Genomic DNA, 72,089 nt, shown 5'->3' with positions numbered 1-72,089 from the left:
TGAATAAAACTGCCTGTCCATTGTGCCAAGTCCATTCAGGTTCTGCAGCTTTCTGAACAATCTGTCTTTGAAAGCTGGAACCAATTGCAACAACTGATCCAAAGATAATTGAAGAGGTGAGCTAATAAGTATTTCAAACCAATTCTTATCCTGTTTATTTTCCATCTCCTTACTCCCTTTATTCTGCTCTTCCTTTTCTTTTGGGTCATCCTCAATATCCACCTGCTTTGCCTGGTGTTTGGCAATCCTTTTTGTAACCTGGTCTCTTACCCCTTTTTGCTCCTTCCAATCCAAAGGTGCTTTATCCTTAGACCTAGTCACTGCTAGAACTTCAACATGATCCTCCTGCACACATTGGTTACAGTCACAAGCCCATTGATGTTCCTCTTCATTCCCTTGCTGCTCCTGTTCTTGGTCAGTATCTTGCATCTGCTTATCCTGAGAAAACACATCAAACAAGATTACATTTGCCTGAGCTGCTGGCTGATTTTGCTGCTGCTGCTGTTGCTGCTGTTGCTGATTTTCAGGTTGATTGGGCTGATTATATCTCACAATGGGCATTCCCCTTTCTTCCCTATGCTTCACCCATAAAGCACAATTGGGACCTACCCAGTGATCTGGTGCACCACAGTACACACAGGGTCTCCTATTATTATTGTTCTCCTGCTCTCTCCAAGGAGGTCTAGGAGGTCTTGCCCTCTGAAATGGTGGTCTTCCCCTAAATGGTACTGCTTGATTTGCTCCAATTTCTGGTCTTCCTCTTCCTATGTTAGGTGCTGTCTGCCCTCTATTCTTTGGATTATACCAACAGCTAGCAGTACTATGTCCATCCCTTTCACAAATGTGACAATACACTTTTTCTTTAGGTGCTACAACAGAATAACCAAACTTTTTAAGTTTGCCTACCAAATCTTGCTCAATACTCTGCTTTTGCTTAACTTTCTTCTTCTTACTGCTCTTTTTCTTCTTTCTTTTTTCTGTTTCCTCATCACTGTCTGATGGTGAGTCTGAATCTGAGTTCCCACTGGAATCTGTGTCTTCAGATGCTTCTTCTGAATCTGAGTCACTGTCTTCTTTTCCTTTTGCTTTGGTCATGCCAAGTCTCTTCTCCACCCTTGCAGCAGCAGTAACAAGGTCATCCAGACCTCCAGCAATATCAATGCTAGCTACTGCTCCCTTTAAGCTGCTTCTCAATCCTTTCAAAAAATAACCTGCTAACATTTCATTAGTGGGTCTTTCATTCCCCTGCAATCTTTCTACTAAAATTCTGAACTTCTGTGCATAGTCTTCAACCAGCATCTTATTTTGCTTAATGTCTCTGAGTTTTCTCAGGACATCAGTCGGAGTCTTCTCCTTTCTAAATCTCTGCAGAAATGCCTGCTTCAAAGCATTATAAGTAGCAAAATGTGCAATGCCATATTGGCTGAACCAACTCATGGCCTTTCCTTCCAATGTGGCAGCAAACTGTTCCATCTTTACTCCATCAGCATACATCACCTGATAGCCACTTGCCTGCCACTTAGTTTCAAACTGTGCCACATGACAGTCAGCATCTTCCTTACTACCTGCTCTAAACTTGGCTGCCTTGACCTTTGGGTTGGGTGGTGGTTGAGCCATTGGAATGGGTTGTGGTGGTATCCTAGGTCTTTGCCTGGTAGCCCCCTGAAGTGGGTCAAACTGGATCCTTCTCCTGGTGGTTCTTCTTGCCAGGAATAAAGCTCCAATAAATTGCCTCACTCTCTCTTCTCCTGCTGCTCCTGATCCTACCCCTCCTTGGTCTACAGGTTGCTGCCCCTGAGCATCGGGTGATTGCTGATTGTCATGATCATAGTTAAATGGATCAATGTTTCCAGCCTGTGCTTGAGCCCTTGTGTAGTACACTCTTCCTACTCTCCTGTCTCCCTCTGACATGCATCATTACTTGAAAATAAACGTTAACCCAGCGGATCGCCAAATGTGTTGTGGGTTAGGTCAACACATGAACATCATACACAGCAATAATAACCATCTACTCCACCATACTTCATTAACAACAATTCAGACACAGTAAACATGAGTACTCTAAATATCAGAGTAAGCAGAAAATACACTGAATAGTTGCTGCACTGCACCATCATCATCACATTCATATCAGAGAACAGATACCCCATGCGCAGATACATTCCCCACTTATATAGATAAATCCGACTTAACTACCCAGTCACAAGACATTCAGCAGACTGCAACTGAAATACAGTTACATCCGACTTAGCAAAATACAGCTCAGTAAATATCCGATAAGTCAAAATCCGACTTAGCTATTCAGAGTCAGTTTCTAACATGTGCCTCTCAACACATGCCATGGCCCATTTCATTGCAATTCCAACATCGCAACTCTTGAGCTTGTCTTCGTTGATTGCGATTCCCTTCTCTTGGTTGTCGTTGTTGAGGTAGGCCTTGTACTAGATTCAGAGTGAGGTTCTCAAGCTGTTGAGTTAGCCTTTGTAAAACCTCTTGTTGAGAGTTATCTCCTATTTGTGAAGATTGTGCAAGAGGGGCCCTAATTGGTGCTTCCATGGTTTGTGAAGACTCCCTCTCACTCACTTCATTCAAACCCCTTGCTCTATGTGCTTGGAAGTGTAGTTTTCTAAACTTGATGATGGCTACCTCACGTGCTTCTTCGAAGGTGGATGGGAATTTTAGCTCTACTTTAGCCTTTAAAAGTGGATACAAGCCAACTGAATCTCTCTTTTTTTAGAAAGTTAGGTGCACCACCATGATTTTCTAATGTAGCCTCCCACCTACGCCATAGATTGACAAAGGTTGCTTCATAAGAGGGATAGTCTTCAAGTGATACCTGCTTATGCCCAATAAGACATTTCCATAGTCCTTCAGAAGTATCACCTTGCCTGAACTTGGAGAGGAAGCTTGCTCGCAGTCTCTCCCAATTGGACTTGATTTGGGGTTGTAAGGTCTCATACCATGCTTTAGCTTCTGCTTTTAGAACCAACGGGAAGGCTCGTAGCTTTATTTCCTCATTATCTCTCCCGGATATGAGATGTGCCATCTCCAAGTTGTCAAGAAACTCTTGCGCATCTTCCCCACTTCTTGCATAGAACGTGGGAAAAGAACTTGACATTTTGTTTAGAATTTTTTAAATCTTTTTTTTTAAAAGAAACTTTTCTCTTACAGGCCGCACAAGATTATTGACACTATAAATCTGATTACATTAAAATGAAGATGTACACATCCATTGTTAATTCGTACTTTATCATAGGTAGAGTAAATGGATTAATTGAAGCATTGATTTCATTGAGGCGAGTGGATCCAAATATCCTCCTTATGATAGACTGAAACCTAAACTTAGTTGCAATGATTATATGAATGGATTGCTGAGCAATAGGCCTAAAAGGTTCATTATTTTCATCGTGATTCATGTGCTACTCCTCGTTGTTGGTTTGAAGACCTCGTTCCTTCATATGGCCCTTGAGCACCCCTTCACCACTCCTTGTTCCTGGCTTTAAAACAAAATGAAAACGTGAACATCAAAAGAAGTTTCATAATTGATGATTGGAAGTATAATTGGATTGGGTGATGCCAGTATTTCTCTAAGTCTTTCTGCACCAAACATAAAAACAATGCGTTGCTGGAAAAAGACTTTACTATCCATGTGAACATTTACTCTAATGTGTTGTGCAAAATGAAATGGATATATGGGAACTCCATTGTTCATCACTAAAGAATTTGAAGGTAACTTGGAAATATGTTCCTCAGTGGGGGCACCACTTTATGAGGGCGAGCTTTTTGAAATGGGGCCTCTAAACCCAAATCAATGGGCCTACCCTCACAAAATGTTCGTAAAGAGGTACGCACACTACTTGGGGCACCACCTTCTTTTGGGAGTGGAGAAGGAAACCAATAAAAAAAAATAACACTTGCACTCACCCACCCAAGCAACACACTTTGAAAACCCCCTTACTCTATATACACTTTGGACACTTGAACACCATCAACGATTATGCAACCCAATGCCGTGCATCAAAATGAAATATGCAATTTGTGGAATAGCATTCACCTTCTCCCCATAAGAATATCCATAATACATCCAAACTCTTCCTCTCTCAAGCACTCATCAAAAAAATCATGCGCGCAAGACTTGCCTCTCAAACACACAAGAGAATCACTTACATCAAACTAACACACTTTGCATAGAGAGCTCATCTCCATCTATGCAATGCCGTGACACAAATAAAATCACCATGAGAGGTAGCCACATGCATATGTAATGAAGCAAAAGAGGGTTGGAGTGAGAAATTTCTTTAGACCAATGGAATAAGTGTGGAGAAACAAACCAATGGTAAATTGAGAATAGAACACTTACTTGATTTCTCGCACACCTTTTAAGGGGAGGACAGACGCTGGCTAACCATCACGAATTGCGACACTTGAAAGTTTTTGAAGATGATTTCATGATCATTAACATAACCATGAGAGAGATCATGATGTATTTACAAGTTATTGAGGAGCTACAAATGATTTATTGGGTTGATGGAAGAGTGGAGAATAGAGTTGCACTTCCTCCAAAGAGGAGGGTTAGGAGGGAGGATGTGAAAGAGGGAGAGTTGGGGTTTTCTCTACTATTGATCAAGAAACAACATGAAGTTGAAAATATAGGTGTGTGTGTCCTTGAGTCTCTCCAAGGGGGGCTATTTATAGTTGTGTAGGAGTGGGATTATGCTACACTTAATTAGAGTAAGTGATTAGACCTAATTAAGTGTCCTTTGACCACTCATTGAATATTGGACATAAAAGGGACTATTTATTCACCAAAAATATCATTTTAGACCGTGAAGGCTCCATAGGGGTGCATAATGTAGGTGGGCCCCACCATGAGGCCCTACAGGTGGCTCCTGCGGGGTATCTCAACTTGTCTGTCTTGGCATTTAGAAAGCATCTTTAGGTTGGTCCCATCACATGCAAGTGACCTTGAACACTCATTGCTCTTCTAGAAGATGAGTAGGGGAAAAATAAGATCTCACTCTCTTGATTTACTTGATTTACAGTTCCCTTTTGCTACGAATCTGACAGATTTACACTATTTTGACCATAAGTTTTTACCTGTAGCTCGGAATGACATGCTTCAAAAGGCAAAATTGACCTTCTCAACATGTTTGATATGAATTTGGACTATTCTTCATGCCCATGCACTAAGGAATTTGGTTTGGAAGGTCCACACTAGGCTAGGGAACCTTTTGCTTCAAAGTCTTCTTGTATGGGCCCTTTGCTTGTATGCATCCAAGGGGAATCATGCTTTTTCAAAAGGCTATGATGCTTAAACAAATAGAGGAGGGCCCAATATTATTTGCTTGTGAAAAGAATATACAATTGGAGTCTTTTTGAAAGGAGAGAAACTATATGTATATTCTTAAGAGATATTGGGCCACCTATGTAGGGGGCATAGAAGACTTGTAGAGAGGGACCATAATCTTTGGTAAAGAAAAGTGGAGAGTTGATTTCCATGGGAATTTATCTATAAGGGGTGGAAGATGGATATATTATTTTTCTACTACTAATTCATAAGAGGTAAGAAAGTTTGGGGGTATATTGTTGGTTATTGTATGCTTATTCTATTTACAAAGCAAAAAAGAAAAGGGTGGTAATATAAATATATGACTAAGGTGACATTTTTGGGAAGAGTATAATGTATGTGTCGCCACAAAGGTTAAACGAAGAGGGGGAATTTACTCTAGATAACTTAATAGCATAGAAAAATATATACACATATGAGGAAGAGGACGTTGAGTAGGCTGACAAATGTTGCAAAAAGATGGTTACCATTTTATGCCACTCAACAGGATGACTACTGAAATGACTTGCACATGAACATAGTTTTCGTAACACGGATGTTGTAGCTATGAAACAACTCTATGAAGAGTGCAACAGGACAAAAGTTTGCAATTCTAACCAGTTTGGTGGGAATAGAGCTACATAGAGACCTTTGTATATCCTTGTAGAGCTTACTTCGCATTGCCTCCACCATTGTTTCCTCGGGAACTGGCCAGTCCACAGTGTTCCAATCGGTTGGTAGAGGCACTTTCACTAACATGCCATTCTTATTCCCTGAGCTGAGTTGGTAGAAGTGGTCATAAAAAAATATTCTCTCATCAGCCAGTCTTTTGTTGCTCCTCCCTGAATACTGTAGAGAACCAATGTGGGCATGAACAACATGGAAGAGGCCTATTATGCACTCCACAGGCTCCCATTGCTCATAAGAAGAGGGATAAACATCTGTAATATATATAAGAAGAGTTAAACTAAGAGTATCAATAAGCAAAAATGACAAATCTAATGTAATTGAGCTGTGAAGAATGGAGACATTGCTCATAACAAGCGGGAGAAACATTGCAAAATATATAAGAAATGTTATAATGAGAGTATCAGTAAGTTCACATGTCAAGAGTACTTACAATTGCAACGTGGTTGATGTATATCTGATACATTTCCACCGTTTGCTATCACCTCTGGATGGGTAAACACATGCTGAACAAGAACTTCCTTTACAGATCTTTTGCCGATTTCAACTTTGAAATCCAACACTCTGGCCTTCCATCCTGAGCGGTAAACGTTGATACCACTAGACCTCTTGGGTCTTCTTGGTTGCATGAGGACCCATGAACCTTTGTTTATCCTTTGTCCAACCCATTGGTTCTCTGCACTTATTGAAGTTGATATTGTAATTGAGGATATGCTACTACTTGGCCTTCTAGGCAAAGTTCAGTTGTTGGTTGTTGGTGTGAGAGACAGTAAACACCTGGAGCTTCTTGGGCGAGAAGACGTGGAAGCCATAGCTCTCAGAGAAAAGCTTTAGTGGAGGGAGATTCACTTTGAAAGCATTCTAATGGAGGGAAAGTGTTTTAGAATTCCAATATCTTGTGCAGGCTTAATGGTCACCCTCCAGTACGTTAATGACCATAAGAGAATATCAGAAGTGGGACCACATGCAAGCACCTAAAAGCTCGGTAAAAGGAAGGAAATTACGATGCTATAATCCTAGATTCGTGAAAGTTTTATGCTATTTTCCTATTTTTTGAGTCTTTACACGTACTTTCCTACGTAACGTAGCCTTCGTGCTCATTGGACGCGCTCTATTATTCTCTCTCTTCATATGGCCCTCCAAATGACCTCTAAAATTTCCTAATGAGCCTGCTAAGGGAGAATTCTAATCGAAGCTCCATAGCCTAGCTAATCCTAAGCTTCCTTCACCCATTCTCCAAGCTTCCATAACCCGCTCAAATTCTAAAGCTAAAATCCTAAGCCTGCTAAGCGAGAACTCTAATCCAAGATCCATAGCCCACCTAATCCTAAGCTTCCTTCACCCATTCTCCAAGCTTCCATAACCTACTCGAATTCTAAAGCTAAAATCTTGCTAAGCAAGAACTCTAATCCAAGCTCCATAGCCCACCTAATCCTAAGATTCCTTCATCCATTCTCCAAGCTTCCATAACCCGCTCGAATTCTAAAGCTAAACTCCTAATCCATTCAAAGTTTAGGCTAAGCCTCCATAAGCTACTCTAATCCTAAGAAGCCATAACACAATCCATAATCTCTTCCTCAATCCCAAAGATCATCCAGTTGGTTCTCAGTAAGCCATAATGAATACTATCCCTCATCTCTCACTGTCTCTCTCTCTCTCTCTCTCTCTCTCTCTCTCTCTCTCTCTCTCTCTCTCTCTAGCAGAGGAGGAACGAAGGAGAGGAAGAGCATCAAGGCAAGCTTGGCAAGCCAATTAAGACAAAGGGAAAAACACCGTAATCCTCAGTACTATGATCATTGACTTTGACATTATTATCATCGAGATAACTGAAATTTAATTTTCACTATTATCACTTGAATAAGTCTGGTTAAACCAATGTGTAGCATCTATTTTAAGTAACGATGTTGTTAATAGTCCTCTTTGAGTAATCAAGCTTTTGAATCTTGTTCAAGCAATAAGTTTTAAGCTTTGTCTACATTAATTGTGTCTGCTGCAACACTTTTTCTCACACCTCTCACAGCCAGAGGCCCTACGCCTTCTCCGCTCACCTTTCGAACACAAATCCCCTGATAGAGCGAACGACAATTGGCTGACCAACAACACATCCATGTGCCATAAGACAAGTAGAAGTGTCATCTCTCTCTCTCTCTCTCTCTCATAACATCTCTTGAAGGTTGCAATGCCAAGCCCAGGAAAAGGTAACATCTACTCTTGTTTATTTCTTATAGGCTTGGCATTGCAACCTTCAAGAGATGTTATGAGAGAGAGAGAGAGTGTTAAGGCGGTTACGCCGCTAGTGGAAGCTAAATAGCGAGAACTCAACCAACAACAGAATTTGTCAGACGAGGACGGAGCTTGACCCGCAGGCGCATGGAAACAACTAGGTGGGTGTCAAATCACCTACTCAAACTTCTAATGACAATCACTACTAAGGAAATCAAATCTAAGTTCTAAAATACGCAAGTGACTGAAATCCGTGCTACGAACGAATGCTATACAAAACAGGATCTAGAATCATTGAATCGATCTCAAACTCAAGGGAAGACTCCTCTTCAGTAATGCTGCTGCTACTTTCTTCTTCTGAAGTGCTATCGGTCCAACCTTCTCCCGTCTCACTTTGAGATGATTCTTCATGGAGATCCTCTTGGCGTTGCTCCTTCATGTCAAAGACAACCTTCTTATGATTGTCATTCCTGCAAATTAATTTCCCACTCTCCCAATCCTGCAAAGCTCGCATTTTCATTAGCCATGGTCTTCCTAGGATAAATGGATAACCACTTCCCTTGGTCGACATAACATAAAAATCCACTGCCTTCTTAATGCCAAAGGCCTCCACAAAAACATTTTTACAAATGCCTACGCACCTAGCCTTGCTATTGTTTGCCATTTTCACTTTGATTTCAGGTGTCTCATGGATGTGCATGCCTAGTCTTTGCATGAGCCCTTCTGTCATGATGCAAATTTGTGCACCCCCATCCACTAGACCTTTCCTAACCAATCTTCCTTTTATGTAACAATCTAGCATAGGTGTAATATCCTCGTTCATTTCAGCATGTGCAATTTTTACAACAGGAAAACTCTCTTTTACCTTTCTCCTAGTGCTAACTGCCTTTGTTAAATCCCTCCTAACTTGTGGGCATAATGCAAGAAACTGAGGCCATGAGATATCAGGACCCTTACCTCGCATGTCTTCCAGCAGGTTGTATGGAGCCATACCATGTCCAAGAGGGAAGTCTTGGACATTGATACGACGTCAAGTCCTCTTAGCTTCCTTGGTCTCCTTTGCCTTCTTGCCTTGTCCATGGTCACTCTGTGATGGGACACCCTCTTTCTCTTTACCTTTTCCTCGGCCATGCTTAATGCCATTGGCTTCCATGTCAAACTCATTTGAATTTGTCACCTCTACCACATGCACATTTGGATCTGGCAAAGGTGGAACTCCTTCTACCCCTTGTGGAGGTGGTCTTGGTCCATTTGGCCTTTGTAGAAGCCTTGGTTGTTGACCAGCTCCTTCTCCTGCATTCATTACTGGGTAATTCAAGTTAGGTCTCCCTGGCTCTCCACGAGGCCAAGGACAATTATACATCCCATGTCCAGACTCTCCGCAATTCCAACATTGCAAGACTCTCCTAGTTAGTGGCTCTCTCTCTTCTGACTTCTTTGCTTGTCCCTTTGGACCTACAGCTTGTGCAAGGTGAATTGACAGGCTGCTTAAAGATTCATTTAACTTCTCAATCACTTCAGCCGTTACCTCAGGAAGCTCCCTAGATGTTGATGCTTGTGACTTACCTTTGGGTCTAAGACCTTCTATTGGAACCTCTCTCCTTAAGCACTTGAGTTTCCTATACTTCTCAGCAGCCCTAGTTTCAGCTGCATCAAAAGTAGTAGGTGCACCCGCCTCAACTTTTACCTTAAGGTCAGGAAAGAGTCCGGCTATGAACCTCTCCTTCTTTAAAAATTATGCACCATCACCAGGGTTAGCAACATTTCGTATCCATAGAGCCCAAAGACGTAGAAACTCTTGCTTGTACAAGTAGTAGTCATCTAAGTCTTTTTGCTTATGAGAAACAATGTCTTGCCATAGTTTTTGAGTGTTTTGGGGATCAAAGAAGTATCTCTTAAAACGATTCAAAACTTCTGTGTAATTCCCCTTAACTTCCTCAGGAAAAGAGTCAAACCAAGTACTAGCATCTTTCCTAAGGACCACCTCAAACATTTCTACACGTTCTTGATCGGTTACTATCCTCTTGATACGGCAAGACATCTTGAAATTTGCTAAAAATAATTCTGCATCCTCTCCAGGCTCTCCAAAGAAAAGAGGATATCCAGACATTTGGCGTTGGCTCTCCATTATTATGAAAGATTACAACAGGAGTTACAATAAGGGATACAATAGAGATTTAGAACCACTCGCCTGCAAATGAAGAAGTAAGAAAATACCACTCTAGGTTTTCTTCTTCAGCTATCCAAGCTTCAATGAGGTCTCGATTTGTTTGATCAAAATAAAAAGGTAGACTATTGATGAGCTCTAAGAAGGGTTGAAATTCTTCAAAGCTAAGGCGATAAACAGAAATCTCTAGAACTTCATTTTCTGGATCCAAAAGAGCAACCACGTCCCAAGTGATAAATTGCACTTGTTCTACAATTCCCAACGCACAAGCGGTTTGTATAAAAACTAGATCTTCATGTTCGTCGAAGGCCGTGAGAAAGTAGCAATTGACTAGGAGCTCCTTTCCTTCGAGTTCCACACAGTCGGAGTGAGGCAACCTTCTCACAATTTCATAAAGAACATCCTCATCAAGTCCAATCAAGTTTGCAAGATTTAAAGACTCCACTTATGCTACAAAATTCCTGGACAAAAACTCCTTAGGATTATGGTTAAATCATTCAAAAGCATAAAGAGATTTACAATGTCTCTATGAACAAAGTGTCATAGAAAGTAGAGAAGGATGAGAATTTGTACAAATTTGCAATCTCCTCTATGCTCTCTTTATTAAGACAAGCTCTGAATAGCTCCCTATCTCCTTTGTTGAAAGCGAAAGGAAGACTATTAATAAGACGCAAATGAGGGAAAAATTCACCAAATGTGAGTCTATGAAGCATGAACTCTGGCCGCAAGTTTCCTGAAGAGTCTTCCTCAATGGTGAAATGCACTCGCCAAACGCCAAATTTCACTCTATTTACCAATCTTAGGGCACACACTAGTTGGATGAATGCGCGGTCTTCCTTAGTGCCCAACAACAAGAGGAAAATGGAATCCACGCGTAGGACCTTCCGTCTTAACTTCACAACCCTCTTGTTATGAGGGAGATGCCTTACTACTTGCTCCTGCAACTCAATTGGTAATAGAGCTAGATCTCTAAGGATTGAACTTTCACTGCACACACATTCCCAGTTAGAACAAATGATCGTTTTTTGTTTCTTGTAACAACTTGGACAAAGAAAAAACAAACATACACACTATTTTGCCAGGCTGCACTTCATTTCAAAATAAAATGAACACATGTACATCAAAAGAAGTGTGGTAGTTGATGAGAGGTAGAATGACAGGGTTTGGTGATGCAAGAATTTCTCCTACTCTTTGGGCACCAAACATGAACACCATACGTTGTTGAAAATGAATTTTCCTACTAATTGCAATGTTTATTCTAATGTGTGGAGTGAAATGGAAGGGGAAAACCTCTATTCCTGGGCCATTATCCATGGTCTATGCATGACCTAATGCTTAAAACAAAACAAAAATATAGACGTCCAAACTAAGGTCGTACCTAATGAGAGGCAAAATAAAAGGATTTACTGAAGCGTTTATCTCGGACAACCTAAGAGGACCTAAAATTCTACGAATGACACGTTGAAATTGTAACTTAGTACTAACAATTATGTGTACCTTTTGCCTTGCAATGGGAATGAAGGGATCATACAAATTCTCGTGATTCATGCAAGCTACTTGATTATGCTAAAGGTTGAGCCTTCACAAAACATACACAAGCCTGTCCTCAGTGGGGGCACCAATTTGGAGCGGTCCGGGGCGGGCAACAAGAAGAGCAACCTCTAGACACCCTTCAAGGCTCCCGTGCTGCTCAATGGGGCTGGGGCACAACACAACACAAACCAAAACAACAAACCCACAGCCAAATCCCAACTACACAAGGGGCACCACCTAGTTTAAGAGAGAACTAGGACGCAAAAGAGGAGAATCGTTAGAGCAACCCACGAACAAGCAAGGAATTTACACTAACCCTAACACCAATGGAACACTCTCACACACTAAAACACGAGAGAGAAAGAGAGAGAGAGAGAGAGAGAGAGAGAGAGAGAGAGAGAGAGAGAGAGAGAGAGAGAGAGAGAGAGAGAGATAGTGCTCGGGCTGCTTTGAAACGTATCGACAATGATCAAGCAAACACAACTATATATTTAAGAAAGAGAGAGAAAGGGGGTGGGGGTGCTTGTTGCATTAATACCTTCTTACAAATCTGTCATGACAAATCAAAGTGAGATTAGTATTTGTTCAACATAGCTTGCGTAAATTTCACCACAACACATCACAAGAAAAGCCACCCCCAATCACCGTCTTAAAGCCAGGGGAGTCCTCTCCACCCTGTCGCCCTCTTACAGTATGTGGGATTTATGGCTAGATTGATGACAACACCAGAGACAAGCTATCAAGAACTTAACAAAAAACACCAAGACACTTACGCATCATTGTTGTCCATTACTTCACGTTGGAAGGGAGACAAAGTATCCAAACTTAGTCCAAATCCACCCTCCTTGATTCAGCAAATGTTGGGCTTACACTAGTAGGAGAAATATGAGCTTCCACTCAAGAGCTCCTTCTAGAGAGGTTGAGCTTGGCTTCTCAAGCTATAGCATAGTGCTCTTGCTTATGGCTCCTCTTTTGTGCTAGCTACACCCTCCTTTTATAGCAATTTTGAAGGCTAGGGTTACTTCTCTAACCATGGTTGAGTTAGATTTTCAGCAATTTATCTAATTTCTTTTGCTTGGAATTATCAAGAAGTTGGTGGGGAAAGAGAGAGGAGAGAAATGGAGGTGATAGGACTTTTCATAGTGGGTTAGTGTTAGTAGAGTTAGTATTAATTTACAAATGGAATTGGATATTTACAATGGGAGTATCCATGTAGGATACAAATAAGGAAGAAAAACTCTTAAGAGGTAGGAAAAGGTGGATTTCTTACAAGGTTGATGCTCCAAGTGTCTTGAGTAGGGCCGATTTTGACGCTTGTTGACGGTCCACTAGCTTTGACGGTACATTTTTTCTCCACTCTTGACCTTCCTTGAGAGACAAGGTAATTGAAGTTGAGTAATCAACCACCATGATGCTGTCTTTTAAGAGAAGAGGCTGAATTTTGTGGTTTTTTTTATAGATATGGGTAAATTGGAGGAGGAAAAATGAGACTAGGTGGTCAATTTTGGAATGGAATTGTGTGTGGGAGGTATGAGCTCACCATGGTTTCTCTTATTCTTCAAGGTTGAGGAGAAGGTGAGTAGGGTGCAGAGAGGAGTGGTGAGAGAGGTGGGGATGATGAGTGGAGAAGTGTGTGTGAAAGAGGAAAATGATAAAGTGGAAGAGAGTGTGGCTGCATAGCATGGGAAAATTGGGGTCCACTAATAAAATCATAGCTCACAGCTCGTAGCTCAAAACAATATGAAAGAATTTGAGGCAAAAGTTCAGCCCACGAGCTACAACTTTTGTTTGTATCACCTTTTCAAATTCGGAGAGCAAGTGAACTTTAAAAATTCAGCAAAACCGACCGTTTTTTTCCACTGCACAAGGTCCTTGTGGGGTCCTTCTTTGGATGATTCTTTTGAATACCTCCAAGAGTGAGCCCTCCATAGTGCATGTATGCATGCCACCTACCCTTGACCTTATTTGGTAGGTCTATAATTGAAGATATTGTTGAGATCATGATATAAGTGAATAGTACAACTAAGAAAATCAAATATTGAGGGGTCTAAAAAATATGTACATGTCAAATATAAATAATATAGGTGGAAAAAGATAAAGGGATCAAAAGAAATCTCTCTCATTATGAGGCTACCATAAAAAGATAAATATTTTTGGTGTTCTAAAAAAAAACAAAATAGATGTAGGAAGGGAAAAATCACAATAGTGAAAAAAATATACACATAAATAAAACTAGTTTTTTTGGATTTTTGTTGGGATGGAGTTACACCAAATATAAGAGAAGCTTACATGAAAATATTTCTATATGGAATAAAGAATATGAAAAATGGTAAGAAAAATTGTGGTAATGGTGAGGCAATGTACAGAGCATAAATATCACACACCTAGGTAGAAATATTAAAATAAATACCAAAATAAATACCAAAATAATTATGAAAAAATCTTTTATTTAGGCCCTATATACAAAGAAATATTTACAAATGCATGGGCCATAATATACTTATAATTTTTATTTTTAATTTTTTTTTTTTGGCTCAACTAGCCCAGTGACTAGCTAGCTGAGGGTTTTAAAGAAAATATGGGGAAAGTTCCCTAACTCACGCACGCCTATGTACAGTGAAATGGTAGGGATAGCCACAGTGTTTGGGTGATTTTGGTAGGGTGAGGTAACTCACTGTGGCAATTACAAAGAGCCGAAAAATGGCTATCAACGAGTATGAAGACAGGCCGAAAAATACAGGTGACCGAAACTTGACCCCGATGGTACTAATGTGTAGCTCTACTTGTTGTGGTTCTATAGATATGATGCACGCTCAATTCCGACACACGAGTTGGAAGAAAACTCACACCGAAGCTCGTAGGAACTTACCACACATAGAAGCCGATAACGCGCACTCTTGGTATCTGTGCGTAGCTCTCGCCGTTGCTAACACAATGGCGGTGTCGCTTCTCCAATGGCGGTTCCGTAGCTCGCGTAGCAAGTAGATAAGAATCTCTCTCTCTCACTCTCTCTCAGACACAGTCACGGCGCTCAAAAACTCACTTTGATTAATAATCTGAATCCCTTAGGTTACAAAAACTTTGGCTTATATACCTCAGCCTTGGAGGTGAGAACATCTCTAACTAATTACATCAGCAAGTGAAATTACTTCGGGATTACAAGCTGGAAACTCAATTGAGTCCCGTTACTTAATGAATGGCTCAAATCAAAATTAATGTCGAAAAGACATTTATTACAATCAATGGTTACAAAATGATGAGTGTGAGCAAAAATGTGGGTGTGATCCTCTGCTGGCTCAACACTCCCCCCCTCCGCGTTCATGTCGTCCCTGACATGACTTTTATGCTTGGTCAATAAAGTCCTGTCGTCTTGAGCATCTGCAAATGTGATTCGTATCGTAGGTTGCCGATGGTCAAGGTTGGGCCGAATATTTTGCTTTCGTGGGTGAAAAAGACGGTGTAGAAAGCTTCTTCGAATGTTTGCATGTGGAAGCTAGGCAAAAACATAATTCTTTGGTATAGGAGGTGTAACACTTTTGGAGAAGGCTGCAATGAAAGATCGTACATCATATCAGTCACTGTGTTGGCCGTTGATAGTAGACTCGAGGTCGTGGCTTTATCTGGCACGAACACTTCAATGCAAGCTAAGAGAGTCCTGTAGATTTTCTTGAGCATCTGACATGAAAGGTCAGGAGAGCCAGTAAAGAGCTTGATGGTGCCCGTTAGGGTTTTCACCATGTAGGCTTTACCTATTCTCTCTCCTGCCTTTGGTCCTGGCATCCTGGGATAATTAAGCCAATTTGGCTTCTTTTCTGCAATCCTACCATGCTCTTTCCAGTTTCTGACTCTTGGCACCGGGCAGAAGGTTGCATCCTCCCGAATCTCCTTTGGTGCCTACACCAAGTAGATGAGGTAGGCTGAGTATTTGTTCAGCCAACCTTTCCTCCATCTAGGTTATGAATCTACTATCTTCTTTGATTGTTCCTCCTTTGTGATGTCGCCTTCGTAAAGAGCGACATACTGCTCCTCCTCTATTCTCTTTTTCGTCTTTAGCACTTCAAATTTCATCAAAGGGAAAGGCAGGCTGGGTTGCATCCACTGTTCATGGAGCACTTTTGTATCTAGTCCCTGAAGTCTAATGGAGATTAGGAGTCTCCTCTCCCATTCCATTTCTGCCTTGGCACTCTCCTCTGTGACTTTTCTATTTGGTCATGGAGACTTTGTTCTTCTTCTTCAGAGATTCCTGAAGTTGAGGCCACCTCTTGAGCTGAGGTTGGATCTTCAATTGTGGTTGCCTCTCCAGTTTTTGGTAGCTCTATGGCTGCTCCACCTGATTCTTCTTGTGGTGTCTCTGTCTCTCTTCTTTGTTGCTCTTGTAGATCTTGGAGCTGTTTGCGGAGGGCCTCATTCTCTGTCCGTAGTGTTTGATTTTCTAATGTGAGCCTCTCCTCTGCGGCCAATGATCCCTCCGCAATGTGCAACCTTTGCACTTGCTCTAATCTTAGCTCTCTTTGTAAGCTTCGAACCTGGTCTTCCAAGGCTAGTATGATAGCTCCCTCTTGTTCGGTTCCTGCTCTGCTAGCTCTAGGGGTAGTCCTGAGTCTGGTGATTGTTCTTTCTTGGAGCTCGACTGTCTCCCTTAGCTTAATGAGCTCATCCTTGGCCGCCTCCAACTCATCCTCTATCCGCTCCCTTGCTTCCTGTGCACTTGTTACTTCTCTTGAAGCCTCGGCTAGCTGGAGTATCAAGCCGTCTCTCTCGTTTTCTGCATCATAGAGTGATGCTTTATGACTTTCAGATTCAGTCATAGCATTCTCTAACTTTCTCTGCAACTCCGCTTCCCTTTGTTTGGCTGTCTTAATCTCTACTTCCTTTGCCTTGGACCTTTCTTTTATCTTGTTGAGTAGTTCATGCACCATGTGCATGTATTTTTCATCATCATCTGTCAACTCTAAAGCTCTTTCCGCCACCACCTCCACTGGCTTTGGATCTTCTAGTACTTTTGGTTCGTCCAGTTTCTCTTCACTTTCTTTTCTACTCTTTGTTTTTTCCTCCGTTCATCTTGTTTTTGTAGGGTGATCCCATAAACTGCCTCAAGGGCCTCTTCTTCGGTGTATCCTATCTCTACCAGATCCTCATAATCATTTCTCTTTTGTTGAACTGGATCTATCTTCTTTTCTTTGGTCTCGGCCTCTGGCTTTTCCAAATCATTTGTGTCCACCTCTACTGTGGTCTCCTCCACAATTTTTTCCGTCTTCTTAGGGCTTGGTACATCAGTCATAGAGGGATATCTGTCCTCAGCTTCCTTGGCTTTCCCTTTGTCGGCTTGCCCATCTTTCTCTTGAGGCTTAGTAGACTCATCTACTTTCCTTTTCCCCTTGTCGTCTTATTTCAGCTCAGCTTTTAATTGTTGTACCTCCTCTTCAGTGTATGGCTCGACAGGTTGCTGCTCCAGAATAGCCTCTGACTCGTCATAAGCTTTAATATATTGATCGTATTGATCAATATGTGGCCTGGTTGAGCTAGTTCCGACTTTAGTGGGGTCTGGCACCCACTTTTCTTCAAAGTCACCCTTTAGAGCTCTTTCCGCTCTAAACTACTCCACTAGTCTTTCCATTCTTGCCGCTTTCTGACTTTTGGTTTGCTTGGGAGCAACCTTCTTCTTTACTTTCTTCTTAAGTGGCTCGTCCACATCCTCTTCAGGTTCTGAAACTACTTCTAGTTTCCGGCGTGCTCTTGTGGATGCCCTATTGGATACTTCGGGCTGTTCTTCCTCCTCGTCGGCTTCTCTAAGACACTCATTCTGGGAGGGAACCTTTGGCCACTGATCTCTAGCTCCAATAGCTTCATAAGCTATTCTTGTCAGAATTTCTGCTCCTCCTATGTAATTTGGCTTCTCGTTGTGCATGGCAATTACTTGCTCGTGGATGTGTTGAGCGTAATTCACCTCTTTTGGAATATTTCTCTCTAATGCCCATGTGATGGTGGTCGCAATGGCATGGGGTGGTGTCGTATACTTTTGCGGTCTCTTACTGCAAACATGGAGAAACTGGTTGTACAGTCGGCAAAGGGTTGCCGCTCTTGGGTCCGCCATATCTCCATAGGTTGCATTCTGTTTCTTGGGCCCATAGACCTCTATGGCCTCCCTTCTTTCCCTGACCGAGCTCCCTTTGTTGTGCAGCTTCAATGCGTCTGCAATGAGCTGTGGAGTGATATGTACTTCTACTTTCTCTCCATCCATGGTTGTCAATGTGGCTTTTTCGTCTTTCTGAATGGATCTCGTACACTCTTCTTGTATCCACACCTGATGGTCTCGAGGTGAAGAAACTGTGCAAGTCTGCCCTTTCCAGGTATTTGCTGATGTCTTCTGACCTGCTATAATCTACCAATTCCTGTGGGATCATCAGTACATCCACCGCTTGCCCTTGAGGATCTCTGAAAGTCCCCTGGTAGATCTTTATTCCCTCTTTCTCCAATACTGCTTCCTCCACCCAAGTTTTGGTTACCTTGAGGGTTTCTGCTGGAATGTCAAAGGGTTCCGCTTCTGCAAGAGCATCTTTGATTGTCGGTCTTTTTCTCTTCCTTGCCGATGACTTGGCGGAATCCATGGATCCTGTAACTCCAATTTCAGAAGTTAGCGTCTTTTTAGTACTGAAAGCCGAAATGAAGCTTTTAACTATTCAAATGACTTGAAAATTGAAACATGAGCTATTGAGGGCCTAAGGATGCAAAGTAGGTGAAAAAATATGCAAAATGGGCTCAAAATCATGCTGGAGACATCATACGCATATGATGTCTTTTGTGTCAAAATGACTTCATATTGGTTGTGCTTGTAGCTGATAGTGTATACATGAGTATCATATGCTTGGATTTGAGTTTGGATCCCATTTGGTCAAGTTTTGGCCAGTTTAGTCCAGTTCCGGCTCTTGGCAAAATTTTGAAAGGGATTTGGATTTTATGATCCAAATTGGATAAAACTTGGTGGTTCACTTTCAAATGGCATGTAGATCACTTCTGTTTGGTGGTTGAAGCCCTGAGGTGCCAAAATTACATAGTGAGACATCGTACGTGTATGATGTCTTTTAGTGTATTTTTGGATCAAATTTCTCTCTAAGCTTGGATTTGGCTTTAGATAGGCTTATTCAGTGGATTTATGAAGTTTGGATAGATTTTGGGCTAAAAATGGCTCTGGAGACATCATACGCGTATGATGTCTTTTCCATCAATTTTGCATGGGATTGGTTTCGTGGACTCCCCATGTACTAGTGAAGGATTGTTTCTACTCAAATCTTGGTTTGGACTTGAGTATGTTGGATTTGGGCCAAAAATAGGCTTTAGGTGAAGGATTTTCCCTCAATTGGGCTAATGGGGTGATCCTCTTGACCAAATGGTTCCAAATTTCATATGTAGCATGTATTAGATATATATAATGGATGTATGATGACAAATGAGCAGTTTTGGCTCTGTAAGTGCAAATAAACATCATACGCGTATGATGTCTTTTGTGTCAAAATGGTGCTTTTTGGTTCCAGATAGCTTGTAGATGTGTTAATCAACAATCCTACAAAGTTTCAATGAGTTTGGAGTTATTTTGACAAAATTAGGACCAAAAATCAATTTTATGGCCTACTTTGCGTCTTTTTGGTTTTCCTTGGGTTTTCTAACTCCAATTCTCATGATACTTGGTTCATAGGATGCGATTAACATGTGGAACGAGGCTATGCACTCAAATGTTGAAATGGATGTGAAATTCATGCTGTGAGACATCATACGCATATGATGTATTTTCTTGAAATGTTGGTCTTTTTGTGCAAAGAATGCTTTGTGCTAGTGCCCTAATCCCTGCTAACTAGTTTTCAACTTAAAAAGTCATCAGTTTAGCTAAAAAGCCCTTTAGAGGCATTTCAGTCTCCGAAGTCGTCCTTTTGCCTTGGAGTTGAATTTCTTCAACTTTTCTTCTCGAGAGTTGCATTTCCAACTCATTGGATATGTTGTGAAGCCATCTATTTGGTTGAACTTGACTTTGGCTCCCCGTTCTCCATCTTTCTCCTTTTGGTTGCCCGAAAGCGTCTTTTTCACCATCGGTAAGTGAATCAGATTTCTTTTGGGTTTTGCTTTCAAACATAAGTCATCCATGTATATTTGAAGCTGCTTGTGAAGTTTCATTTCATTCGGTCGTCAATTTCAGCCGTTATGCCAAAATGACGCTTTGTGTGTCCGCAGCCGAATCAGTTGTTCCGACCTACTTTTGGTGGTCCAAACCTGGAGATACTCCATGGTTGCATTGCCCTCGATGTTGTTAAGCTTCCTGAGAAGTTTTGTGTCGTTTCGACAACTTTTTCTTGTTTGCCTCTTGTAGGCTCTGTTGACCTAGGGTTTTTCCAGTCGTTCTTTCTCGAGCTTTGAGTGTTAGAAACCCATCTTCTATACTAGGGTAACCCACCTATAAGTTCTTGCAAGGTTTGGTTATGCGGTTGTGCCACTACCTAGCATTCTACCGCATTTCCCGTCTCTCATGTCTGGTGTCCTCTGAGCCCTCGTAGCAGTCGTAGAAGGCTGTAGAAGGTTGGATGCTCCTGTGTGCTCTTTGCTCTCTCCAAGAAGGTAATAGTGGAAATGAGCTTGAAAGTGATGTGAAAAATACTTAACTTCGGACTTCCCAGATCACTTGTTACCAAATTTGACATGTGCTCCTATCTCGTCGTGAAATGCACTTTAGGATTTGAAATTTCTCAATTTGGACTCCGTTTGACCTGTTTCTGAGAAATCTGTCCACTTTGCCAAAATTCTGTCATTTCGGACTTTCCGCAACTTTTCCCGAATTGTACTCAATTTTTACCATGGGTTGCCCTTGTCATTAGGATCATCATCATCTATTCTTTTCTGTTTTCTGATCTTGTTTCACCTGCTTTTTTATTTTTCTTTTACTTTTATCAAGAAAATCATAAAAAATAAAGGAAAATAGCAAATTGAAGCCAAAAAATTCCAAACATACACAATAAATAGCTGGTAACCTTGTGTATATGAATATACACTTATTTGTGATTTCTAGACTTGGATTACCACTTTTTAGCTCCAAAAACACTCTTATTTAGTGATATTTACACGTCTAGAGACCCAAATTAATCATTTTATCTCTTCTTGTTGCAAAACAAGGTATATAAGGGCATAAATATTATCAATATCCGCAATCAAACATATAAATTGCAAAATCATGTAAGACACTGCCCTTGTAATATAATTTTTTGTTTTTCTTTGTTTTTGTTGCTTGTAGCTGCTTTGTAGCTCCTGTATACCTGTATACCTCCCCCCTCCTAGTCTGAGTCCTCCCGGACGACTATGAAGTGTCTGTGGGCGAAGCATTGTAGTTGTTTTGGTCATAAGTTCCCAATGCAATTGTAGAGCGACGATACAACAGTCTTTCCAATAAAGCTGCTCTTTTTTTGATTGAAGGATTGGTGGTCGGGTTTTGGGTTGGTTTTGGCACTTCGGTAGTAGAATCAGTAGATGGATTCTTCTTTACCTTGTTGTTCTTTTTCACAATCCAAATCTGCTTCCGCTTCGCTTGTGCTTGCCACAAATTCTTTGCGACCCAAACCTGCTTTGTTCTTTGTGTTGATTTCCTCGACTTGAAATACCTAGGAGTTTCCGTGGATTGTACTGAAGGGAGTTCCTGTTTACAAATCCTTGGGATCCAAATTTGCCTGCTATAGCTTTGTGCCGGCATGAACTTCTTTGGAATCCAGATCTGTTTCACTGTCCTTGATTGTCTGGAATCACTCTGTTGTCTGGTATTGAAGACTCTGTTTTCCACCTTTGTGTTCTCTGGCACAACCTTTTTTGGTCTCCATACCAACTTTGACTCCGTTTTTTCCCAAGGTTGAGCTGTTATATTATTGCTTATCTTCCTTATCCAATGTTGAGAGTTCCTCGTCGAAGAGCAATCCAGTTGTATAGAAACTTTTGGTTGCCATTGCTTCTTCTTTTTCTCTGGTTGTTGTTTACCTTTGTTCTTGGATTCTTCCTTTGGAGTTGTCTCTGATCCTTTGGTTAACTTAACTGATTGACTTTCACCTCCGTATTTGATAAGCACTGATTTAGAACTCCAGTCAATCATTGCATTGTATTGCTTCTGCCATGGTTGTCCTAGCAATAATGGATGTTGTGTAGCTTGGTCTTCAACCACGTAAAACATATGAGGATACACATACTGGTTAATTTGTATATGTAAAACTGTGCATCCGACAGTTTTGATTGAATTCTCAGAGTAACTTTTTAACTCTTGCTTGGCAGTTTGTAATTTAGTGTCATTTGTCAATTGTCTATACAAACTGAGTGAAAGTAGGTTAGTTTGAGCTCCTGAATCCAATAGTGCTCTGGCTTTGATTTGGTTGGTTCCTACTTTGCATTCAATGATGGGTTCTTCTTTGTCATTATCCATTTCTGTTATACTGACTGTGTTTATTCGTATTGCTCCTTCATTGCGCTGTTTCTGACGCAGTAGTCTTCTTTTCTCCATTCTTTCCTTCGCCTCGGCTTGCGCTTCCTCCACAATCTTTTTCTTTTTCTGGACACGTAGCTTTTCTTGATGTATTTTGAGAAGCATGTCTTGGGTTAGCGGCAAAAGATACTTTTTCACTCTGCATCCACTAATCCAATTGGGCATTTCTTCTCCGTCTAATGTAGCAAGCTTGACGGCTCCACTTGGTGATAGATCTTTAATCACCAGAGGTCCCATCCCTCGCTTTTTAAGCTTCTTAGCATGCTGTTTCAGAGTGTAAACTAGGACATAGTCCCCAACATTAAACTCTTTAGTCCGCACATGCTTATCAAAAAATTCCTTTTGTCGCCTTTTTTGAGCGTAGATAGAAGCTACTGCTTTTAGGCGAAGCTCATCTAGCTTTTCGAGGTCATCTATTCTATCAGACAGCTCGTGCCCTGTCCACTCTAGATCCTTAGCCACCCTTAAGGTTGAAATCAAGAATTCTATTGGTAAGATAGCATTTAGCCCAAAAACCATGTTATATGGGGTCGTTCCTATTGATGTTTTATATGCTACCCTATATGCCCATAATGTTGAATGCAACTTCTGGTCCCAGTCAGTTCTCGACTCAGATACAATCTTCGTCACGACCGTGCATATGGTTTTGTTTGTTGCTTCAGCTTGTCCGTTTGCTTGTGGATGATACGGGGCTGATTTCCTATGGATTACCATGAATTCATCTAGAAGGATCTCTATCACTTCATTTATAAAATGTGTGCCTTGATCACTCACAATTTCTATGGGCAATTCATATCGTACAAAGACGTATTCATATAGAAATTGTGCCGTGGTCCTGGCATCTGCTTTTTGAGTTGCCTTTGCTTCGACCCACTTTGTTAGATAGTCTGTAGCCACAACGATGTATTGTGCATGAGTCTTATATGCAGGAGGTGAAATGAGTCCGACATAATCAATCCCCCATTTTGCAAAAGCTCTTGCCCCCATCATTGGTCTAAGCGGCATATCATCTCTTTTAAGTGGTACTTTGGTCCGCTGACAGTCATCACACCGTTTAACGTATTCCTCAGCGTCCATATGTAATGTTGGCCACCATATTCCTGCGGCTAAGACAAGTTTTGTTGTCTTATCACCTGAGAAATGGCCTCCACCTACTCCTCCATGAGCTTGCTCCAGGATTATCACATACTCAGACTCTGATGCGCAAATCCTAAGCTGGTTGTCTTTACCTCTCTTATAGAGTTGATCTCCTATTAAAGCGTAATCTCTAGCTTCTGTCTCTATAGATTTCTGACGAGCTTTTGACGTTCCTTCTGGGAAAGTTCTATTTGTGAGATATTCAATAATATACTGACTCCATTCCGGAGCGATCATTATCTGATATAATGTCGAATACTCTGCTGACGGTTTTGATGAACATACAATACATACAGTGACATATTCATGTACGCTTTCTTTCATTCCTGGTCAATAGACTCCCAATTGTAACAAATTCCTATATGTGTTCCTTCTTGAACAATGAAATGCACATTCCTGAACATGTGGTTCGCGCAGATATATATTATATTCCTCAGGATTGATGCATAGTCGTAAAACATGATCATTTCCCAATTGATACAACCTTCCTGCAACCAATTGAAGATTCTTGGATTGCTGAATAGCAATATGTTTCTGGTTGTATTCTCTTCTATCAAACTCTCCTCCATAGGTTAATAAGCCAACGACATTTTGAGACCACTTCGGTATCATTTCTATGTTGAACAAGTATGCGTCTGGCATGTCATCATCTACTCCTATAGGGTCTTCTCCATTCGTCAATCGCGAAAGATGATCAGCTCTAAGATGTGTTTTTCCTTTCTTTACTACTACCGTGAAGTTGAATTCCAGTAAGATAATGAACCATCTCACTATTCTCCTGGTATTGCATGGTTTATTCACTAGGTAGAGCAAGGCTTGGTGATCCGTAAAAAACACAAACTTGTTGGCTAGAAGATAATGCCGAAATTTCTTCACAGCATATATCATTCCTGATCCTTCTCGCTCTGTTGTGGTGTAATTCTTCTCTGCATTGTTGAGCTGTCGACTGGCGTAACAGATAGGAAAATCCATGTTTCCTTCTTCTGGCTTAGCCAGAATGCATCCTATTGCATATGCCGAAGCATCTATATGCACATGGAATATCTTCTCCCAATTTGGTGATTTCAAGACTGGAGCAGTAATGAGTGCCTCTTTCAATTTCTTGAATGATTCCTCACACTCCTCTTTTCATTCAAAGTTCACTATTAGCCTGTAAAGTGGTTGGCCTATTATAGCGTACATGTAAATGAATCGTCTATAATATCCGCAATGTCCCATAAAGCTCTGTACTTGTTTCGCATTGGTTGGTCTAGGCATATCCACTATAACTTTTATCTTCTCTAAATCCGTGGATATTCTGTTTTGTGAGACAATATGTCCAAGAATTCTGCCCTGTCGGACCATAAACACACATTTCTCAGGATTGAGACAAATGCGATATGTCCTACATTTCTCAAATACTTTTCTTAGGTGTTCTAGATGCTCATCTCTCAGAAGAGAATGTACACATAAGTCATCCATGTATATTTCTAGAAACAACCTTAAGTATTCTTTGAAAGCATGCGTCATCAAACTCTGGAAGGTTGCGGGAGCATTGGTTAGACCAAAAGGCATAACCCGATAAGCATAAATTCCCCACTCCGTTGCAAAAGCTGTTTTATGTTGATGTGCCGGTGCTATGGCTAGCTGGTTATATCCTGAAAAACCATCAAGAAAGGAGTATGCTGTTTTCCCTGATACACGCTCTAGAACATGATCAGTCATCGGCAGGGGATAATTGTCCCTGATTGTTGCAGCATTCACTTTCTTTAAGTTGACACACACTCGGAGTTTTCCGTTCTTCTTGGGTACCACCACAATCGAAGATACCCAATCGGTGTGTTCAATCTCGCATATGAATTCAGCTTCCATTAGCTTATCTATCTCTTCTTTGATTCGCTTAGCAAACGTATCATTATATGTGTATGGTCTCTGTCTGCTAGGCTTTGCGTCTTGTTTTAGTGGGATTGTGTGTTGGCATATCGATGGGTCAACTCCCTTTAAGTCCTTATAAGACCATGCAAACACATCCCTGTACTCTTTGAGAAGACTCAAAAGTCTCTCTTCCTCGCCTGGAGACAAATCTGTGGCTATGTGACACCGGTATAGGTGTCTCACCTAGAGCTGCTAAATCAACTTTTTCTGCATCCTCCGGTCCGTCATAAGATTCGTCCTCCTTTCTCTCTCGAATAGGTTGGGTTAATACCACCTTCCTATCCTCTATTGTGAATTTCCTGTAGTGAGAGGGAACATCCATGTTTTCCTTGATTTTGGCATTTTCGTCCTCTCCACTCTCAATTTCTGTCGTCCAAACTTCTTTCAGAGTTTTCTTGAGCTCTCTGTACTTGTTTCTACGTTCTAACTTGGACTCCGTGTGTTCTCTATTGCGCTTGTTCTTTTCTGATTTTTCTGTTTCAGTTTTCGTTTCATTCCTTTGAGCTTGATTTCTTGAGCTTCTTTTGTCTTTTCGTAAGCTCTTTTGCTCATTGCCTCTCATTCTTCCAGAAATCTTGTCCTTAACACAATCTTTCACCCTTACTAGCATTAGGAATTGATTTTTTCCTCTTATTCTAAGCATCGGATTGGTTTTAACCCCCTTTGTTTTTCTCTTTGCTCTATAGCGTTTCTGGCATTGTTTAGTTGGGTTCGCTGTTATGGGAACCGAATAATAGAGATCGATAGCAAAAGATAGAGAAAGAGATCTTTGTATTGATGAATCTTTGTAGAGTTTTGATACAACAGAGGAGCAAAATATATGGGCGCACTCCGTTGTACGGAGCTCGAACCTCCCGACCACCCCGAGCTTCAGTTCGCTTGCATGCAGCGTCTCACTCGCACTCGCACTCGCACTCGCACTCACACTCGCACTCGCAGAAGAAGAGATCGGTGAATGATCCCCAAACGCACCACCTGTCGTGCTTTTATCCTTCTTTTCCTCGAAAAGCCTGCACGATTTTCGTACCAAGTATACCTGCGAGAATAATATAAGAACGTGATCGCTAAGCGATCCGTAAAGGTTAGATTTCTATCATGACACTTTACACAGATCCTGTTTCAGACATTGATTTCTGCATCGCCTACAAAATAGCCAAAAGAACATACTCGTGCAACCAATTCAACATGATAATCAAAGTAAAAAAACATAATTATATACCTTCATAATCTCAATTGCCATACTCTACCATGAAGAAACAATCCACTTCTTGGTTGATAGCAGGGAGAACTGTATGATATTGTATGTCTGTCTGTCCCTGTGTACACTACACTGCTGCTGCCTTCTGTTTGTTTTCATCATAACTTTTACAAACAAACTCAGAACGGATTAATCCAGGTACTCAAAACGACGGGAATAGGTCTGGTCTACAAGGCAACGCGGACAGAATTGCGAAAAACGTCTTTGTTTGGCTAAAAACGTAACTTTTAGGTCGCAACTCATAAAACCTCTATTTTATGGTCTCCACTACTTTTACAACTTATTTTAAGCCTACCCATGCATTTTAAGCTAAAACACATAAATATAAAACATTGATATTAATAAAAATCTTAATTTTACTGTTCATAGACAGACTATCTGTTATTCATTAATCTTTATCAAATCCGTCTTTAGTGTATTATTTAAAAAAAAGAATATATGTTCTCTCTTAATATTTCAACTCATTCGTATAAGCTCTATTTAATAGACTATTCAACAATCTTTCAGATCGTGCTAACGAAAGATATGCCCTGCTACATTCTTTTCGACTTTAAGAACTTCAAAGATTAGTCCTATTACATTCTCCCCTTATCAAAATTAACTCTGTCCTCAGAGTTGGTCTAAAGAGAGAAAAATTCTCTTTGCAAAACACTAAGATCAACCCATGATGCATCCTCTACTGGATAGTTCTGCCACTTAACCAAAACTTCCACAATGTCTCTATTTCTCATAGTTTTAAAACGCCTATCTAGTACTAAGTCTGGTTCTACAATCAATGGTCCGTCATCTTTCAACTTAGAGTTGTCCTCTAAAACATGATGCACATTAGGAACATACTTTTTCAATAAATTAAACTCACATAGAATACATGATGCACTTTAACATGAGAAGGCAATTCCAATTTGTAAGCTAATGAACCAATGCGCTTCAAAATTTTAAATGGACCAACAAATCGTGGAGACAATCTTCTATCATTTCCAAGAATCAAATGAGACTTCTCAGGAATAACCTTTAAAAAACCATATCACCAGTTTCATACTCCACAACACGATGTTTCTTGTCATAATACGGTTTATGTCTCTTTTGAGAGTCTCTAATATTCCCTCTGATTTTGGCTGACTCGCTATCCATTTTCTCAAGCATCTCACGTGACAGTTCTACCTTATTCCTCGAATTAAGAAAATGAATAGGTGTAGGATAGTTATAGCCATACATTGCCTCAAACGGAGTCATCCTAATAGATGAATGATATGAACTGTTATATGCAAATTCAACCACCAAAGGCAGATATTCATTTCAATTAGATTGGTTTTCATTGACATACATTTGTAACATATCTTCTAAAATACGATTCACTCTCTCCGTTTCCCCATCTGTTTGAGGATGAAAAGCAGTAGACATGCGTAACTGGGTACCTATAGAGTCAAAAGTCGCTCTCCAGAAATGAGAAGTGAACTTAGAATCTCTGTCAGACACTATGCTCTTGGGCATGCCATGCAAACGAAATATCTCTTTCATAAACAAGTATGCAATGGTCAATGCAGTTATTTTTACAGGAAAGAAGTGAGCTTGTGTTGTGAGTCTATCTACCACCAGAAAGATCGAATCATACCCTCCACGAGTAGTAGGAAGTCTAATGATAAAGTCCATGGATATACACTCCCACTTCTGTAAAGGAATGTCTAAGGATTGAAGGTCACCAAGTATCCTCTTATGTTCAATCTTAACTTGTTGACATTGAAAGCATTCACGCACATAATTCTTAACATCCAATTTCATACGCGGAAAAAGAATGAACTTTTAATCTTTTCATGTGTCTTATTCAATCCAGGATGACCAAAAAAATGTGAATTATGACACTCATGCAGAATTTGACTCTTAAAAGCAGAATTTGCAGGAATACACAAGCGGTCATAATAATACAGATTTTCCTTATACAAGTGATATCTGTTCTCATACCTCTCACCAATATTCTCACACAAGAATTTAAAAATAGGCATATAAAAGAATCATTTTCAACTTCAGCATGCATATCATCAATCAAATTGGATCGCACAACAGTCAACAAATTACACATGGGACTACGACTCAATGCATCTGCAACTTTATTTTCTTTTTCACACAAACACTTCAAATCAAAGTCATACTCAGCCAGCAATTCAATCCATCTTCTTTGTTTGTTATTTAACAATGACTGAGTGAAATATACTTCAAGTTTTGATGATCAGTACGCAATTCAAATTTTACACCAAGCAAGAGATGACGCCAATGCTTCAATGCATGAACAACAACAAGCAATTCTAGATCATGTGTTGCATAGTTCAATTCATGTCGTCTTAATTTCCTAAACTCATATGCAACCACTCTTCCTTCTTGTGTCAAAACACAACCTAATTGTTCACCACTAGCGTCACAGGACACAACAAATGGTTTGCCCATCTCAGGAACGTTCAAAACACAATTTTCTGCTATTTTAGCCTTCAAGGTCTCAAAAGCAGTCTCGCAGGTAGAAGTCCACACAAAACCCTTGTCTTTCTTGGTCAATTCGGACAAAGCACTTGCTATCTTAGAGAAATCTTTAATGTGTGCTCTCTCATATTGTGCTAGACCCATAAAGCTTCGTACATCTCTTACTAACATAGTCTTAACTTTATCAAGATCAATGTGAATCCCCTCTTTAGAAATCACTCTTCCCAAATACACAATCTGATCCTTTGCAAAAAAATACTTACTTGCTTTGGCATACAATTTATGTTCACGCAAAACCTCAAATGTTTTCTTTAAGTGCAATGCACGATCTTCTTCATTTGTAGAATACACAAAAATATTATCCAAGAATACCAGAATGAAGTCATCAAGATACGGGTGAAAAATATTATTCATTAAGCACATGAAAGTTGTTGGTGCATTAGTCAAACCAAAAGCAAGAACTCTAAATTCATAATGTCCATAACGTGTACGAAAAGAAATCTTTGGAATGTCCTCGGCCTTGATACGGATTTGATGGTAGCCAGAACGAAGGTCAACCTTTGAAAATATTGTGGCACCACTCAAATGACTAAGCAGTTCATCTATGTGAGGAAGAGGATATTTGTTCTTAATGGTCTGTTTGTTTAATCCCCTATAGTCGATGTATAACCTATATGTACCATCCTTTTTCTTTTTGAATAACACAAGACTACCCCAAGGAGATACACTAGGCTTAATGAAACCCTTTTTCAAAATATCATCAAGTTGTATCTTGAGCTCTTTAAGCTCATCAATATTGAACCTGTACGGAGATCTGGAATAAGGTGTCGCTCTTGGATATAGATCTATGGCATGGTCTACCGCTCTAGGCGGAGGTATACCAGGAAGATCGTCTGGAACACATCCTTAACTTCATGTAAGAGATCCTCTATAAATTCTCGATTTGTCTCTTTATGTTTATCCCCAGATTCTTCTTTAATCTCATTAGCAAACACAAGCAACGTCTCACACTCTTATCTAAGTCACCTTATCAATTCCATTGCCAAAACTAGATTTAGAATCTCTTTCTTTCCACAAAGAGTGTGACTTATCATCATCAAATGATTAAAGATATATTTTTCTTTCTTAACAATCAATCAAAACATGATTTTCAATGATCTAATTGATACCAATGATAACATCATGCATATCAATGTTTATGTTATAGAAATCACCTTTATGATTTCGACTCTTCAAAGAAAAAAAAACAAATTTTCTACTAACTCTTTCGTGAAACTATTATTACCACTAGTTAAGTCCACAAGTCTTTTAACTTCTCGATTTAATTTCAAGTTTAATTTCTCAATCAATTTAGACGATAAGAAGCAATGAATACTATCCAAATCAATTAAGAAATTCAAATTTTAATCTCAACTTCTATGCATAAATTCGATCTCACAGAAGCTTTCAAAGGACGTATCAAAGACATAAAATATCACAAAGAAGGGGTAGATGACTTACCTTTATCGTACGCATCGCCAAAAGTCTCCAATTGAGCCATCTTGGTACGTATTGTCTTATCGGTCACCTTGCTCGAGCATTCGAAAGTCTCGTGGTCGTGTTCTCGATATTGAAAGTATAATCCAAATCTTTGAGTTCTTCAATCCATGCTTCTAAATCTTCGCATATCTTTCTTATGCCATCAAACTCTTTAAGCTTAGCCTTCGTTAAGAATGATTTGGTTGTCGCTTCTCCCATATCGTCATCGTTTCTTTTGGCGGTACCCCAGCGCCGCCACAATGATTATTGTTTCTAGGTGGATTAGCATGGTTTTCACCTTCATGTTGGCTATTAAGTCTACATAGATATCAAGCTCTCGTGCTGCTTTGCCCCGCAGAGCCTCAACACGCTCCCGATTTGCAATTTTCAGATCTTCTCATAGTCGTCGAATCAGGTCTTCTTGCTCCTTCATCCTCCTCTCGTATCCTTCCATGTCCAGAATCAACCGCTTGCTCTGATACCAATTGTCATGGGAACCGAATAATAGAGATCGATAGCAAAAGATAGAGAAAGAGATCTTTGTATTGATGAATCTTTGTAGAGTTTTGATACAACAGAGGAGCAAAATATATGGACGTACTCCGTTGTACGGAGCTCGAACCTCCCGACCACCCCCGAGCTTCAGTTCGCTTACATGCAGCGTCTCACTCGCACTCGCACTCGCACTCTCACTCTCACTCTCACTCGCACTCGCACTCGCACTCGCAGAAGAAGAGATCGGTGAATGATCCCCAAACGCACCACCTGTCGTGCTTTTATCCGTCTTTTCCTCGAAAAGCCTGCACGATTTTCGTACCAAGTATACCTGCGAGAATAATATAAGAACGTGATCGCTAAGCGATCCGTAAAGGTTATATTTCTATCATGACACTTTACACAGATCCTGTTTCAGACATTGATTTCTGCATCGCCTACAAAATAGCCAAAAGAACATACTCGTGCAACCAATTCAACATGATAATCAAAGTAAAAAAACATAATTATATACCTTCATAATCTCAATTGCCATACTCTACCATGAAGAAACAATCCACTTCTTGGTTGATAGCAGGGAGAACTGTATGATATTGTATGTCTGTCTGTCCCTGTGTACACTACACTGCTGCTGCCTTCTGTTTGTTTTCATCATAACTTTTACAAACGAAATCAGAACAGATCAATCCAGGTACTCAAAACGACGGGAATAGGTCTGGTCTACAAAGCAACGTGGACAGAATTGCGAAAAACGTCTCTGTTTGGCTAAAAACGTAACTTTTAGGTCGCGACTCATAAAACCTCTATTTTTGGGTCTCCACTACTTTTACAACTTATTTTAAATCTACCCATGCATTTTAAGCTAAAACACATAAATATAAAACATTGATATTAATAAAAATCTTAATTTTACTGTTCATAGACAGACTATCTGTTATTCATTAATCTCTATCAAATCCGTCTTTAGTGTATTATTTAAAAAAAAGAATATATGTTCTCTCTTAATATTTCAACTCATTCGTATAAGCTCTATTTAATAGACTATTCAACAATCTTTCAGATCGTGCTAACGAAAGATATGCCCTGCTACATTCTTTTCGACTTTAAGAACTTCAAAGATTAGTCCTATTACATTCGCAAAATCATAAAATTGGACATCCGTTATAGTTTCTTCGTTTCCGCTTGAATTGTCCGTTGACTTGTTGTCTGCTTCATTTTCCCACTCTGGATGATCGGGAATGTCGTGAAACACCTCTTCTTCATCTTCCTTTTCCAGTGTATCGTTCTTTTCAGTTTCTTTTTCGAGTGTAGTTCTCAGCATGAAGTACGGAACCACGTCGTACCCGTCCTTGTCGCAAAATTTCGTTGTGGGACCATCCGGAATTGCACAAACATCTAGGGTTGCTAGAATGTGTGTCCATTCTAATGGTTCAAGCGTGTCTTCTGGAAAGGGTTCTCCTATATAAGTTTCGTCGTCGATAGCCCTTTCTAAAACATATTCTTCTCGCCTCAGAATTCCACATTTCGAGGCTCCACACATCCATAACTCCTTGGGTTTACCTAACCAAGCTGGAAATTCGGATCCCGCCATAGTAGCTGAATCAAACTCCTCTACCGGTGTTCGGTTCACATTTTTGTAGCTATGGTCTTTCAGGTTCACACGTGTAGTGGTTTCCATATTTCTCAGGTATATGTGATCGTAGCCCCAATCCTGGACCATTTTCAACTGTCTCATGAATGGTCTTCCCAGTATGATATCATAGTTATTCTCCTTGCCAAAATCGACAATAGCAAAAGTATGTTTGTATTCAATGCCGCAAGAAGTCACTACGACTTTCTCTAATAACCCCATAGGTTTCTCCATGTGTCCATCTGCTAATTTGAGTTTCAACCTAGTCTTCCTTATTGCTGGTTTTCCCCATTTTTTCCAGATTTCTTTTGTAGCAATGGCTACCCCAGCTCCGCTGTCTAGTATTGCCATCGTGTTCACGCCTTGGAATTCAACTGGTAAGGTTGTATTCCCCTCTTCTCCTTCGCAATACTCTCCGACCTTGTTTAAGGGTATAGGCTTAGCGTGCTTTCGTGGTTTGCTCAGCTCTTGTATACCCTCTTTCAGTCTCGATGTTGGGTCTTTTATCCCGAAATTCTCCAAGCATTTTCCTACAGTGGTCCACATATGTGGTCTTAGCCTCAAAAGCTCAGCTAGAGTGATAGTGCATGTCACTGGTGTTGACAAGATCTCTATCAATCCTTGCGATTCCATGACTTTTTCTGATGATATTCTTCGTGAGGGAAGTGCTCTAATCTCGGATTTTGCTTCATACTCTCCTAAGTATGAAGGTAAGGTATTCAGTGAGTGAGGTTTGCTCTCCATTGTTCTAACAGAGCCCCCATCTCCCCAGTAAGATTGCAGATCCAAGTCCACTTGAGATCCTGCCTCAAATTCCACTATGGGAGGATTCCTAATGTCCTTTTCCCAATTTGTCTGATTAGCTTGGCAACTTAGCTCGTTTGCAAAGTTTGCCTCTGTCACTTGTTTCCAAAATTCATTGTAATCCTCATCTCTTCTGTAAGACCTCTGTATGACCGGATGAAAACTCTCTATCTCCTGATCGGTTTGTGTTCAATACTATGCGGTCATCCTTGTGTGTATTTTCAGGCTTTTGTGCACTGGGAGTCTTTTCAGCTACCCGAGAAATGATAGTCTCTTGCTGAATTGGGTTTTCCGTTCCACAATTCATTGTCTCTCTTGGTGGTTCTAATAAGCCTTGTGCAGTCTCGATCATTCTCTGGTACATTTCAAGTCTCTGCTTTTCCAATTCCGCGTTTGGGTATGTCGTCCACCTCTGTTCTTGTGTTTGGTTGTTCTTTAACCTAGCTTCGTAAGCTCTCATCAGTGCGTCCAACGGTTCGTGTACTTTGTCGACTAGCACTGATCCCCCTGAGCTTAAGCTTGTTGTTTCTTTGATACTCTTTTGTTTCGTTCTTTCCGGGCTCATCTCTCGTTTCCCGTTTTGACTCTCAAGTTTTTCTAATCTATCTTTAGTTTGCTTTAGTTCCTCAGCTAGAATAGCGTCTTCACGTTCTTTTCTCAACTTCATGCGTGCTTTTCTAGCTTTCCATGTGTTTCTCTGACTCCGCGGTCCTTGACTAGCCACTTCAGTCGCTAACTTTCCATTCTCAGGTTCTCTAGTGGTTTTCTTAGCTTGAGCTCTAGTAACAACTTGCGTTGGTATCAGAGTTTCATTTTCAGACCCACTACTGGTAGGAATAGTTTCTAGCATATTCAATGTCGTCTTTTGCACTTTGTTTGGATTCTTTGAACAATCCTCAATGAAGTGAGTAACCCCACACTCAGTGCAATAAGCGTTAATTCTAATGATTTCCGTATGTGGACAAACATTCATCTGATGGTCACCTCCACACTTGTAACAGGGTCCTAGTGCTGGTCTTGGTCCCATTTGATTCTTCCTTTGTGGATAGGATGGTCTTTGTCCTGTTAACCCTCCATGAGCTATGAACATCAATGTTCTTGCGTCCAAATTGTATCTCTCTTTATCAGAAGCACTTGTAACTGTTGGTATTCCAACATTCCCAATCATGCCCCATGGTTCTGGTTGTTTGGGTTCTTCTGGTGGGTAATACACAGTTGGAGACATGTGTGCACCAGATTCTTCATAATAGACTTGAACAGGCACTAAGGCTTGTTCTTCCTGATTCTCTAAGGTAGGTGCATATCTAATGCCCACTGGTCTTGCTCCTGGTAAAGGTGGTTGTTGTCCCAATACCAGTTGCGGTCTTTCTATCCCCATAGGTCTCGGTACATTTCCCGTTGGGTATCGAGGTACTGGATGTACCTGAGGTGGTGCTAATTGAGCAGGAGGTGCATACTGACGCTCCTTACATACCCTTTGTTGTAATAGCACTCCTCTGTTGGATGGTTTGTCCATTTTTGTTCAATAGCACACCATTTCAGTGGTTTTGGCAATGGTTTTTGGTATGGTGCCATCCTTTTTTAGAGCATCTTCTATCATTTGCTCTACATTTGGCATGGTTATTGTTTGAACATTCTTTTTAGTGGTAGTCTCGCTCGCTATGGAGGAAGAGCTACTGAATGCAAAATCTGTATCCGCTGACACCTCTCCATAAACCGTACAGTTATCCACTAAGTACAATGCTGCTCTTGTTACTTGCTCGAAACTTGTACAAGCTTTCAAGTGCAAGTCCTTCTTGAGAGTGTCGTTTCTCAATCCTTGAATAAAGAGAACAGATAGTCTGTCATCTTGTGGTCGTTCACGTACTGGACATCTCTCAATGTATTGTTTGAAGCGAAGTGAAGCTTCCTTCACTTTTTCGTGTTCTCTCTGTTTAAAAGCATATATTTGTGAGACCGTATTGTGCTTAATCCCTCGTTTTGAGAATTCCTCAGCAAACTCTCTTAGCAAATGGTCAATGTCATGGAATCCCCCTATGTTCAGTGGTGAAACCATGTCAATGCCATACCTTCTAGAGTAAGACCAAATCCCTCGTATTGTGTATGGAAATCGGTTATCTGCTCAGCTCTTAAGACTTGCTTAAAGAGTGACACATGTGCATACGGATCTCCTGAACAACCATACTTCTTTGGCATACACTTGGCTACTTGAGATGGTCTCATACGTCTATGGTCTGCTACCAATCTCATTGCTCCTGTGTCCCGGCTAAAGCTTTCTCTAGCATCATGGACTTCATGGGTTACCCTTGTCGGTTCCCCTGCCCCGAGTCTACTCCTAGGAGGTAAATGTGATGGTTCCGCTTCAAACCTTGGACCTGGAGTGGTATACATGGGGATTGGAACTACACTATCTCGATTCGTATCCATTGACTCTCTGGAATGTAATGATCCCATTGGTCCGGGCTTCCAGTACTGAGGTTGACTGAAAGAGTCAGCAGCCTGAGTTCTTTGTCCTCCTGTTGTCATTGGGTTTTGCACTCCATTTGTTGGTGCTGGTGAGTGGCATAAAATGGTAACCATCTTTTTGCAACATTTGTCAGCCTACTCAACGTCCTCTTCCTCATATGTGTATATATTTTTCTATGCTATTAAGTTATCTAGAGTAAATTCCCCCTCTTTGTTTAACCTTTGTGGCGACACATACATTATACTCTTCCCAAAAATGTCACCTTAGTCATATATTTATATTACCACCCTTTTCCTTTTTGCTTTGTAAATAGAATAAGCATACAATAACCGACAATATACCCCCAAACTTTCTTACCTCTTGTGAACTAGTAGTAGAAAAATAATATATCCATCTTCCACCCCTTATAGATAAATTCCCATGGAAATCAACTCTCCACTTGTCTTTACCAAAGATTATGGTCCCTCTCTACAAGTCTTCTATGCCCCCTACATAGGTGGCCCAATATCTCTTAAGAATATACATATAGTTTCTCTCCTTTCAAAAAGACTCCAATTGTATATTCTTTTCACAAGCAAATAATATTGGGCCCTCCTCTATTTGTTTAAGCATCATAGCCTTTTGAAAAAGCATGATTCCCCTTGGATGCATACAAGCAAAGGGCCCATACAAGAAGACTTTGAAGCAAAAGGTTCCCTAGCCTAGTGTGGACCTTCCAAACCGAATTCCTTGGTGCATGGGCGTGAAGAATAGTCCAAATTCATATCAAACATGTTGAGAAGGTCAATTTTGCCTTTTGAAGCATGTCATTCCGAGCTACAGGTAAAAGCTCTGTCAGATTCGCAGCAAAAGGGAACTGTAAATCAAGTAAATCAAGAGAGTGAGATCTTATTTTTTCCCTACTCATCTTCTAGAAGAGCAATGAGTGTTCAAGGTCACTTGCATGTGATGGGACCAACCTAAAGATGCTTTCTAAATGCCAAGGCAGACAAGTTGAGATACCCCGCAGGAGCCACCTGTAGGGCCTCATGGTGGGGCCCACCTACATTATGCACCCCTATGGAGCCTTCACGGTCTAAAATGATATTTTTGGTGAATAAATAGTCCCTTTTATGTCCAATATTCAATGAGTGGTCAAAGGATACTTAATTAGGTCTAATCACTTACTCTAATTAAGTGTAGCATAATCCCACTCCTACACAACTATAAATAGCCCCCCTTGGAGAGACTCAAGGACATACACACCTATATTTTCAACTTCATGTTGTTTCTTGATCAATAGTAGAGAAAACCCCAACTCTCCCTCTTTCACATCCTCCCTCCTAACCCTCCTCTTTGGAGGAAGTGCAACTCTATTCTCCACTCTCTCCATTCTACAATCTCTTACTCCATCAACCCAATAAATCATTTGTAGCACCTCAATAACTTGTAAATACATCATGATCTCTCTCATGGTTATGTTAATGATCATGAAATCATCTTCAAAAACTTTCAAGTGCCGCAATTCGTGATGGTTAGCCAGCGTCTGTCCTCCCCTTAAAAGGTGTGCGAGAAATCAAGTAAGTGTTCTATTCTCAATTTACCATTGGTTTGTTTCTCCACACTTATTCAATTGGTCTAAAGAAATTTCTCACTCCAACTCTCTTTTGCTTCATTACATATGCATGTGGCTACCTCTCATGGTGATTTTATTTGTGTCACGGCATTGCATAGATGGAGATGAGCTCTCTATGCAAAGTGTGTTAGTTTGATGTAAGTGATTCTCTTGTGTGTTTGAGAGGCAAGTCTTGCGCGCATGATTTTTTGATGAGTGCTTGAGAGAGGAAGAGTTTGGATGTATTATGGATATTCTTATGGGGAGAAGGTGAATGCTATTCCACAAATTGCATATTTCATTTTGATGCATGGCATTGGGTTGCATAATCGTTGATGGTGTTCAAGTGTCCAAAGTGTATATAGAGTAAGGGGGTTTTCAAAGTGTGTTGCTTGGGTGGGTGAGTGCAAGTGTTTTTTTTTTTTGATTGGTTTCCTTCTCCACTCCCAAAAGAAGGTGGTGCCCCAAGTAGTGTGCGTACCTCTTTACGAACATTTTGTGAGGGTAGGCCCATTGATTTGGGTTTAGAGGCCCCATTTCAAAAAGCTCGCCCTCATAAAGTGGTGCCCCCACTGAGGAACATATTTCCAAGTTACCTTCAAATTCTTTAGTGATGAGCAATGGAGTTCCCATCTATCCATTTCATTTTGCACAACACATTAGAGTAAATGTTCACATAGATAGTAAAGTCTTTTTCCAGCAACGCATTGTTTTTATGTTTGGTGCAGAAAGACTTAGAGAAATACTGGCATCACCCAATCCAATTATACTTCCAATCATCAATTATGAAACTTCTTTTGATGTTCACGTTTTCATTTTGTTTTAAAAGCAGGAACAAGGAGTGGTGAAGGGGTGCTCAAGGGCCATATGAAGGAACGAGGTCTTCAAACCAACAACGAGGAGTAGCACATGAATCACGATGAAAATAATGAACCTTTTAGGCCTATTGCTCGGCAATCCATTCATATAATCATTGCAACTAAGTTTAGGTTTCAGTCTATCATAAGGAGGATATTTGGATCCACTCGCCTCAATGAAATCAATGCTTCAATTAATCCATTTATTCTACCTATGATAAAGTACGAATTAACAATGGATGTGTACATCTTCATTTTAATGTAATCAGATTTATAGTGTCAATAATCTTGTGCGGCCTGTAAGAGAAAAGTTTCTTTTAAAAAAAAAGATTTAAAAAAGTTTAAAACAAAATGTCAAGTTCTTTTCCCACGTTCTATGCAAGAAGTGGGGAAGATGCGCAAGAGTTTCTTGACAACTTGGAGATGGCACATCTCATATCCGGGAGAGATGAAGAGGAAGTAAAGCTACGAGCCTTCCCGTTGGTTCTAAAAGCAGAAGCTAAAGCATGGTATGAGACCTTGCAACCCCAAATCAAGTCCAATTTGGAGAGACTGCGAGCAAGCTTCCTCTCCAAGTTCGGGCAAGGTGATACTTCTGAAGGACTATGGAAATGTCTTATTGGGCATAAGCAGGTATCACTTGAAGACTATCCCTCTTATGAAGCAACCTTTGTCAATCTATGGGTAGGTGGGAGGCTACATTAGAAAATCATGGTGGTGCACCTAACTTTCTAAAAAAAGAGAGATGCATGGTTGGATTGTATCCACTTTTAAAGGCTAAAGTAGAGCTAAAATTCCCATCCACCTTCGAAGAAGCACGTGAGGTAGCCATCATCAAGTTTAGAAAACTACACTTCCAAGCACATAGAGCAAGGGGTTTGAATGAAGTGAGTGAGAGGGAGTCTTCACAAACCATGGAATCACCAATTAGGGCCCCTCTTGCACAATCTTCACAAATAGGAGATAACTCTCAACAAGAGGTTTTACAAAGGCTAACTCAGCAGCTTGAGAACCTCACTCTGAATCTAGTACAAGGCCTACCTCAACAACGACAACCAAGAGAAGGGAATCGCAATCAACGAAGACAAGCTCAAGAGTTGCGATGTTGGAATTGCAATGAAATGGGCCATGGCATGTACAATTGTCCACATCCAAGGCGACTTCCGGGAGACATATATCCCCCTAGACCGCCTCCTCTCAGTGTGCAACAAGAACAAGATCAAGCCCACAAATCCTTCGACGACCACCACCACCAGCAAATATACCTCCCGTCCCACATGAGGAGGAAGAAAGAGGAGTCAACATCATCAAGCTAGAAGAGGTAATAGATGAGCATACTCTAAACTTTGATGTTATGCCGGCAGAAAAACGCACAAGAGCACATGATAAGGATGAAGACATGAGAAGTGAAGGAACAAATTCAGCCAGAAGGGACAAGAAGAAGAAGTCAAAGATGGAAGAAGTTGAAAGTAGCAGGAAGAAAAGATCAAGGCGAAGGGAAATTGGTATCAACGACTTCCCATTGGGAAAGGAGCTAGAGCCCTACAACATCTTGGAGGATTTACAAACCCAAAAGCCAAACATTTCATGGCCTCAACTTCTACACCTATCAGCCAAAGTAAGAAGGCAATGGCCAAAGTTGGTAAGTACAAGAATTCCAAAAAAGAAAGCAAATCTTTCCATTAAGGTTGTGGCCTCAAAGCTACAAAAAGATGTGGAACCCATTGTGGATGCTTACATAAGGGGTAAAAAGGTGTCTAATGTATATGTTGATGGTGGAGATCAAATGTGTGTGATCACGGAAAAATCAATAAACAAGTTAGGGCTTGAAATTACAAAGTCCTCTAATTGTCAAGCTAGGCTAGCCAACAACTCAAGTGTGAAGTGTTTGGGGATCATTGAAAATGTAAAAGTCTCTGTATGTAACATAGATGCACGAGTGGATATGTATGTCATGCCAGCTAAGGGGGAGGGCTATCCCATCATCCTAGGGAGGCCTTGGCTCATTGCTGTGAATGAAGATCAAAAATGGGGAAGTGGTCGTTTGATTCTTAAGAAGGGTCAACCGGTGGTGTATGATTGGCGAGAAGGAAAGCAACTAGATATCAACTATGAAACCACGGCAGATGAAGAGAGCGAGAAGGAGAGTCCCTACTCAAGTGATGAGGAAGCATCAACCAGTGCATCAACCAGTGAAGAGGAGTCTTCTTTGGAGGTAATGGGAATTGTATTCAACGCCAACACTCAAGATGTTCCAGTAGAAGAAAAGCCAACAGACAATCACACACGAGGGGATGAAAGATGCCACCACCTTGAAGAAGGATTTGAGAAGATGCTTGCAAAAGATCTTACTTGTGAGGAGAAGAGGTCCTACATCAATATGTTAAGGAGGTATCCCAATTTGTTTATCACTGACTACTCACAAATAAGAGGTGTAGATGTAATAGAGCATCGAATTGAATTGAAACCAGGGACCAAACCCGTGGCTCAAAAGTTAAGGCGACTAGGATCTGTGCAACAAAAGGCTCTCCTACATGAAGTGAATCGACTCTTGAAGGCTGGCTTCATCTATCCAGTATCCAACTCTGAATGGGTATCACCTATTGTAGTCACTCCCAAGAAGAATGGTAAGTGGAGGGTCTGCGTGGATTACAAACCCCTCAACGCTGCGACAAAGAGGGACCACTTCCCTCTCCCTTTCCAAGATGAAATTTTGAATGAAGTAGCAGGTCACGAATGCTACACTGTGTGTGATGGGTATTCAGGATATTTTCAAATTAGAATAGCAGAAGAGGACCAACCAAAAACCACCTTCATCACACCTTGGGGATGTTTTGCATTCAGAGTAATGCCTTTTGGGCTCACCAATGCTCCTAGCACCTTCATGAGATTCATAATATTTGTATTTCAACCATTCTTTGGAAAATCTATAAGAGTCTTTATGGATGATTTCTGTATTTATAGTTGTAGATCACTTCATTGCCAAAAGGTTGAAGAGGGGCTTAAGAGGCTCCATCAATTTGGGGGACAACTCAACCCAGAGAAGTGTCATATCGGTGAATCTCAGGTGGTTTTGCTAGGCCATGTGGTTTCTTCACAAGGAATTCAAGTGGATCCCTCTAAAGTAGAGGCCCTTTTGTCATTATCTCCACCAACAACAACAAAGGAGCTAATGACCTTCAACCACAAAGTGAGGTACATGTCTCGCTTCATCCATCTCCTAGCAGAAGCCATCGCCCCTTTGCATAGGTTGGCAAGCCAATCTACATTTGAATGGGGGAGGGAACATGCAAAATGTTTTGAGGAAGTGAAGGGAATTCTTAGCTCTCTCCCAATCCTAATGCCACCAGATCCAAAGGAGACTTACTATGTCACTCCAAGTGTAGGTTTCGAAGCAATTGGTGTTGTTTTGATGCAAAAAGATCCTAAAACATCATACATGAGGCCGATTTTTTTTGCAAGCAAGGTGATGACTCCAGCCGAGAAGGGATACACTGAAATGGAGAAAGTGGTCTTTGCAATCTTGTTTGCGGTAAGGAAGTTTCGATCGTATCTTCTCCCTGTGCCATTTGTTTTTCTCACCTTAGAGCACAATCTACCATATGTAGTACAACACATGAGCCTCTCATCTAGAATAGCAAAGTGGGTGCTTGAACTCCAAGAATTTGAATACACTTTCCTTGTAGAAGATAGCACACGAGCAGGACTTGCAGACATTCTCACCTACAAAGTGAGAGAAAGGGAAGGATCACGACTACAAAGAGAGGAAGGCTCAAAACAGTTCAAAGTGAAGGAGATTGATAATGCCCATACTTTATGCTTTGACGGAGCCTATCAACGCCAACAAGACAAAGCAGCAGGGGGGATCCTCATTTTAAACCCACAAAAGGAGGTAATGGTTAGAAAAGGTATCACTCTACCCAATGTTCACTCTAATAATGAGGCTGAGTATGCTGCTCTAACCCTTGGGTTAGAAGAATGCAAAGAATTAGGCATACAAAGACTTATTATAAAAGGTGATTCTTTGCTAGTGGTCAGGCAAATCCAAGGGACTTGGAGGTGCAAGAATCGTACATTGTTTGAGTGGCTTAGTAGTGTAAGAGCTTTGATGAAGGGTTTTAAAGCAACACAGTTACAACACATTGTGAGAACTCATAACAAGGAAGCAGACTTACTCGCAAATGAAAAGCTTCAAATGGCGGTAGGAGGTGTGAAACTATATGAACCCAAATATCAAGGTCAAGAGGAGCTAAAAGACATTATCTTCTTTCTACAAGCAGGTGAGTGTCCCAAACACTTAGACAAGGTGCAAAGACATAGACTAGTTAAGAAGGCCACACCTTACCAGTTGATCGGGGATGATTTATATCACAAAGGGAAAGATTTGGTCTTGAGGAGAGTACCAGGTGTGCAAGAGATAGAGAAAATTCTTCTTTCATGTCATGATGATGTCTGTGGTGGTCACTTTTCTCAAGATATTACAAGTAGGAAGATTTTACAAGCAGGGTTTATTTGGCCGAGCTTACATCGTGATGTCCAATATTGGTGTAAAGCATGTAAGCCATGCCAAATTGTTGGGGATAGACGACTAACATATGAGCCTCGAGTCCCAATAATATCTTATGGCCCTTTTGAAAAGTGGGGTGTGGATGCAATAGGTCCCCTACCTCGTACTTCTACAGGGAAGTTTTTCATCATCATGGGTGTTGACTACATGACACGATGGGCGGAAGCAACAAGCACAACCCGAATCACAGCTGAAGAGGTATCAAAGTTTATTTTTGATCATATTTGTAGTAGGTTTGGAACACCCCTAGAAATCTTATCAGATCGAGGCCCAGGTTTTAGGGCTGACCTTCTGAATGATCTCTTGAGGAGGTTAAAAGTGAAACACCTACATTCCACACCCTACTATCCTCAATGCAATGGATTGGTGGAAAAAGTGAATGGAATGATATGTAAGATCATTTCTAAACAGGTTGTGGACCGGCCTAATGATTGAGATCGCCATTTGACGGCTGCTCTTTGGGCGTATAGGACATCTTTCAAGGTATCTACCCAATTCACCCCTTTTCATCTAGTTTATGGACAGGAGCACTTCCCCCCATTGAGGTAGAGCTCTCAAGCTTGCGCGTTCTTGCAAGAGTGGCAAAAAAACCAAAGGAGGTTCTACATGAAAGGATCTTAGATCTCCAATGACTTGAGCTAGATAGAGAAGAGTCCATTGATCACTACATCACCAAAGCGACAAGCCAAAGGGATAAAATCAACAAGAAGCTCAAGGGGAAAGGATTGAAGGAAGGTATGTTGGTTCTTCGCTATGATAACTGACTTGATACTCGACTTGACAAAAAGTTTTTGCAAAGATGGGAGGGACCTTTCATGATAAAAACAAAGTTTGAGAATGGTAGTTACAGATTAGCAGATTTATCAGGAAAACTCCACAAGACCAGAGTCAATGGATGGAGATTAAAGCCCTACTTTCAACGTATCAATCCGTTGATAGGCAGTCATCTGCCTATATCGTCTAGGCTCCAAATTGGCATGGCTCCCTTCGGCTTGGCAAATGCTCCACCTATTTTTAAAGCTTTGATGTGCAAAGAAGAACCAGACTTGGAATCTGAACATACCCAAGGCAACCTTCCCATCTCCGATTTATGGGATTGAGGTAATGAAAAGCAAGTCTAATGGAGTAAAAGAGTGCATGACACTCCTCCTATTGAAAAAAAAAAAAAAGTGGAAAAGGAAAAATGACAAAAAAAAAGAGAAAAAAAGAAGAAAAGAAGCAACACCGTCCTCCTAAAGATATAAATATCTGTAGGCTTGGGGGAGGGCTAATATGAGTGGCATAAAATGGTAACCATCTTTTTGCAACATTTGTCAGCCTACTCAACGTCCTCTTCCTCATATGTGTATATATTTTTCTATGCTATTAAGTTATCTAGAGTAAATTCTCCCTCTTCGTCTAACCTTTGTGGCGACACATACATTATACTCTTCCCAAAAATGTCACCTTAGTCATATATTTATATTACCACCCTTTTCCTTTTTGCTTTGTAAATAGAATAAGCATACAATAACCGACAATATACCCCCAAACTTTCTTACCTCTTGTGAGCTAGTAGTAGAAAAATAATATATCCATCTTCCATCCCTTATAGATAAATTCCCATGGAAATCAACTCTCCACTTGTCTTTACCAAAGATTATGGTCCCTCTCTACAAGTCTTCTATGCCCCCTACATAGGTGGCCCAATATCTCTTAAGAATATACATATAGTTTCTCTCCTTTCAAAAAGACTCCAATTGTATATTCTTTTCACAAGCAAATAATATTGGGCCCTCCTCTATTTGTTTAAGCATCATAGCCTTTTGAAAAAGCATGATTCCCCTTGGATGCATACAAGCAAAGGGCCCATACAAGAAGACTTTGAAGCAAAAGGTTCCCTAGCCTAGTGTGGACCTTCCAAACCGAATTCCTTGGTGCATGGGCGTGAAGAATAGTCCAAATTCATATCAAACATGTTGAGAAGGTCAATTTTTCCTTTTGAAGCATGTCATTCCGAGCTACAGGTAAAAAGCTCTGTCAGATTCGCAGCAAAAGGGAACTGTAAATCAAGTAAATCAAGAGAGTGAGATCTTATTTTTCCCCTACTCATCTTCTAGAAGAGCAATGAGTGTTCAAGATCACTTGCATGTGATGGGACCAACCTAAAGATGCTTTCTAAATGCCAAGGCAGACAAGTTGAGATACCCCGCAGGAGCCACCTGTAGGGCCTCATGGTGGGGCCCACCTACATTATGCACCCCTATGGAGCCTTCACGGTCTAAAATGATATTTTTGGTGAATTAATAGTCCCTTTTATGTCCAATATTCAATGAGTGGTCAAAGGACACTTAATTAGGTCTAATCACTTACTCTAATTAAGTGTAGCATAATCCCACTCCTACACAACTATAAATAGCCCCCCTTGGAGAGACTCAAGGACACACACACCTATATTTTCAACTTCATGTTGTTTCTTGATCAATAGTAGAGAAAACCCCAACTCTCCCTCTTTCACATCCTCCCTCCTAACCCTCCTCTTTGGAGGAAGTGCAACTCTATTCTCCACTCTCTCCATTCTACAATCTCTTACTCCATCAACCCAATAAATCATTTGTAGCACCTCAATAACTTGTAAATACATCATGATCTCTCTCATGGTTATGTTAATGATCATGAAATCATCTTCAAAAACTTTCAAGTGTCGCAATTCGTGATGGTTAGCCAGCGTCTGTCCTCCCCTTAAAAGGTGTGCGAGAAATCAAGTAAGTGTTCTATTCTCAATTTACCATTGGTTTGTTTCTCCACACTTATTCAATTGGTCTAAAGAAATTTCTCACTCCAACTCTCTTTTGCTTCATTACATATGCATGTGGCTACCTCTCATGGTGATTTTATTTGTGTCACGGCATTGCATAGATGGAGATGAGCTCTCTATGCAAAGTGTGTTAGTTTGATGTAAGTGATTCTCTTGTGTGTTTGAGAGGCAAGTCTTGCGCGCATGATTTTTTGATGAGTGCTTGAGAGAGGAAGAGTTTGGATGTATTATGGATATTCTTATGGGGAGAAGGTGAATGCTATTCCACAAATTGCATATTTCATTTTGATGCATGGCATTGGGTTGCATAATCGTTGATGGTGTTCAAGTGTCCAAAGTGTATATAGAGTAAGGGGGTTTTCAAAGTGTGTTTCTTGGGTGGGTGAGTGCAAGTGTTTTTTTTTTTTGATTGGTTTCCTTCTCCACTCCCAAAAGAAGGTGGTGCCCCAAGTAGTGTGCGTACCTCTTTACGAACATTTTGTGAGGGTAGGCCCATTGATTTGGGTTTAGAGGCCCCATTTCAAAAAGCTCGCCCTCATAAAGTGGTGCCCCCAATGAGGAACATATTTCCAAGTTACCTTCAAATTCTTTAGTGATGAGCAATGGAGTTCCCATCTATCCATTTCATTTTGCACAACACATTAGAGTAAATGTTCACATAGATAGTAAAGTCTTTTTCCAGCAACGCATTGTTTTTATGTTTGGTGCAGAAATACTTAGAGAAATACTGGCATCACCCAATCCAATTATACTTCCAATCATCAATTATGAAACTTCTTTTGATGTTCACGTTTTCATTTTGTTTTAAAGGCAGGAACAAGGAGTGGTGAAGGGGTGCTCAAGGGCCATATGAAGGAACGAGGTCTTCAAACCAACAACGAGGAGTAGCACATGAATCACGATGAAAATAATGAACCTTTTAGGCCTATTGCTCGGCAATCCATTCATATAATCATTGCAACTAAGTTTAGGTTTCAGTCTATCATAAGGAGGATATTTGGATCCACTCGCCTCAATGAAATCAATGCTTCAATTAATCCATTTATTCTACCTATGATAAAGTACGAATTAACAATGGATGTGTACATATTCATTTTAATGTAATCAGATTTATAGTGTCAATAATCTTGTGCGGCCTGTAAGAGAAAAGTTTCTTTTAAAAAAAAAGATTTAAAAAAGACTAAACAAAATGTCAAGTTCTTTTCCCACGTTCTATGCAAGAAGTGGGGAAGATGCGCAAGAGTTTCTTGACAACTTGGAGATGGCACATCTCATATCCGGGAGAGATGAAGAGGAAGTAAAGCTACGAGCCTTCCCGTTGGTTCTAAAAGCAGAAGCTAAAGCATGGTATGAGACCTTGCAACCCCAAATCAAGTCCAATTGGGAGAGACTGCGAGCAAGCTTCCTCTCCAAGTTCGGGCAAGGTGATACTTCTGAAGGACTATGGAAATGTCTTATTGGGCATAAGCAGGTATCACTTGAAGACTATCCCTCTTATGAAGCAACCTTTGTCAATCTATGGGGTAGGTGGGAGGCTACATTAGAAAATCATGGTGGTGCACCTAACTTTCTAAAAAAAGAGAGATGCATGGTTGGATTGTATCCACTTTTAAAGGCTAAAGTAGAGCTAAAATTCCCATCCACCTTCGAAGAAGCACGTGAGGTAGCCATCATCAAGTTTAGAAAACTACACTTCCAAGCACATAGAGCAAGGGGTTTGAATGAAGTGAGTGAGAGGGAGTCTTCACAAACCATGGAAGCACCAATTAGGGCCCCTCTTGCACAATCTTCACAAATAGGAGATAACTCTCAACAAGAGGTTTTACAAAGGCTAACTCAGCAGCTTGAGAACCTCACTCTGAATCTAGTACAAGGCCTACCTCAACAACGACAACCAAGAGAAGGGAATCGCAATCAACGAAGACAAGCTCAAGAGTTGCGATGTTGGAATTGCAATGAAATGGGCCATGGCATGTACAATTGTCCACATCCAAGGCGACTTCCGGGAGACATATATCCCCCTAGACCGCCTCCTCTCAGTGTGCAACAAGAACAAGATCAAGGCCCACAAATCCTTCGACGACCACCACCACCAGCAAATATACCTCCCGTCCCACATGAGGAGGAAGAAAGAGGAGTCAACATCATCAAGCTAGAAGAGGTAATAGATGAGCATACTCTAAACTTTGATGTTATGCCGGCAGAAAAACGCACAAGAGCACATGATAAGGATGAAGACATGAGAAGTGAAGGAACAAATTCAGCCAGAAGGGACAAGAAGAAGAAGTCAAAGATGGAAGAAGCTGAAAGTAGCAGGAAGAAAAGATCAAGGCGAAGGGAAATTGGTATCAACGACTTCCCATTGGGAAAGGAGCTAGAGCCCTACAACATCTTGGAGGATTTACAAACCCAAAAGCCAAACATTTCATGGCCTCAACTTCTACACCTATCAGCCAAAGTAAGAAGGCAATGGCCAAAGTTGGTAAGTACAAGAATTCCAAAAAAGAAAGCAAATCTTTCCATTAAGGTTGTGGCCTCAAAGCTACAAAAAGATGTGGAACCCATTGTGGATGCTTACATAAGGGGTAAAAAGGTGTCTAATGTATATGTTGATGGTGGAGATCAAATGTGTGTGATCACGGAAAAATCAATAAACAAGTTAGGGCTTGAAATTACAAAGTCCTCTAATTGTCAAGCTAGGCTAGCCAACAACTCAAGTGTGAAGTGTTTGGGGATCATTGAAAATGTAAAAGTCTCTGTATGTAACATAGATGCACGAGTGGATATGTATGTCATGCCAGCTAAGGGGGAGGGCTATCCCATCATCCTAGGGAGGCCTTGGCTCATTGCTGTGAATGAAGATCAAAAATGGGGAAGTGGTCGTTTGATTCTTAAGAAGGGTCAACCGGTGGTGTATGATTGGCGAGAAGGAAAGCAACTAGATATCAACTATGAAACCACGGCAGATGAAGAGAGCGAGAAGGAGAGTCCCTACTCAAGTGATGAGGAAGCATCAACCAGTGCATCAACCAGTGAAGAGGAGTCTTCTTTGGAGGTAATGGGAATTGTATTCAACGCCAACACTCAAGATGTTCCAGTAGAAGAAAAGCCAACAGACAATCACACACGAGGGGATGAAAGATGCCACCACCTTGAAGAAGGATTTGAGAAGATGCTTGCAAAAGATCTTACTTGTGAGGAGAAGAGGTCCTACATCAATATGTTAAGGAGGTATCCCAATTTGTTTATCACTGACTACTCACAAATAAGAGGTGTAGATGTAATAGAGCATCGAATTGAATTGAAACCAGGGACCAAACCCGTGGCTCAAAAGTTAAGGCGACTAGGATCTGTGCAACAAAAGGCTCTCCTACATGAAGTGAATCGACTCTTGAAGGCTGGCTTCATCTATCCAGTATCCAACTCTGAATGGGTATCACCTATTGTAGTCACTCCCAAGAAGAATGGTAAGTGGAGGGTCTGCGTGGATTACAAACCCCTCAACGCTGCGACAAAGAGGGACCACTTCCCTCTCCCTTTCCAAGATGAAATTTTGAATGAAGTAGCAGGTCACGAATGCTACACTGTGTGTGATGGGTATTCAGGATATTTTCAAATTAGAATAGCAGAAGAGGACCAACCAAAAACCACCTTCATCACACCTTGGGGATGTTTTGCATTCAGAGTAATGCCTTTTGGGCTCACCAATGCTCCTAGCACCTTCATGAGATTCATAATATTTGTATTTCAACCATTCTTTGGAAAATCTATAAGAGTCTTTATGGATGATTTCTGTATTTATAGTTGTAGATCACTTCATTGCCAAAAGGTTGAAGAGGGGCTTAAGAGGCTCCATCAATTTGGGGGACAACTCAACCCAGAGAAGTGTCATATCGGTGAATCTCAGGTGGTTTTGCTAGGCCATGTGGTTTCTTCACAAGGAATTCAAGTGGATCCCTCTAAAGTAGAGGCCCTTTTGTCATTATCTCCACCAACAACAACAAAGGAGCTAATGACCTTCAACCACAAAGTGAGGTACATGTCTCGCTTCATCCATCTCCTAGCAGAAGCCATCGCCCCTTTGCATAGGTTGGCAAGCCAATCTACATTTGAATGGGGGAGGGAACATGCAAAATGTTTTGAGGAAGTGAAGGGAATTCTTAGCTCTCTCCCAATCCTAATGCCACCAGATCCAAAGGAGACTTACTATGTCACTCCAAGTGTAGGTTTCGAAGCAATTGGTGTTGTTTTGATGCAAAAAGATCCTAAAACATCATACATGAGGCCGATTTTTTTTGCAAGCAAGGTGATGACTCCAGCCGAGAAGGGATACACTGAAATGGAGAAAGTGGTCTTTGCAATCTTGTTTGCGGTAAGGAAGTTTCGATCGTATCTTCTCCCTGTGCCATTTGTTTTTCTCACCTTAGAGCACAATCTACCATATGTAGTACAACACATGAGCCTCTCATCTAGAATAGCAAAGTGGGTGCTTGAACTCCAAGAATTTGAATACACTTTCCTTGTAGAAGATAGCACACGAGCAGGACTTGCAGACATTCTCACCTACAAAGTGAGAGAAAGGGAAGGATCACGACTACAAAGAGAGGAAGGCTCAAAACAGTTCAAAGTGAAGGAGATTGATAATGCCCATACTTTATGCTTTGACGGAGCCTATCAACGCCAACAAGACAAAGCAGTAGGGGGGATCCTCATTTTAAACCCACAAAAGGAGGTAATGGTTAGAAAAGGTATCACTCTACCCAATGTTCACTCTAATAATGAGGCTGAGTATGCTGCTCTAACCCTTGGGTTAGAAGAATGCAAAGAATTAGGCATACAAAGACTTATTATAAAAGGTGATTCTTTGCTAGTGGTCAGGCAAATCCAAGGGACTTGGAGGTGCAAGAATCGTACATTGTTTGAGTGGCTTAGTAGTGTAAGAGCTTTGATGAAGGGTTTTAAAGCAGCACAGTTACAACACATTGTGAGAACTCATAACAAGGAAGCAGACTTACTCACAAATGAAAAGCTTCAAATGGCGGTAGGAGGTGCAAAGACATAGACTAGTTAAGAAGGCCACACCTTACCAGTTGATCGGGGATGATTTATATCACAAAGGGAAAGATTTGGTCTTGAGGAGAGTACCAGGTGTGCAAGAGATAGAGAAAATTCTTCTTTCATGTCATGATGATGTCTGTGGTGGTCACTTTTCTCAAGATATTACAAGTAGGAAGATTTTACAAGCAGGGTTTATTTGGCCGAGCTTACATCGTGATCTCCAATATTGGTGTAAAGCATGTAAGCCATGCCAAATTGATGGGGATAGACGACTAACATATGAGCCTCGAGTCCCAATAATATCTTATGGCCCTTTTGAAAAGTGGGGTGTGGATGCAATAGGTCCCCTACCTCATACTTCTACAGGGAAGGTTTTCATCATCATGGGTGTTGACTACATGACACGATGGGCGGAAGCAACAAGCACAACCCGAATCACAGCTGAAGAGGTATCAAAGTTTATTTTTGATCATATTTGTAGTAGGTTTGGAACAACCCTAGAAATCTTATCAGATCGACGCCGAGGTTTTAGGGCTGACCTTCTGAATGATCTCTTGAGGAGGTTAAAAGTGAAACACCTACATTCCACACCCTACTATCCTCAATGCAATGGATTGGTGGAAAAAGTGAATGGAATGATATGTAAGATCATTTCTAAACAGGTTGTGGACCGGCCTAATGATTGGGATCGCCATTTGACGGCTGCTCTTTGGGCGTATAGGAAATCTTTCAAGGTATCTACCCAATTCACCCCTTTTCATCTTTTTTATGGACAGGAAGCATTTCCCCCCATTGAGGTAGAGCTCTCAAGCTTGCGCGTTCTTGCAAGAGTGGCAAAAAAACCAAAGGAGGTTCTACATGAAAGGATCTTAGATCTCCAACGACTTGAGCTAGATAGAGAAGAGTCCATTGATCACTACATCACCAAAGCGACAAGCCAAAGGGATAAAATCAACAAGAAGCTCAAGGGGAAAGGATTGAAGGAAGGTATGTTGGTTCTTCGCTATGATAACCGACTTGATACTCGACTTGACAAAAAGTTTTTGCAAAGATGGGAGGGACCTTTCATGATAAAAACAAAGTTTGGGAATGGTAGTTACAGATTAGCAGATTTATCAGGAAAACTCCACAAGACCAGAGTCAATGGATGGAGATTAAAGCCCTACTTTCAACGTATCAATCCGTTGATAGGCAGTCATCTGCCTATATCATCTAGGCTCCAAATTGGCATGGCTCCCTTTGGCTTGGCAAATGCTCCACCTATTTTTAAAGCTTTGATGTGCAAAGAAGAACCAGACATGGAATTTGAACATACCCAAGGCAACCCTCCCATCTCCGATTTATGGGATTGAGGTAATGAAAAGCAGGTCGAATGGAGTAAAAGAGTGCATGACACTCCTCCTATTGAAAAAAAAAAAAAAGTGGAAAAGGAAAAATGACAAAAAAAAAGAGAAAAAAAGAAGAAAAGAAGCAACACCGTCCTCCTAAAGATATGAATATCTCTAGGCTTGGGGGAGGGCTAATATGAGTGGCATAAAATGGTAACCATCTTTTTGCAACATTTGTCAGCCTACTCAACGTCCTCTTCCTCATATGTGTATATATTTTTCTATGCTATTAAGTTATCTAAAGTAAATTCCCCCTCTTCGTTTAACCTTTGTGGCGACACATACATTATACTCTTCCCAAAAATGTCACCTTAGTCATATATTTATATTACCACCCATTTCTTTTTTGCTTTGTAAATAGAATAAGCATACAATAACCAACAATATACCCCCAAACTTTCTTACCTCTTGTGAATTAGTAGTAGAAAAATAATATATCCATCTTCCACCCATTATAGATAAATTCCCATGGAAATCAACTCTCCACTTGTCTTTACCAAAGATTATGGTCCCTCTCTACAAGTCTTCTATGCCCCCTACATAGGTGGCCCAATATCTCTTAAGAATATACATATAGTTTCTCTCCTTTCAAAAAGACTCCAATTGTATATTCTTTTCACAAGCAAATAATATTGGGCCCTCCTATATTTGTTTAAGCATCATAGCCTTTTGAAAAAGCATGATTCCCCTTGGATGCATACAAGCAAAGGGCCCATACAAGAAGACTTTGAAGCAAAAGGTTCCCTAGCCTAGTGTGGACCTTCCAAACCGAATTCCTTGGTGCATGGGCATGAAGAATAGTCCAAATTCATATCAAACATGTTGAGAAGGTCAATTTTGCCTTTTGAAGCATGTCATTCCGAGCTACAGGTAAAAAGCTCTATCAGATTCGCAGCAAAAGGGAACTGTAAATCAAGTAAATCAAGAGAGTGAGATCTTATTTTTCCCCTACTCATCTTCTAGAAGAGCAATGAGTGTTCAAAGTCACTTGCATGTGATGGCACCAACCTAAAGATGATTTCTAAATGCCAAGACAGACAAGTTGAGATACCCCGCAAGAGCCACCTGTAGGGCCTCATGGTGGGGCCCACCTACATTATGCACCCCTATGGAGCCTTCACGGTCTAAAATGATATTTTTGGTGAATTAATAGTCCCTTTTATGTCCAATATTCAATGAGTGGTCAAAGGACACTTAATTAGGTCTAATCACTTACTCTAATTAAGTGTAGCATAATCCCACTCCTACACAACTATAAATAGCCCCCCTTGGAGAGACTCAAGGACACACACACCTATATTTTCAACTTCATGTTTTTTCTTGATCAATAGTAGAGAAAACCCCAACTCTCCCTCTTTCACATCCTCCCTCCTAACCCTCCTCTTTGGAGGAAGTGCAACTCTATTCTCCACTCTCTCCATTCTACAATCTCTTACTCCATCAACCCAATAAATCATTTGTAGCACCTCAATAACTTGTAAATACATCATGATCTCTCTCATGGTTATGTTAATGATCATGAAATCATCTTCAAAAACTTTCAAGTGTCGCAATTCGTGATGGTTAGCCAGCGTCTGTCCTCCCCTTAAAAGGTGTGCGAGAAATCAAGTAAGTGTTCTATTCTCAATTTACCATTGGTTTGTTTCTCCACACTTATTCAATTGGTCTAAAGAAATTTCTCACTCCAACTCTCTTTTGCTTCATTACATATGCATGTGGCTACCTCTCATGGTGATTTTATTTGTGTCACGGCATTGCATAGATGGAGATGAGCTCTCTATGCAAAGTGTGTTAGTTTGATGTAAGTGATTCTCTTGTGTGTTTGAGAGGCAAGTCTTGCACGCATGATTTTTTTGATGAGTGCTTGAGAGAGGAAGAGTTTGGATGTATTATGGATATTCTTATGGGGAGAAGGTGAATGCTATTCCACAAATTGCATATTTCATTTTGATGCACGGCATTGGGTTGCATAATCGTTGATGGTGTTCAAGTGTCCAAAGTGTATATAGAGTAAGGGGGTTTTCAAAGTGTGTTGCTTGGGTGTGTGAGTGCAAGTGTTATTTTTTTTTATTGGTTTCCTTCTCCACTCCCAAAAGAAGGTGGTGCCCCAAGTAGTGTGCGTACCTCTTTACGAACATTTTGTGAGGGTAGGCCCATTGATTTGGGTTTAGAGGTCCCATTTCAAAAAGCTCGCCCTCACTGGTCTTTGTGAGCTAGAAGTAACATAATACTGATGTAGTGGTCCCCCAAAGTATGTATATCCTTCTGATTCTTTCTTGCCCATTGTTGAGTATTGCCTCCCATACTTGTCGTAAGCGGCAATTTTCACTTTTGATCCCTCTGTGTAGGTAAAGACATAAAGTCTTTTTTGGTCTGTCAACTCTCCAGTGTAGGGTTCTTCACATCTATAATAGAGATCTTGCTCCCCATTATTATATTTGTATAGCCCCACATAGATGTTATGAGTGTTGATCCTTGTAGTTTCATTCTCTCTTCTTAACCTCGCATCAGGGAAGTTCATTATTGGTGCTTTCTCCTCGAGTTCTTCATCTACTTTGTCTCTGGTGCCCATCAATCCCCACTTGTCCACAATGTTAGGGTTTAGGACTACCAAGTACATGGTACCCTCGTCATCTAGATATCTATCTCCGCTATAGCTCACAGGCACTAAGTCCTTGAACTCACTAGGTCTCTCTTCTATCTTTACACAATAGCGGTCCATTCCATCTTTGTAGATCTTGGCACCTTGCTCATTGTCGTACTAGTATTTTATGAACAATAGCTTCATTGTGGCGGAAGGGTTTGATGATCCTGCTGCCATATTTTCTCTGTTGTTCAGGTTCAGGTGTTCCAAGTGTTCGGTGAAAATCTCGTAAGATCTCTCCGAAGAAGTATTAGAAACACTTCCTTCAAAGATCGGCTCTAATGGTTGCACCCACCTTTGGTTCACACTTCCCTCGGTTAATATGACACTTGCTTGTTCCCCTTGTTTTGGTTGGTTATTCTGGAGATTCCTGCCCGATCTCAAATTCATCAATTCCCCTAAAGGACTTTAACTTTTCCATCTCGGCAATTTGTTTTCCCAAGTTTTTGTGGTCAAAATTGATCCAAACTGATTGATACTTGGTCAATTGTTTTATCTTGTCAGTTGGACAACTTCTGTTTCAACAAGTGAGCATTTTGTTGCAGTTATGCTGAAAAAGACATTATACGCGTATGATGTCTTTTTTTCACAGATTTGGACTATTTTGGTTATGCTCACTCTCAGTAGCCCCCTTATGCTCTGTCCACTCACAAAATTCAGTTTGAACTCTGTTTGAGCAAGTTATGGCTAATTTAGGCTTTTCTTGGCAATTTTCCGCTTTTGACTTGTTTTGGGTCAATTGTGATCCAAATGGAATGAAACTTGAAATATAGCCTCTAGACAGCTATTACAATGGATCTGTGTTGGCAAAGTATCAAAATATGTCCAAAATTAGGTCAAAGACATCATACGCGTATGATGTCTTTTTCATCAATTTGGGTCAAGACTTGATATTTATGCTTTCTACAGTGTTTGTAACAATCTTGTCAAGTCAGATATAAAAATAAGCAGTGGATATGCTAAAAGACATTATACGCGTATGATGTCTTTTGTCCCAGATTTTGACTATTCTTGGTTTTAAGCCTTCTCCAATGTTTATAATTGAGTTTCCAGTGTTTTTGTCAGGTTTGAATGTAGAAACAAGATCTGAATCCAAAATTTCCTATTCTTTGCATTTCTTGGACTCCGACTTGTCTTTTTGGGTTTCTTTGAGTGTTAATGCTCTTGTTTTAAGTTGAAATTAGGGTATAACCCCCCTTTTGAACACTCTGGTATAGTCAAAATTTTTGTTTTTGGTCTTTGTTTGGTCATTTAGACATCATACGCGTATGATGTCTAAAGTTGCAGATTTCCAGTTTTTTGGCACAGAATCCTTCCTAAAGCTTTCTCAAGTGCTCAGCAACTCCCAGATACACAGAAAATTTCTCTGACTTTTGTTTATTGCAAGTTTCACTACTAACTCGACGGTTTAGTGATCTAACATGCAATCAACCATATCAAGCAAATACTCCAATGATTACTAGCTCCAGATCAGGATCAAATGAAGTCCTACCTAAGCTATTCCTAATCATAAAATCGGTTTGGTAATTGTGATTTTAAAGAGATCCACTGTCACTCACGGACTAGCAAATTCTTCTTCTATCAACAACTACTCAACACCAACAAAACAACAAACAAATCTAAGCTAAACTAAAAATACTGTCAACACGGAAGACCCAGGAATACCCCACTTCCTAGTATCTCTCGAGATCTTCGGAGTCCACCACTCCTAGATCTTTTCTAACTAAAGTATACAAAGTAGTTTATACGACTCACCTCGTAGGATTAGTCTAAGGTCACCTACTTAGGGCTCTCGTCCCCGGCAGCGGTGCCAAATGTTAAGGCGGTTACGCCGCTAGGGGAAGCTAAATAGCGAGAACTCAACCAACAACAGAATTTGTCAGACGAGGACGGAGCTTGACCCGCAGGCGCATGGAAACAACCAGGTGGGTGTTAAATCACCTACTCGACCTTCTAATGACAATCACTACTAAGGAAATCAAATCTAAGTTCTAAAATACGCAAGTGACTGAAATCCGTGCTACGAACAAATGCTATACGAAACAGGATCTAGAATCATTGAATCGATCTCAAACTCAAGGGGAAGTCTATACACTAGGTAAGAACAACACCCTAAAGACTTGAACTGCAACATCAACCTATAACCACTCCGTGCGGTAAACGCGTATGAAGACAGGCCGAAAAATACAGGTGACCAAAACTTGACCCCGATGGTACTAATGTGTAGCTGTACTCGTTGTGCTTCTATAGATATGCTGCACGCTCAATTCCGACACACGAGTTGGAAGAAAACTCACACCGAAGCTCGTAGGAACTTACCACACATAGAAGCCGATAACGCGCACTCTTGGTATATGTGCGTAGCTCTCACCATTGCTAACACAATGGCGGTGTCGCTTCTCCAATGGCGGCTCCGTAGCTTGCGTAGCAAGTAGATAAAACTCTCTCTCTCTCACTCTCTCTAAGACACAGTCACGGCGCTCAAAAACTCACTTTGATTAATAATCTGAATCCCTTAGGTTACAAAAACTTTGGCTTATATACCTCAGCCTTGGAGGTGAGAACATCTCTAACTAATTACATCAGCAAGTGAAATTACTTCGGGATTACAAGCTGGAAACTCAATTGAGTCCCGTTACTTAATGAATGGCTCAAATCAAAATTAATGTCGAAAAGACATTTATTACAATCAATGGTTACAAAATGATGAGTGTGAGCAAAAATGTGGGTGTGCTCCTCTGCTGGCTCAATAGAGAGAGAGAGAGAGAGAGAGAGAGAGAGAGAGAGAGAGAGAGAGAGAGAGAGAGAGAGAGATTGGCTTATAGGTAAATGGCAAGAACAAAGGAGACTGCGAGAAATGTAGGCAAAGGACAAGGTTTGGCTACGAAAGCAGGAGGAAGGTTTACTACTAAAAGGAAGAGACCAGGAAAGCCCATGAAAATCTTGAAAGTTCCAAGGATGAATAGGCTACAAAGACACATAAGGCTGTTCAAGGAAATCAAAAAGGCTCAGAAATGTATTGAGCTTCTAGTACTAAAGCTTCCATTCCAAAGACTGGTCTAGTCAATTTGTGAGGAATCACATTGTTACACACAAAATCGATGTCAGCAACAACAACAAAAATTCATCTATGGAGGAAGGATTAATAGTAGAGAAGATGGTATAACAAGTCTTGCATTAGATACTACATATATCAATATACTGTGGGATCCACATGCTCAAATCACAAATTCAATTGTATATATCTTCCTTAAGTAAGATGCTTTCACCAGCTTCAGCATATTTTTATTCAGCCTTGAGTCTAGAGACTAACAACTAGTAATTGTCTTGTAGTTTGATAAAGAGCTAGGTACCTCCACAAAGCCATGTAGAAATATATATATTGTGTCATAATAATCAATATCTAATTCTCCTAAATGATTTTCTCATATTAAACTGATCATTTAATGTGGGGAGGTACCAGGGGAGAAAAAGCTAGAATATTGGTTAAGCTAGCAGACCGGCCACAGTAGGGATCCAAAGGAGGGAAAATAGGGATCCAAAGGGGGGGACATATGCAAAAGAGAAATGTGCAACAATGGGCTAAAAAGACCCTAAGGTTCAGCCCATTAAGACTTCCAAAATGCTAAGGTTGTGTCCAAAGGTCAACCCTAGGGAAAATTGGATGCTTTGTGTGTGCCCTAAAAGTCTTTGCACAACCCTACATGGGAGGGGGCGAGCCCTAAAGGTAGGGGATGAGAGAGAAAGCCACACACACACACACAGGCTCCCTTTACACAAAGGGAATGAGGGACACATGTCAGCTCCCTAGGCCAGATGCCCACAAGGTGTGCCCAATTCCTATTGGAAGACCTTTGAAGTGGACCAATGAGAATTAAGCTAGAGTAAATGTAGTTTAATTAATTTAAAAACATTTAATAAAAGAAACCAATGAGAATTAAGTCTCCTAGAAGGCTATTGGGCAGTCTCCCAAAGGGTCCAATGAGCATTCAGAAGCCCCATGGCTTGCCTGATTCCTATTGGCCAGGAGGCAAAGGGGTCCAATGAGAGTTTAGTTTAATTATTTAATTACCTAAAGCTCTCACAAAAGGGGAAAGGGGGACACATGTCAGAAGGCTATCACTTATGCTGCTTAATACCTATTGGCTTGACTTGGGGAGGTCCAATGAGGCAAAAGCCAGACCAAATTAGCAGCTAGGGCTCGCCCAAGAGAGAGAGGGAGCTGATTTTTTCTTGGCATTGACACACACACACTCACACTTGACCATGTGTGAAGAAACAATACTCTATCTCCTCCCAAGCTTTAATGGAGAGCTCATCACCTACTCCAAGCTTGTGAGATAGAAGCCTACATCAACACTCTCTTGGCATGTGGATGCAAATCCAACCAAGAGCCAAGCTTCAATGCATGCTCATCTTCTCTACCAATCTAATTACTAAGCTAAGCTATGCTAATATGAGTGATTATGTGAGGAGATGTACATCTTTCTCGTAAGATACTCCTTCCTCTCAATCTACTCTCATACCCTGCTAGCTCTCACCATCTTCGAAGGTGTGTGAGGTCTTGGGGTCTGAGAACAGGGATAATTCAAGTTGTGTTTGATTAAGTGTTTTTCTTGGTGCATGAAGCTTCCATCTTCATTGCACTAGCTAATCTTGAAGGAACACAAAGAATTGTATTGTACAATGTCTCTCTTCATGGGAGAAACCATAATACAAAGCCTTTTGGAGGGGGGACCGGCTCCATGCAAATCCGGTCCTCAACTGTTGTCAATAGCTTAATTTCTCTCTCTTTTGAAAGTATTGTCGATACTATCTAACTAGGTGTTATGCTTTTTGTTGCTCTCTCCACCCAAGCACTCTTGTAATTCTTGTTAGGAATCTATTCTAATGAAATGCCGACTATGTTCATGCTAATTTCCGCTACACATAAGTTATTAGGCCATTAAATGTTACATTGGTATCAGAGCTCAAGGTTTCTCTTTTCTTGCTCAAGAAGGGAGGTCCTCAAGCTAGCTACAAATGGTTGGTATTATTAATTGCCTGTGAGTAAGTAGAATAGGGATTTTTCAGCCTTGCAGTGCGCCCGCCTTTGTGCAATTAACGGGGCATCACCATCGAGAGCTATGGTCTTAATAGTGGAGTTCTACGGGGCTTGCCTACGGCTTAACCACTATTGAGCTATTAGAATCTTGACAGGAGCCGGTGCTGTTTTGGTGTCGAAAGACCCTCTCTTCTATTCCTTGCAATTAATGGTATTCGAGCCGCGGGTACAGTAGCTTGAGTGCTTTTTCTAAAGGGGTAAAGAGGAGTAGCAACTAGGGCTTGAAGTGCCAAAGTATACCTAAAAAGTTTACATCTAAAAGTTGTTAGAATGGCTGACAATACTAAAGAGAGTGAAATTAATGTTGATAACTTTGATTTAGCTTGCTCATGAGTAAGCTACTAATGATGCTTCAATGCTTGTTAACTATCTTGTTTCTAGGCTTCAACAAGCCATGGGCAATCCATCTCTCCAAAGTGAAGTGCAACGGCAACTCCGTGCTCATGGGATTCTTCAAGCTATTCACCATGATGAGAGAACACCTAGGAAGCCTCCTTGTGAGACTACCAAAAGAGGTCTCTCTCCGATTCGGGAAGAAGAAGAGAATCCTTATGAAGGGCTCAAGAATTTACTTCTTGATGATGCATCTCCTTCCCAAAGGAGAACTCAAGAGACTCCACCGAAGGAACGAGAAAGAAGCGAGTCTCCCGTCACCTTGGCGGAGATGGCTCCATGAAGACGGCGGGCTAAACGCTCTCCATCACCACCAAAGCGGAGAAGACCATCGTATTCTTCTCCTCACCACAATTCAAAGAGGGATGATAAAAAGCAAGAGAAGAAAAAGGCGAGAAAGAGGACACCCTCTTCTCCATCTTCTTCATCCTCTTCCTCTTATGAAAGCTATGGTGAAGACGACAAAGATCAAGACAAGAAAAAGGCGAGAAAGAGGTCACCCTCTTCTCCACCTTCTTCGAATTCTTCACCTTCTGAAGAAAGTGACGGTGCAACTTTTGAACCATCAAAAAGAAGAGGCCATAGGAAATCCTATGCCGCATGGAAGAGGTCGTCCAAGCTGAAGAAATTCAAAGAGAGAGGGAAGAGCATCTCTTTCCTTACCTATGATGGCACCTTCGGTGCTACGGACAAAGTCTTGGCCTTTAGCTAGCAATTCGATGCGGCGTTTGGAGATGAGGGCTTCATGGAGTCCTCTAAGCTACGCCATGTAGCTATGCACTTTCAAAAGTCCACCAGACAATGGTGGTCTAGCCTACGAGCCAATGGTGAAGCTCCATGAACATGGAAGGCTTTAAGAGCTTCCATTATGAAGCAATTTTTGGCCACCGATGCCAAAGACAAAGTACTCACCGAATGGCGAAGCTTAAAGCTCTCCCCCAATGAATCCATCCACAAATTTGTAGACAAGTTTTGGGACCTACAACTCAAAGCCACTGTCTTCAAAAGGTTGGATTTTGGAGAGCAAAAGCAACAATTTTGTGCGGGCTTAACCGAAGAAATTGCGGAGTATGTCAACTCCCAGAGACCACGTACCATATCGGCGGTAATACACCACACTATGGTCGCCTCTCAAATCAATTTCCAAACGGGGGCAAAAAGAAATAATAAGCCCCCGGAAAACAAGGGTTCCAATGAGCCTAAGGGGAAGGACAATGTCCAAAAGTCTCCTAAGGGAAACTCCAACAAAGCTAAAGAGAAGGGAGTTTACAAAGGTAAGAATAAACTCTCTCCTGAAGAGCTTGAGCGTTATCATAAGGATAACCGGTGTTTCAAGTGCAGCGAACAAGGGCATGCGTACCGCGCTTGTCCCCAAAAGAACAACCTCCAAGATCCTCCTAGAGCTTCCTTGGTTGAAATCCAAGAGGAGGAGACTCACCAAACTCACCACAAAGGATCTCCTCTATGCCATGCTTGGGGAAAGGTAAGAGAACATGATGCTTTTATTCTCTTTGACCCTGGTTCTACTCACAATTTTATATCTATAGAGTTGGCCACCAAGCTAGGCATACAATCCTACGAGATGGGAGATGTCCTACCCGCAGACAGTGCCTTCAAGGGGCAAGAAGCTTCAGTCACTCCCTTAATTGGGAAATTGAGGCTTTATGTCCAAGGCTATGTGGACAAAGAGGACTTCTTTATCTCTCCTCTCAAGCATGAGGATGTAATCCTAGGGGCACCATGGTTTGACCGCCTGGCTGCCGATGTTAAATTTTCTGAAAGGAGATTCTCCTTTAAGTTCAGGGAAAAAGGCATGTATATAGATGCTAAGGAAATTGGTAACACCATCCCCATTGTACATACACCAGCTTTCAACAAGTCAATAAAGAGCTCTATTTCCGTGTACATGATTTTTGTTAAAGATTCTCAAAATGAACCTAATGCTTTAGCAAAAGAAAATAAAAGCAACCAAAAGGAATTAGAGTTATCCAATTTTCTCAAGGGGTTTCAAGATGTTTTTATTGACGACATCCCTTGTGAGCTACCTCCTAAACGAGGTAATGATGACCATGCAATTGAACTTCTTCCAGGAAGTTCACCGCCTAATAAACCTCCTTATAGAGTTTCTCAAGCTCAACAAGAGGAGATTATGCGGCAAGTGCATGAGTTAGTTGAGAAGGGCATGGTTAGGCATAGCTCATCTCCATTTTGCTCACCTGTGCTATTAGTGCAAAAGAAAGACGGCACATATCGTATGTGTGTCGACTATAGAGCACTAAATAGGATCCCTATCAAGAATAGGTTTCCCGTTCCACGGGTAGAAGACCTATTTGATAAGCTACAAGGATCGACCTACTTCAGTAGGGTTGACCTAAAAAGTGGCTATCATCAAATAAGGATAGTTGATCAAGACATTGTAAAGACCGCATTTCGTACTACATTTGGTCTTTACGAATACATTGTCATGCCTTTTGGCTTGACCAATGCACCAGCCACATTCAACCGCTTGATGGAGAAGCTGTTCAGGCCTCATCGAACCTTCACTGGAGTGTTCTTTGATGATATTATCATCTACTCTAATTCATTGGAGGAACACAAGCAACACCTCCAGGTAATATTTCAAGTTTTAAGAGAGAATAAACTTTATGTTAATCGAAAGAAAAGTGAATTTTTCTTGCAAGAGATTCAGTATTTAGGTCACATTATCTCTCAAGATGGCATCCAAATGGATCCATCCAAGTTAGAGGTAATAAAAGGATGGCCTAAACCAAGGAATCTTCATGAACTAAGAAGCTTTATAGGTATGTGTGCATACTATAGACGCTTCATAGAAAAGTTCTCACAAATTGTGGGACCATTACATGACCTAACAAAGAAAAGTGTTAGGTATACATGGTCTGCTAAGGAGAACAATGCTTTCGAAAAGCTTATCTCTCAACCTGTGCTTACACTACCGGATCTCTCAAAACCATTTGAGGTCCAATGTGATGCTTGTGGTGATTGCCTTGGGGCTATTTTGCTCCAAGAAGGGCATGCCATAGGCTATGAGAGTCGAAGGCTCGACCCTGTTGAGCAAGCTCTAGGCATATACGAAAAAGAACTCCTTGCAGTTCTACGTGCCTTAGACTCATGGAAGCACTATTTATTGGGGACTCCTTTCATTCTGCGAACGGATCACCAAAGTCTTAAGTACTTCATGACGCAGACCAAGCTCTCCGACAAAAAAATGAGGTGGGCAAATTTCCTTTTGCAATTTCATTTTCATATTGCTCACATTGCTGGCAAGCATAATCAAGTAGCCGATGCACTCTCAAGACGACCGAGAGTGAATGCGGTTTCCATAGCCACTCACAATGATCTATCTTCAATGATAGATGAGTATGCTATTGATCCCAATTTTAGAGATGTGATTTCAGCCCTTGCATTAGGGAAGAAAGAAGAACCATTTACTTTACAAGATGGTTATCTTCTCTATGGCAATAGACTATGCGTTACTAACTCACTACGTGAGAAAGTAATGTATGAATCTCATGCTCCCCCATATGCGGGGCATAGAGGGATTCAGTCTACCTTAAAGGGAATTGAAACATATTTCTATTGGCGTACCATGAAAGTGAACATACAAGAGTATGTTTCCAAATGTGTGGTATGTCAAAAGACAAAATTTGATAGAGGGAAGCAACCTGGATTGCTTCAACCCTTGCCAATCCCTAATTCACCATGGGAGAGCATATCCATGGATTTTATCTTTGGATTGCCTAAGTCTATCCATGGGAATACGGGAATATGGACGATAGTAGACAGGTTCAGTAAACAAGCTCATTTTATACCTGTCAAAAAGACTATCAAAGCCCATCAAATGGCAACCCTCTTCATTTCACAAATTTTCAAGTACCATGGCTTGCCAATGTCCATAGTGTCGGATAGAGATCCTAGAATGACCAGTAATTTTTGGAAGGGTCTCATTGAGAATTTAGGAACAAGGCTAAACTTCTCTTCGGCCTATCATCCACAAACTGATGGCCAAAGTGAAATAGCTAACCTAACCATTCTCGATCTACTAAAAGCCTATGTAACGGAAGTAGATCAAAGATCCCAATGGGAGAAGTACTTACCCTTAGTAGAGTATGCTTACAATAACACTATACATACTTCCACAGGAAAAGCACCTTTCGAGGTAATTGAGGGAAGATCAAAAAGTCCCTTGCTACTTAAAGTACATGGGAAGATCTTCGCTGCAGATGAGTATAGCCGAGACCTACAAGAATATTTCCAAAAGATTAAGGATGCTATCTCTATCTCATAGCAAAGGCAAAAGGCTGCTGCTGACAAGCACAGAAGAGCCCAAGCCTTTAAAGAAAACGATTGGGTCTTGTTAAAGTTTCCTAAGGCTCGATTAAGGCACACGACGGGCAAGAATCCTACGGGTCACCAAAAGTACTATGCTAAACTAGGAAAAAGGTACTATGGTCCCTTTCAGATTCTTAGGCCAATCAATGAGATGGCCTATCAACTCAAGTTGCCCAATCATTGGCTCATACACAATGCTTTTCATGTGAGCCTATTAAAGCCTTACAAAGGAGATCCACCTCAAGAACCAACTATGGAAAACCCACCGGAGATTGAGGACCAAGAGGAGGTGCTGCAGCCCGAATCCATTCTCCGACATGAAGACAAGGTATTAAGAGGCGGTAAGACTATCCGACGATATCTTATTAAGTTTAAGAATTATCCTTTTGAAGATGCTAGATGGATGCAAGGCATACAATTAAAGGATAACCTAAACCTTGTCCATGCTTACAATGCTTCCCAAGAGTAAGCAAATGTACAAAATGTTAAAAATGAACAAAATTTTTGTCTTATAAGACTCTCTTTTTCTTTATTTGTGCACAAAAATGAAGTAGTATGCATGCTTAGATCAAGTTTGCGGAGACGACGTCTCCCAAACACCAAGTAGAGCTTGTCACTCTACTATGGAAGACTGATAGGACTAATGTGAAGACATGCTTGCGGCAGCCTCAGGCTCTAAAGCGCCAAATGGACTAGTCATCCATTGTGGAATGATGTCGTAATGTAACATAGGGATCCTCTACCCGCTAAGAAAAGGACTCATGAACATGATTTACCTTCTCTACACCATAGTTGAGGACGACTATGATTTCAAGAGAGAGGTAATGTCATAATAATCAATATCTAATTCTCCTAAATGATTTTCTCATATTAAACCGATCATTTAATGTGGGGAGGTACCAGGGGAGAAAAAGCTAGAATATTGGTTAAGCTAGCAGACCGGCCACAGTAGGGATCCAAAGGAGGGAAAATAGGGATCCAAAGGGGGGGACATATGCAAAAGAGAAATGTGCAACAATGGGCTAAAAAGACCCTAAGGTTCAGCCCATTAAGACTTCCAAAATGCTAAGGTTGTGTCCAAAGGTCAACCCTAGGGAAAATTGGATGCTTTGTGTGTGCCCTAAAAGTCTTTGCACAACCCTACATGGGAGGGGGCGAGCCCTAAAGGTAGGGGATGAGAGAGAAAGCCACACACACACACACAGGCTCCCTTTACACAAAGGGAATGAGGGACACATGTCAGCTCCCTAGGCCAGATGCCCACAAGGTGTGCCCAATTCCTATTGGAAGACCTTTGAAGTGGACCAATGAGAATTAAGCTAGAGTAAATGTAGTTTAATTAATTTAAAAACATTTAATAAAAGAAACCAATGAGAATTAAGTCTCCTAGAAGGCTATTGGGCAGTCTCCCAAAGGGTCCAATGAGCATTCAGAAGCCCCATGGCTTGCCTTATTCCTATTGGCCAGGAGGCAAAGGGGTCCAATGAGAATTTAGTTTAATTATTTAATTACCTAAAGCTCTCACAAAAGGGGAAAGGGGGACACATGTCAGAAGGCTATCACTTATGCTGCTTAATACCTATTGGCTTGACTTGGGGAGGTCCAATGAGGCAAAAGCCAGACCAAATTAGCAGCTAGGGCTCGCCCAAGAGAGAGAGGGAGCTGATTTTTTCTTGGCATTGACACACACACACTCACACTTGACCATGTGTGAAGAAACAATACTCTATCTCCTCCCAAGCTTTAATGGAGAGCTCATCACCTACTCCAAGCTTGTGAGATAGAAGCCTACATCAACACTCTCTTGGCATGTGGATGCAAATCCAACCAAGAGCCAAGCTTCAATGCATGCTCATCTTCTCTACCAAGCTAATTACTAAGCTAAGCTATGCTAATATGAGTGATTATGTGAGGAGATGTACATCTTTCTCGTAAGATACTCCTTCCTCTCAATCTACTCTCATACCCTGCTAGCTCTCACCATCTTCGAAGGTGTGTGAGGTCTTGGGGTCTGAGAACGGGGATAATTCAAGTTGTGTTTGATTAAGTGTTTTTCTTGGTGCATGAAGCTTCCATCTTCATTGCACTAGCTAATCTTGAAGGAACACAAAGAATTGTATTGTACAATGTCTCTCTTCATGGGAGAAACCATAATACAAAGCCGTTTGGAGGGGGGACCGGCTCCATGCAAATCCGGTCCTCAACTGTTGTCAATAGCTTAATTTCTCTCTCTTTTGAAAGTATTGTCGATACTATCTAACTAGGTGTTATGCTTTTTGTTGCTCTCTCCACCCAAGCACTCTTGTAATTCTTGTTAGGAATCTATTCTAATGAAATGCCGACTATGTTCATGCTAATTTCCGCTACACATAAGTTATTAGGCCATTAAATGTTACATATTGGATTTCCAAATTTCTGCCTTTCTCAAAAGGAAAATAACCCCTTATCAACACATTCGAGAAGTGGCTTGCTTATTGTCCAATGCTGCAAGTAACAACCACAATTTTTCCATATGAGAGCAGCCCCGCCACTAGAGCCTGGTTTGCGCTGAACTTGACAAGCCAACTGTCTGAACATTAAACTCAATTCAAGGAACACATCCAAAATTGAGACTGTGAGTATTGAGAATTATAAATTGGTTTTAATTTTTATAAACAATGGAGACATTATTGTGTTGGGTTCATACCAACTCCTCCTGCTTGCAGATGCATAAAAAGACTCTTGCACGTATGTGGAAGGCTATGCATAAATCTAGAACTATACAAGTCAAAAATTTAAGGAAGTCATGCTACCTTTATAGACAGATTAAAAATTGTGTGGATGGAGATGCCTCCTCCATGCTAAGTATAAACTGCAAAGCTTTTTTGCACTAAAGACATTCATGTCAATGGTATGCATTTTGCATAGCATTACTATAACATTGTGACAATTTGGACAAAAAGTGTGTCTCACTTTCTTTTTGTTTTCATTTTGTCTTGTGCAGATGCATTGGAGAAGTACATCGTAGAGTATTTTCACTGATATCGTGCCACCCTAATCCATCATCTGCTTGCAATTTCACATCCCGTAAGAATGGATGCAGAACAAACCCTATTAGATGACCACATTGTAGAGTTAACAATGACTGTTGATGGACTGCAACAGATAGATTCCATAAGGTCATTTGAGAAAGGATAGGAGCAAGAGGAGGGAGGGACTTCTGAGAAGAGAAATGCTGCACAGGGAGAGTTTGACAAGGAGAAAAGTCCAAATAAGGGGAATCAAACACAGGAGCAAGAACACACAGATCGAGGGGTTGACGAAGAACTAAATGTTGAAACTCCCTCTGCACTTGGAGGGTTTTAGAAGGAAGAAGTTTATGCAGAGCGAGGGGTTGAGAAAGAATGCTCTAAACCTCAAGTAGAGCATACCTTTCCCACATGTCCACCTATTGAGCTTGAAAATCAAGAGTCATTTATGCGTAACACACAAACAGATCATAGCACATTAGAAGCAAATTCAGGTGCAATGGAGCCCTCAACATTGGAGACACAAGAGTCTCAAATAGCAAAGGACAAGAGAAGAAGCTTGAGGATGTCAACACTGGACAAGACAACCTCAACAGTAGCAGGCAAACCTAGTATGTACCTTTGCTAGAAATTGACATGATTGTTCCGATAATAAAAATGTAAAAGAATATGAAAGTCAACCTATTGTCCAACTACTTATTTGTTTTACAAAATGTTTGCAAAGACTAATTATTTTGGACACCAATGGATTGTTGTTGTTTCGGCAGCTGTATGATCTCCACGCACAAGTTGTCAACCTGCGCACCTTTAGGATAGGCAATCGTAGAACCATTATGCACCCATGAACCAAGGAATTTATATAGTTTCTACTTCCAAGGTTCCGGGTTGCAATATGGTACTCTATGCTGGAGAGAAATCTCAATCCCCTTGTAATTATGGTTTGCATTGTAGCGAGAATCGAACGTTCGCAATTTGATTTTTTGTATTTGTAAAAGGAGTTTGTTTACATTGAAGGACACTACCACCCTATCGAACCAAAGGTATTTCTATTCCATAAATCTTTCTTCAAATCCATGTCCCATATGATGATATCACCAATTAGTTGGTAGATGACACACCCCATAAGGGCTTGCTAAATCCATTGGGCACCACTCTCTCCCCACCCTCATTTGAAGGTCATGAGCATGACTTTTATTTAGAGGACATTTTGATCCCTTATCTCTAGAATTTGTATTTCAGACCATTGACTATTTTAGAATTTGTCCTTACAAATACTCTCCAAAATGCTAGCTATCTAGATTAATATGATTCTTTGTACTTCTCAATGTGGTGCCATGGAAATGTGTGTGTGTGTGTGTGTGTGTGTGTGTGTGTGTGTGAGTGAGAGAGAGAGAGAGAGAGAGAGAGAGAGAGAGAGAGATTATACATCAAACTCTGCATATGTTTTTCAAAATATACAGTAATCACATTTCTAGCTAACAAAGGGACAGAGGTAGTGAGACAGACATCATCTTACAATTGAAATAAATATATAACCAAATTGTGGGAATCATCTCACAATTGAAACAAAAGATTTAAATTGCAAGAAACATTGGAACGGAAGTCATGAATATAGATTCATTCAAGTTAAATTGGCACGATTTGGATTCAGCCAGTTAGTTCTCTATAGACAATCTCTTTTTCCCTTTGTTGCTTATTTTGCATCCACTTATTAAGAAATAGAACTGCAAGGGCTCGTTCTCCACGGTCTCGTCCACGATGTCGTGCTACTGAAGTTGCAAAAGGTTGCATTGCTCTGTTATTGTGACCAATGTCACAAGGTGGACCTCTTTTTTTAATACCTCCACATATATGACACCATTGTTCTCCAGCCGTGCCAACTCTTGATCAATAGGAATAAACTTAGAGCATCTTGCAACAATTTGAGAGCACTGGTACCAGAAAGAGATGAGAAGGGACTGTGTGTCGATCATGTACTTGGCCACCAAAGTTTCCAGTGCAACCTTGAAATGTATGTTGTCCACCTCTTTAACATACCACCCTCCATCAAGAAGCTTGTCATAGATCAAACATCTAGAGATTTACATACCAGCATTGTCTTTGCAACATGTATGTGGTAGGTGTGAAATAGTTCCACAAATAAACTTATAGGACAAAAATTAGCAATCTTTACCAATTTATTGGGCACTGAATTTAGTAGGGACCTCTACACATTCCTAAACAACTTTCTTCTAAGGGATTCACACAATGTGGTGTCTGGGACTGGCCTGTGAATATAGCTCCAGTTGGTAGGGAGAGGGAGTTTAACCAGAGTACCTTTTTTTATTCTTTTAATTGAGCTAGTAGAAATTCTCGTAGAAGAAAATTCCCTGATCTGTAAGACTCTTGCTAGTTCTTCCATCATACTGTAAAACACCAATGTGTCAACGTGGATTACAAAGATGAGACCTATAATACACTCTAGTGGGTCTCATTCCTTGTATGATGAAGGATAGACATCTGCAATTGCAACAACAAAATGTAATAGACCACCTAGTCTAACAACTAAAATGAATGAAGAACTTATGAAAACTTGATCTACCTCTGTTATTATTGCTCTTCAGAAAGAAAAAAGAAATAAAGAGAATGGCAAGTTCTGAAAGAAAGAATAGAGATGGAAGGCTATGAACACACTTAGAGTTGCATCGAGGATGATAAGCCAATGAAACATCTCCACCATTAGCAATCACATCGGAGTGACTATAGACATGCTATATCAAAACCTCCTTAACAGTTTTCTTGCCCACCTCCACTTTGAAATCTAGCACTCGTGCTTTCCATGCTGAACAAAATAGATTTGCTATTGAGGATCTTTTCTTCCTTCTTGGTTGCATAAGAACCCAAGAACCTTTGTATATTGTCTGTTGTTGCCATTGACTATCTATATTGTGGAGTTTGAGATAGTGATAGAGCTTATGGTCCTACTTTGCCTCCTTGGGAGACTATAGGTGAGAATGGTTGGGGAGAGATCACAACAACCCCTAGAGCTATTAGGGCGGGAAGAAGAAGGCATGGATCTTTTTGAGTGGTAGAAGAAAGCATGAACTTGCCTCCAATGGAGGTAAATTCAATTTTGAATGCTTGGTTAATGGAGCAAGAGCTTTTGGTGGCAGAAGTATGATACATTATTGTAGTTTTCTTTCAATACCATAACTACTTTCAAACACTTGGCCCGCATATAGATACCTTAAACTCCATAAAAATGAGGTTTTACCTCATGTTTCTTCTCTTTCTTTTACATTTTTGGATTTGTTTCTTTTTACATTGGTTTGATGTTCATTGGATGCGCCTTCTTTTATCTCTCCTCAATAAGGCCCTCCAAATGACCTCCCAAATTCCCTAATGCCACATAATGGCAGTGCAGAGAGAGGCTCGTCCTACTGCAACACTACATTGGCAGTAGGAGGGTATCACAAATGAGTTCTTGTCAGGTTTTTGGAAGCAATTGTGGGACACTAGATAGCCAAGGTGAGTCACTTTATTCTAGTGGCTAGTTGCACACATAGCTACAACACTGGGGAGCTGGCTAGTACATAATGGCTTTTCAGAAGCCTATGCAGCTTGTGACCATCCTTTGGAGAGTCAACATCATTTTCTGGGGGACTGCCCCTTAGCACAACAAGTTCAGCTTCAGATTCTTCACCCAATGCCAACTCTTTCCAAAGTGCAATAGTACACTTGTGACCATCCTTTGGAGAGTCAGCATCACTATCTGTGGGATTGCCCTATAGCACATCAGGTTTGGCTTTGGGTTCTTTGCATGATACCAACTCTTTCCAACATGCAACCGTACACTTGGGATTTTGCAGCCTGGTCCACCCTCATGGGCCTTGCACTCCATTTTGAGCTAGCCTCACGAATATCATGATAGTGATCCAAGGGGTTCGACCTACACTTCAGCCTGCCATAGAGCTAACCCCCCCAGGAGTGGTGCAGTGAGAGAGATGTGTTGGGAGCTCATTTATGGCTTGATACTTTAATTCATTTGGTGGCCTTGTTGCTTCTGTATCTTTGAGGCTCGCCCTATCCCATCGACGGAGATAGTTCGTGATTTTTTGTTGGAGATAATTCACACTCTTAGGGGTCACTTTGAGAGACTTCATGAAAGCTCCAACCACATGCGATAGTGCAGAGAGGCTTTCATGCAACTCTGGCGCCCAG

The sequence above is a fragment of the Adiantum capillus-veneris genome, chromosome 23 (genome assembly GCF_014529385.1).
Source record: "Adiantum capillus-veneris isolate H3 chromosome 23, ASM1452938v2, whole genome shotgun sequence".
Taxonomy (NCBI): Eukaryota; Viridiplantae; Streptophyta; class Polypodiopsida; order Polypodiales; family Pteridaceae; genus Adiantum; species Adiantum capillus-veneris.
The sequence above is the reverse complement of the archived record's forward strand: the minus strand, read 5'-3'. Positions refer to the sequence as shown.